The following is a 60,948-nucleotide window of genomic DNA, read 5'->3' on the forward strand; positions in this document are numbered from 1 at the left end:
TTCCCATGTTACATAGTAAGTGGTAAAGGGGGAAATCAAACCCAGGTCTCTTTATTGCCTAAGCCACTACCAAGCCCCTGGTGCAATGAAAAGCGCTGTGGTCACCCGTGTCACATATTCACATACAGTCCCAGTGAGAACAGTCGCCATGTGATTTTTCCAAAGGCCTCATATGTACCTTCCTCTCACCTGTGCTCCAAAATCGGTACATAAAAATGAAACCAAATAAACTAGAAATCTTTTGCATTAGCTATTTCACTGTTAACATTACATACAGGAAAGCACACAAAGCAAATACACAGTTTATGGAATAAATTAAAGTAGACACTGCTATAATCACCCCCCAGGTCAAGAAATTACCAGCACCCCAGAAGACACTTCCCAGTTAGCTTTTTCCCAGCCACAACTTCCCCCACCCCCATCCCTAAAGGTAACACTACACTGACTTTAATGGTAATGGGTTTTTTTTAAATAATTTTCACACCCACATACACATTCTAACCAATATACTTAAGGTCATTCAACAAATATTCATCAGCATTTAATATGTGCCAGGCTCTATTCTAGACAATAATAATAAAGATTCTTCCCCTCGTGGGGTTTATGTCCTAGCAAATTTAAATATTACCTATTTTTGAACTTGATATAAATATCCTACAGACATCACACCTTCCTTCTACACATTTGTGAGTTTTATTCACTTTGTTGCCTGTGGTTGTAGCTAATTTTCAGCAGCCTCTATAGTCTTCCATTGTATAAATGTTTCTTATTTCTTCATTCTATTTTTGATGGACCTCTCGGTTGTTTCTAGGTTGAGAATATGAACTTTCTTGCACATGTGTTCAGATGCATATGAGTATGAAACTCTCTAGGACATATACCTGTGAGTAAAAGTGCTGGATCACTGGGTGTATGCAAATCTTCAAATTTACTATTTTTCAAAAATGGCTATACCAATCTATACTACTGCCAGCAATGTACAAGTTCCTGTTAATCTATATTCTTGCAAATACTTGGCACTGTTGGACTTTAATTTTTCCAACCCGATGTTAACATATCTCAATGTGACCTTATTTTGTGTATGTGTGAATGTTTATTGGTCCCTGGATTTTCTCTGTTGTGATTTAGCTATCTAAGTCTTTTGCTCATTATTCTCTTTGGTTGTCTTAACTATGTTTACAGCTTTGATACATTCTATCTATACAAAATATCTGCACCAGCCAAAAGAATACAATCTTTTGGTGTAACTTTTTCTACAAATGGATTTAATGTTATGTATATATATATAATAATAATATATATGTAATGTTATATATATGTATATTTGTTGTGTAATTTTTCCTGTAGGTTCAGACTTTTCCACTGAATTGGATGAGGTGTGGTGAAATCACTCCTGATTGTCTCAAAAAAAAAAAAAAGATACTAAATCTTCTTCTGTCCCCCAGGCTAAGGGCAGTGGCATCATCATAGCTCCCCAAAGTGCTAGGATTACAGGCATGAGCCACCATGCCTGGCTGATATCATTTTGAGAGAATGTTCAGCTAATTTATTTGAAAACAAAATCCTTCTTAAGATCCCAATATTTCAAAGACTAGTAAATGCTGAGATTTTCACATTGCCACTTAGCAATGGAGAAGGCCTGGTTACGTGGACCCTCACTGCTCCAGGCACAAGCTGCGACTAGGAAGAATCATCTACACTGAAGGAATAAAGGATGTGGGGAGACCTCTTGGCAGTCTACTCAAGGAACAAGACTTGATATCTCCTGAGATAGTGTATTCCTGTATTTATGAGTGTAGAGACATTTGAAACGTACGTGGTAATATGAGCTGTGATCGGGAAGCTGTGATACGTTCCAAGATGATTTTACACATGTTAATTATGTATACTCTCAATTGTAGCTCGTTAAATGCAGCTGCATTTGCACAAATGAAATCGTATTGGCTTGCAATCCTCAGTAAATCATTCTGGAATTCTACTACTGGAGGCAGACAGATTACTGGAAACTTTTAAGCTGCCTAAGCCTTAGTGAGAGTCACTATTTAGAAATCTGTTAACACTGCTGCTGATCATTGTTTTAGTTCTCTACTTATCCACTCAAATGTCCCGAATAAAGATCCCACTCTCGCCGCACTCTGCTGCTCACCACAGTGCGGTTCCGGCACAGCAGGGCAGCAGAGCCCAGCACACAGCATCTTCCTGGAGTCACTGGCGACAGTAGTCATCGTGGGTGCGAATGGAAGCACTCAGGCAAACCTGATCCCGAGGCTTCGTCCGGTACTTCTGGGGCCCCCAGCCTACGTTAAGAGTCATCCTGATTTAGGTGTTAATGTTGACGTGACGACAGTTATACTGACAGGCCGATTAGGCCTGGTAGTTGCTGACCACTTACTATCTGCCAGAAACTATGCCAAGCAAGCCACAGAGAGAACACACATCAAAAAGCAGTTCCAAGGTCATTGTCAATAGAAATAATGACATTTCAAAGGCAACTTTATCTCATCTAATCCAAGATATTGGTATAGCTCAAAAAATAAAATTGTTAAATTACCAGGAAAAACATCTTTTTTTTACTTTGGACATACTCTGTATTAACAAGATACTTAACTACCAGAGAATAAAAAACCAAAAACCAAAAACACTTCTCCAATCTAACAAGATCAAAAGAGATGCTCATATTATTGATGGGGGCCAAGGAGTAAACTCCATCTGGTGAGAGAATTGTGAAGATACTCAACGGCTTCTAGAGAAATTTGGACTTTGTGAAGTTTATTCTCAGTTTGTATAGATGGGAGGGAATTAACATTCACCGAGTACTTCATGTCAGGCATATATAACTTCAACTAATCCTCAAAAACCCTAGAAGATAGGTATTTTTCCCATTGTGCAGATCAGGAAACTGAGGCTCTGAGGGGTTAGGAAACTGCCAAGGTTATTCCTTTGTAAATAGCACAGCTATCTCGCTCCAGAGTTCTTTGCAATCCCCAGGCAGTGGATCCAAAAAGAATTCCAAATGAGAAGTTGTTGGCAAAATGCAGGGGACCAACTGAGCCAGAATTTAAATGACATTCATGGAGGTGGGGGAAAGGGAGAGAATTTACGCGAGAACCTGTTATTCTTATCTAGGACTTATCAGGCTTTCCGAAGTGGCGCAGTGAATTGCTGACACAATTTTCTGGTGTACTTCGTTAAGTGATTGAGGATACCAGAAGGACCCTCTACCAAAATTATCTCTTCAACCCACTATTCTAACTTTTGAAAGATTTTTAATAGCTCTTCTTTTAAAATGAATTGCCTGGGTGGGGAGAGCAAAGGTCAAGAGCCCTGGGAAACAGCAGTTTCGTTCTAAGGTACCAGTGAGACATTCAAGTGTCTGTGCAAAGTAGGTGTTTGTACAAATGGATTTGAGGCACAGAGGTGAGGTCGAGCCTGGGGACAGTAAATCACGAAACCACTGGCAAACAGATGAAGTCATGTGCAAAGAGAACACCTAAGGGACTGGGACAGTGTAAGAGTCAGGGCTCCACAATGTTGGTAGTGTTGGTCAATTAATATATTGGAATCACAAAATCCTAAAACCCCAAACACAAACACAGATGGTCTAAAAGGACTCAGAATTCTCTCCCAGAATGTCAGTATGAGAAAAATGTGAGGCCCTGGATGCTCTAATCCTCCTCTAAAGACTTAACTCATCTGTTTATAAGAGATACAATCTTTAAATATCAAATTTCCTCATATTTGCAATCTCATCTCTCAGCAAAGGAGACCAAGAGAGCCAGCCTAATATCAGTTAATATTTTACTAGCACATGTAAGAACTTAACACTTCAGTCTGAATTACTTTGGCATATTGCATCCATCTTTTCTATTAATGCTAATTTAGACTCCTCAGATGTCTGGCTCCAGGTCAGCAATCATCTAAATGCCAAAGGTCATCTAATGTTATTCTTCACAGGAAATCTACATTGAAAGAACTTTGAAAAATGGCCACTTGGGAAAAAAGGACCCAACTCATGGGTTATCATAACGTGGTAATAGTAAACAAAGTCCAGAAATTGAGTCTAGATGAGTCAATTTAATTCCTAAATAAATTTAAAAACTAACATAATTGATTTAAATAATTGAACCTTGTTTCATTTCTCTCCATTAACAAAATAGTTTGGAACACGTTCAATGTGATTATTTCTTTTAAAATCAATGCTTGTTTCATTTCTATTGACTCTAACTCAAACTATACATAAATGGAATGCAGACATAGGTAGAGAAGGTTAATGTAGACTGGAAATCTTTGTAGTTTCATAAATAACCTTTTAAAACATAAAATAATTTTAGTTCTCAAACTACACACAAATGAATAGTGGACAGGTTCAAACCAACCTTGAAGGCTGTTATGTCTAAGAATTCTGGAGAGAGGTTATTGTGACTCTTGGTTAAATTAAAACTGATGAAGCAAAAAATCTGTGGGGGACTTAGGGCAATTATCTCAAATGGAACTTAAATGAGACTATTCACACATTAAAATCCTTTCTGAAGCAATTTATATTTTAGGGTAAGGTAAAAAAGTGAAGGGTGCAATAGACTAAGCTGATAATAAAGACAAATTTGGAGGCAGTGTCATAGAAGTACACACATCTTTACCAATGACTGGACAAGGTACTACCAAGAACAATTCTACACTTTGTAGATAACGGGACTTTCCTAACTTGAATCTAATAACTTCATCCATTTTAAACTTTATCATCTAAATCTGAAAACTGCCTTCAATTGTGATTGAAGATGACTTCTGATAAACCAAATCCTTGTCAAATCATTTGCATTTCCAATGTCACAGGTTTTCTTTGAAAATACCTATAAACTGAATCTACTAAAGATATTGAAAAGATTGGGAATTTCTTATCTTCTCAATTCACTATGTAGTAGTCCCCCTCTTATCCACAGTGGCAGTTACCTACTGTCAACTGCAGTCTAAAAATATTAAATGGAAAATTCTAGAAATAAACAATTCATAAGTTTTAAATTGCACGCCATTCTGAGCAGCGTGGTGAAATCTCATGCCATCCCACTCCGCCCTGCTGAGGATGTGAATCACCCCTTTGTCCAGCATCTCCACGCTGTACATGCTCCCTGCCCCTTAGTCACTTAGTAGCTTAGTCTCTGGGTCACCTAGTCCAGGTTATCCGACCAACTGTCTGGTATGGTAGGCAGTGCTTGTGTTCAAGTCACCCTTAATTACTTAACAATGGCCCCAAAGCCAAGAGTAGTGATGCTGGCAATTCTGATATGCCAAAGATAAGCCAAAAAGTGCTTCCTTTAAGTGAAAAGATGAGAGTTCTAGACTTAATAAGACAAAAAATGTATGCTGAGGTTGCCAAGATCTACAAAAAGAATGAATCTGCTGTCTGTGAAATTGTAGAGGGGCGGAAAAGAAATTCATGCTAGTTTTACTGTTGCACCTCAAACTACAAGAGTTGTGGCCACCATGCTTAGGAAAGATAGAAAAGGCATTACATTTGTGGGTGGAAGACATGAACAGAAACGTGCTCTGATTGAGGTCGATCGGTTTTAGTGCTATCTGAGGCATCTACTGGGGATATTGGAATGTATCCCCCAAGGATAAGCGGGGACTATTGTACATCTCTTCTAAACTACGTGAGCCTTGGAAAACTCAAAGGCTTTCGGAGGCAGGGCAAGTTTCAACGGTGTGAAGTGAATCTGATGTGGAAGAGGGCATGCCCAGGCTGAGACAGAAAAGCATTCAAATTCAAGCTTGTTTTCCCCCACAAGATAGGGCTATTTTTTCCCCATTACAGACAAGGAAACAAAACATATACAGGCACATTCCTCCTGGATTGGCCACTTTGACACCTACCCAAGACATTCTTTGAAGCATTATTTATAAAAATAAAGACTAGAAAACCTAACAATCCAACAATGAAACTCCATGCCTCCAAGTCATTAAAAACTTGTCTTCTAAGAGTTAATGACAGAGGTGATTTTTTAAATTATTGTTGTTATATTTGGCAAATATTCCTCAATATTTAAATGACTTTAATGGGAAGGTTGGATAATGGGTCAAAGTAGATTTTGGGAAAAACTGTGGATTCAGTTCCCAACTCTGCCACTTATAAGCTTTGAGACCCTAGACAGGTTATAAATCTCTTTGATCCTTAGTCTCCTCACCTGTAAAATGGGTAAAATGTGAGAAAAGAAAACATATTTTATCTGAGGAATGTGAGTCCTTTTAAATTACCAGGCCCAGAGAGACATCAAAATCAGACAGTGATCATGTCCCTCTCCCTTCTTTGAGCTATATATGCACCTCTTTAAACAGCTTGCTATTGCCACAAGTAGCTACAAATTAACCCCATAATCTAGCACCAGACACCATAACCCACATCCTATAGTTTAGCAATGGATAGCCATTCACTAATCAATGTTATCTGTAAACCAATGAGAATTCCTGACAAACAACTTTGTATCAGCACACTTCCTGTCCCCCTTTCTTGCCTTTAAAAACCTGCTTATGGCTGGGCGTGGTGGCTCACGCCTGTAATCCTAGCACTCTGGGAGGCTGAGGTGGGCAGATTGTTTGAGCTCAGGAGTTTGAGACCAGCCTGAGCAAGAGCGAGACCCCATCTCTACTAAAAATAGAAAGAAATTATATGGACAACTAAAAATATATATAGAAAAAATTAGCCAGGCATGGTGGTGCATGCCTGTAGTCCCAGCTACTTGGGAGGCTGAGACAGGAGGATCCCTTGAGCTCAGGAGTTTGAGGTTGCTGTGAGCTAGGCTGAAGCCACGGCACTCACTCTAGCCTGGGCAACAGAGCGAGACTCTGTCTCAAAAACAAACAAACAAAAAAAACCCCTGCTTATAACAAAGGCCAATCAGAGCTCATATCCAGGGTTACTTGGGTCTGAGTGGTCCAGGCAGCTGTCCTCACTTTGGCTCAAGTAAAGTCTTTAAATTATATTTGCCTCTTCCTTTTAGGTTGACAAATGATACACTTCTCTTAAGATTGTTACATGAATTAAAATAAGATCTCCATAAAGCAATTAGCACAGCTCCCAGAATACAGCACTCAACAAATGGTAAACTTTTGATGTAATAAATAATAATTTACAGATGATATGCCACCATAAATCCCAGTTACTCAAGAGACTGAGGCAGGAGGATCTCTTGAGTCCAGGAGTTGGAGGCTGCAGTGAGCTATGACTGCACCTGTGAATTGCCACTGCACTCCAGCCTAGGCAACATAGCCAGACTCCATCAACCAAACAACCAGTCTGTCAATCAACCGTCCTACCAAATCATTCAGCTAATCATGGATATATTTTGCAATTAACTCATTCCAGTATCATCAAGGACAAAGGGTCAGGATCCAACAAATTCTATTCAGACACATTCTGGAAGACCCATGCTGAGATTGCTGGCTTGTTTTACATAGTTAAGGTGCCCTATGACACCTGCACTTAATTTGGGGAGGCCAAACTCTCTCCCTTATATTGTATGACACATTATCTTGGGAGTGTCAGTTAAATGTTTCTCCAAGAGCCCAAGCTGATTCGAAACTTCTTTAAGAGATAATTTTGACCTTACCTGTAAATATCTCGAGGGCTACCTCAGATGATCGTTCCCAAACCGGTTAAACCTGCTAAATTCTCCCTGTAAGCTAATTTGTGCTCTGGTACCTCCTATCCGGCTCCCCGTGAACACGTGCACAAAGGAATAGCTCTCTCCTCTAAAGCCCAGCTCAGTGTGATCTGTAAATCAGCAGGTTCGGCTTCACCTGGAGCTTGTTAAAGATGCAGACTCTCAGCCCCACCTCAGACCTCCTGAAACAGAATCAGCATTTTAACAAGATCCCCAGCTGATGTCTATGCATGTTAATGTTTGAGAGGCACTGCTCTGTAGAACATACTGCTTTTCAATTAGCAAGACGTCCAGCGGGTTCCAGGAGCCACCAGAGAAATCTGTCATGATCTAAGTTTACTTTGGACACTGATATTGACACGGACTATTCAAATCCTTTTCCTTTGCATTTTATGAGCTTTTGTTAATTGTTATATAATAGCAAAGAAACACCTGGACTGTAGCATCTTGATCTCACAGAAAACTGGATTTTACCTGACAGACTGAATTATACCTCAAATTAATTATTCATATAAGTCTTCAGCTTGGTTTGAGGCATGATAAACAAATAATAGCAATTGAATATACTACTTACGGTTTCCTTAGTACAATTTTCTGTGTAAATGTATTCTCATCATTTGTAAAAGTTATAGCGTTAAATCCCATTTTCAGAAAGGCTATTTAAAAGCAGAATGTATACATGAAGCCACCATATAGTGAGTACTTACTATATACCAGGCGCCATGTTAAATATTTTGTGTGCATCATCTAATTTAAAGTACATAGCACTAGAACTATTTTATACATAAGATGGAGCTCATAAGTTAATAACTTATCTAAGATTCTACAGGTATTAATTGACAAACCTCAGATATAAACCCAAACCACTTAGTTTCCAAAAATCTATGCTAACCGTTACTACTATTTTCACAATGTGTTTCATAGAATATTCTGTTAGATTCAAAGTCAAATAGGCAATAAATGCTGTGAGAATTCCTGCAGTTAAAAATATTAATAAAAGAAATATCTAACTTTAGTTAGTTGAATATCATCCAAACTTATTTCCTCATGGAGTTCTTTCCCTTTCCCAAAACCAGTAAGCTACTAAGATCAATCTTTCAGACAGGTACTACAATGTACTAACCTTTACAACTTAAGAATGTTTTTAGAATTCCCTGTCACCCAACAAACTTTAAGGCATGTTAGGTTTACTGCAAGAAGGAATTTAAATGCTTGCACATCAAAGCTATGGGTGGGCAGAACTGGTAACCTAAGAAATTTTACTAGGAAAATAATTTCCAGACTACAAATGTTTTCGTATAGTACAGATGTGCTTTGCTTTAAAAATGGAGGGACCATCTAGGGTATAAAGAATCAAAATGGGGGGGAGGTATCGACTGGAAGAGGGTCATGAGGGAACACTTTGGGGTGATGGATATATTCTAGGAGTTGAATATGATGGTGATGACACAGGTGTATGTATCCAATCTCAAACTACCCTTAACTGAATGCATATTGTATATAAATTACACCTTTGAAGTTGGTGTAAAAAAAAGGAATCAAAATGACGAAAACAAATTAAGTTATATGGCACCTTAAAACTCTCAGATTCTATCAAATGCTGAATCCACTCAAATACAATAAAAATACAATTTATAAGTGATTTTCCAAGAAAATACTCTGCCACACATAAGGAACATCTACACCTTATACTATAGTTCCATCATTAAAAACAACAAAAGCTTGTTATTGTAAGAGTCAAGGAGCTACTTCCTAGGGTGTTATAAAATAAAGATCTAGAAAAAATACTAATTATTATGGATTCAATAAATATTAGATGTCATAACTTCTAGCTAAAATCATTCCAGAAATACTTTTGTGCAGTTTCAAGATGGCAAAATCCTATCTACCTCCTTCTTCCTCTTGAAAATCACTCCAAAACAAAAATGAACAAGAAACTGAAAGTAAACTTCAACTACAATGCAACCAAGAGACATCTATAACTGTAAACAATAAAGAAAAGAGTAGACAGGGGAATGGCACATCTGAAAGCTTGCAGAGGGAGAAACCTGAGAGAGGCAAACCAATTTACACACCCGGATCCTCAGACAGGCTCAGAAGCCGCGGGTACCCACGTACCACAAAGGTAGAGGTGAGCCACAGGCTGAAAACCAAGAGAGAATCAAGATGCTGGGATTCCAAAGTGTTAAAATCCTGCCCTTGTGGAGCTTATGTTTTAGAGGATGCAGACAAACGTGAAATTTTGAAGTCCTATGAAAAACAAAGCAGGAAATGGGAAGTATGGTAGGGACAGGGAGGTGTAATTTAAATACAGTAGCTAGATTGTTCTCATCGAGGAAGTGACATATAAAAAAGATAAAGGTGGTGAGGGATTATATGGATATCTGGAGTAGCAAGAATGACACGAAATGACTTAGGTATTTTTAGAAAGATCACTGGTTTTTAACGTGAAAGTACAAATTCACAGCGAGCTTGAGGTAGAAATTGTTAGCGCTCAACCATATCTGGTTCTCTTTTTCCTGGGTACTCACAAGATAACACTCCCATGCCTGTGAGTTAGCATCATGTGATTAGTTCTAGACAAAAAAGCATGAATAGAAATGACGTGCTGAGGCATTGGTAGCTGTTGGGACTCCTCCATGCTCTTTTTCTGCTGTAGCAACTTTAGAAACCATGGGCCAAGGTGCTGTCACAAAATGCAGGGAGCCTGGATGCCTGCATCATCAGTAGGGGAGAGCCTTCACTGCTCTACAATAGATTTTGTGAGAGCAAGAAACAAATCTTGTTGAAGTCCAGAGGTTTCAGGGGCTGTTAATAGTAGAACTTAGCTATCCAACTAATACAAGGCTGAAGAAAGGAGACCTGTTAGGAAGCTATTACAGTGATCAAGATAGAATGTTAGTGATGACAGTGGAGGTGGGAGAAGTTAGATTCTGGATATGTTCTGAACGTAGAGCCAACAGAGACTGATATGGAGCAGTCAACCCCCTCCTCCACTCTCCCAGCTCCACCCTACATTATCGGGCGATTACCCCCTCTCCCACCTTTCCCCACCCCTTGACTCACTACTACCAACACTCATAACTTCCAAAGAAGATAGGAGGTAGAGTTTCTGAAGAAAATGAGAAAAGTTCCTCACTCAGGAACACTAAGTACATAGGGGAGGTTAGGAAAATGAGAGTCTATTTACCAAATGGAGGAACCCCAGCCTAGTTCCTAGACCAGTTCCTGAGGACCACTACCCAGACAGAAGACTGAAGGATTTTCTTCCAGAGAAAATGAATATCCCCAGAGAAAAGACCTACAATACTGACTTATGGGGAGGACCCAACAAGTCACCTTATCACTTGATTATGCCCTAGTGAAATCCAACTGTCAATAGCCCTACTTACACACAAAGCTACCGATCAGACTTAGTGCTTCAATCTCTAGTAGAAATAGAAGGCAAACAAACAAAAAGCATAAAAGGGGGAACGCAAAATGGTACTGTCATTTTGGAAGACAATTTGGCAAAAACTAAACACACCCTTACCATACAATCCAGTAATCGAGCTCCTTGTTACTGTAGTTACCCATAGGACTTGAAAACTTATGTCCACACAAAAACTTGCATATGGATGTTTATAGCAGCTTTATTTGTAATTGTCCAAACTTGGAAGTAACCAAGATGTCTTTCAATAGGAGAATGGATAAACTGGTATGCCCAGCCAACAGAATATTGTTCAGTGCTAAAAAGAAATGAGCTTACAAGCCACAAAAGACAGTGAAGCACCTTAAATGCATATCACCAAGTGAAAGGATCCCATCTGAAAAGGCTATACTGTATGTGTCAGGGTCCCGGGTTGCGGCACCAAAGATGTCAGGGTGGCAGTCTGCCATCTGTTCTTGGTGTGCTGTTGGCTGAAGAATGACCAGACACACCAAAGTCTCAAGTTCAGACTATCTTCCCAGTTCTCTCACTCCTTTCTTGGAAAAATCCCCAGCAAGGCCAATAGGACAGAGTAATCTCAGGCAGGGAGCAGTTTCACAAGAGCAGCTATTTATTGTAGAATAAAACGGGTCTGTCTCTGTGAGAGGAGAAACAGACCAACTCACTCACTGACAGGAGAAGGGCTCCTGGGAGGTGTAGGATGTTATCACATGATCAACAGGTGTCCTCAAAATTTCATCTGCGTATACGAGCTCTTCCTAAGAAAGCCCACCTATTCAAGGTAACGGCATATTAATTACCCTCAGGTTGCTCTAGGTCACTTTCAAATCTATTATACCTGTGCTGGGGAATTCCTAGATTGATAACGTGTTCCCTCCTTCCCCAGCTGTAGTAGTTGCTCAGAATAGGCTTAAGGGTGGAGCAGCACCAAATGGAGTGCCCACTCTTATCCTTCTTCCCAGGTGGAGCAATTGCTCAAAACAGCACCAAGACAGGGAACCCTTGTCCCAAGAAGAGCCGGAGATCCTAACTATATACCTAACATACGGAGACGGTAAAAAGATAAGTGGTTGCCAGGAGTTGGGGAGAGGGAGGATAAATAGAGAAAGTGCAGAGGATTTTTAGAGCAGTGAAACTACTCTATTGTGGATGTATATCATTATGCATTTGTCCAAACCCATAGAATGAACAACATCAAGAGTGAACCCTAGTGTAAAATATGGTCTCTGGGTGATAATGATGTGTCCATATTGGTTCTTTAATTGTGACAAACGTACCACTTTGGTGGAGGATGTTGATAATGGGGGAGGCTATGCATGTGCTTAGCCAGGGGGTATATGAGAAATCTCTGTACCTGCTGCTCAATTTTGCTGTGAACTTAAAACTGCTCTTAAAAAAAAAGTCTTTAAAATAAAAAGCCCATAACAGATACAATGAACACTACTCAAGTGATGGGCACATTTACAGCCCTGACTCAAGCCATGTATTAAAAACATCGGCCCTCTTGTTACCACAGAGGGGTCTGTCCGTCCTCTCTGGTGAATGTAAAAAAAAATAAAATAAAATAAAATAAATAGAAAAATAAAAAACCCCAAAACATCTATACCCACTTAATATTTGGAAATAAAAAAATAAAATAAAAAGCCCAAACCAGTTGAGAAAATCTCCTAAAATCAACGGCAGAAACAAAACAAAGGAAAACTTAAAGTAATATGGGAATACTTAAATGCAGGGAGCCAAAAAAAAAAAATTCAAAGAAACAATAATTTAAAGTCTAAAAGTGGTAAGGAAAAATACTGCATCAGATTTCTTTAAATGCTTGTGCTTGTCCCTCACCTCACCCCAGAAAAGAAAAACAGGTCACATCCAAAGAATCAAGAATTAAAATGGCATCAGACTTCACTAACAAGATAGGGTGCTGGTAGGTAATAGAATAATACCTTGAACAATAGGAAAACAATTTTGAACCGTTAAATGGGAGGTTAGAGCAAAGAAATTTTAGAACATATAAAATTTCAAAAACTCTACCTTCCCTAAACCTTCTCTCAAGACATTCACTAGAAAATATGCTCTACTAAAATGAGGACATAAGCCAACTAAAACAAAGACATGGGATCCAGGAAATGGGATTAAATTTAGAAGAGAGGGAAAGATTATTGCTAGGATGAAGGCAAAAGGAAGCACCAAGAGCTATGTAGCAGGGACAGGACCAACCAGTCCATACTGAAGTAGGATGACAAGAGCTCTAGGAGAGACTTCCCAGAAAAAACAGATATGAGAAATCTTCAAAAAGTTCATGGAAAATGCTTATTATGAAAAAACTATTAATGGAGTTCAAAAACTTTTGCACCAAGATAAACACATACTAACTTGTTATAACATGTCTGAACAAGATCTAGTTGGAGACACTCGGCGGTGGTCACTCCACAGATCGGATCCTTCCTGCTCTTGCGCCTCGCTCCGCTTCTCTGCAACCATGTCTGACAAGCCCGATATGGCTGAGATCGAGAAATTCGATAAGTCAAAATCGAAGAAGACAGAAACACAAGAGAAAAATCCACTGCCTTCCAACGAAACGATTGAACAGGAGAAGCAAGCAGGCGAGTCGTAATGAGGCGAGCGCCGCCAAAATGCACTGTACATTCCACAAGCATTGCCTTCTTATTTTACTTCTTTTAGCTGTTTAAGTTTGTAAGATGCAAAGAGGTTGGATCAAGTTTAAATGACTGTGCTGCCCCTTTCTCATCAAAAAATCGAGAACTACTGACAACGAAGGCCGCGCCTGCCTCTCTCATCTGCCTGTCTGGCTGGCAGGGAAGGAAAAGAACTTGCATGTTGGTGAAGGAAGAAGCGGGGTGAGACGACAGTGAAAACTCTTGCACTTATTATTTTGGAGATATACAGATATAATATATACACATTATTTTGAAAAGATTATAAAATATTTTTATAGCAGCTAATAGTGCTCATCAACCTATATAGGAAAGAAACTTAAAAAAAAACATGTTGTTCCAACTGTCTTAAGATCACAAGACAGGTATACTATTCCAAATGATATTAGCTTTGCACTTAGAAGACTCTTGTCTTAGGTGATCAAGAGTTGGGAGATTAAGAAGAAAATGAAAGCAGATCTCCATAAACTGGTCAAATAATCTGGCCAATCAGCATAGACTCAGACTGCACTGGAACCACATGCCAACATAAACTTCAAGAAACTTTTTAAGGTCTTCCAAAAGCAAGCAGTGGTGGCATTTAAAAAATAAACTACTCATTGAGTTCAGGTTTTAAAAAGATAGGAAAAAAATAATGTTATTTAAAAATATTCTTAAATTATCCAGCCAGATTGTAGTCTGTAATTCATGTAGGGCACATTTCAATTTATTTTCACTTGATATTGAAATTAACAACATCCTACAATCTTACTTATACATGCAGGCAAGAGTCTAGCCAGAACTTTAAAGACCCTCTTTTTTAATCATAACACAATTATTTTTCTCTAATCCAAAAAGATTTCAGGTAAGAGATGTAAACTCAGAGAAGAAGCAACTACAATAGTCTCACAGATGATCTCAGCATGGAATGGCCAACTGGGACAGAAATACCAGAAAGCTGAAATGAAAAGGCTGCATAGCTTTGTAAGTCTTCGAAGCAGTCCCCTTTATGTGAATGTGTTCTAACACGGCAGAACATTATGAAAACCCTTATTTGAGCAGTCAGCACCATAACCAACAGCCTCCTTTTTTCCCCTCAAATATACTAAATTCCTTCCTACCTGTGCCAGTTATTTCCCATTTATACCACCCCCTTGGCTCTATTCTTTCCCTTTTCTGCCCCAGGAAGAAGACCCCTGCTGTCTGCATCTCTAGAGAGCCCTAGCTGGCTGGCTTCTCGCTGGGTTTGGTCAATAAATGGCACCAGCAGACACATGGGGGACGGCACCACATCTCCCACAATAGCTGCTTCCCATGGCAACCCCAGCTCCTTCCTTGAAGTTCTACCTCTCACTGAGATCTAAGTGACGCTATTTCCTCCTCTTGTCCTTCTTGCTCTAGAGGCATTAATGGCTTCAGATTGTTGTTAGTCTTTCAAGTGCCTCACCACTGCCTGTTTCTTTCTTTACTGCTGCCCATATTTCTAAGCAATACTTTTCATGAACTTTTCACTTGAACCATCTGGGGTAAATTCTATTTCCTGCCAAAAAGCTGAACAATTCACCATCCCAAGTGTTTCTTATCCCCTCTACCTGAAATGCCCTTCACTTAGGTCTTTGCATGGCCAGCTCTTCAGCAACCAGGTGTCAAACTCACATTACCCTCCTTAGAGGGACTTACTTCCCTGGCCACCAAATCTAATGCTAGCTCCCACCTCAAGCACTCTCTAGCCCCTTCCCTGTTTCTATCATCTCTTCATCTCTGCTTGCTAGAACTTAAACTCCATGAAAGCAGGAACCTAGCTAGGTTGTCTTATTCACTTTATACCCAGTACACAGCAAAATGTCTCATAGATAGCAGGAGTTAAAAACTTTTGGAATGAAATAGTTCCAAATCAAAATTAAAAAACCTAAATTCACATTTTTTAAAGCAAAAGAGTCCTTAGAAAAACTTCAATTCTCAGGATATTCCGGCAAACAAGCAGATAAAACTCCTTCAAAATGAGTAAAAATCTATCCGGTAGAACATAATTTCTTAAGAGCACTCTTGCCTGTAGTATCAGTTCTCAATTCTTTTCTGTAGCAATATGATTGATTTTATTCCCACAGTGGACCAGGGGACACACTTCCAGGGCCTACTCAGATTATGGGCTATGGGAAAAGATTTAACAGGCCTAGATTGTGTTCAATTCCCCAAAGGAGATAGCTCTGACTCCTACTACCTTCAAGAAAGCAATTGTAAATATGAGAATTAAGTTATTATTCAGTATCACAGGAATAGACTTGAATCTACTCTTATTAATTAAAAAAAAATTTAAGACCCATCAAGCATTAGTAACAATTCACTGTGATCCACAACTAACTACAACTACCAGAGCCCCATAACCCAAGAGTATGAATGTGAGCTAAAGACCCACACTCATCTGAGACAAACTGACCAAACAATTGAAATAAATCAGCTTCATGTCAAGCTTTTTCTAAGAATCACTTTCACAGGAATTAAAGCTAATAAATAAATGTCCAAAATAATTTTATATAAAACTTTAGTTCTAATATGTGCTGCTAAACATCTTTTCATAATTTGTTTCAATTTTCCATATACATATACCAAAAAGTCCTGGAATACAGATTTGAATAATTACACTAGATTCTTTTTTAATTTTTATTAAAAATGAAAGAAATTCAGTTCAACAATTTATATACAACTGTACAATGTTTGAAACACCTTTCCTATTCCTGTTAAAGTCTTATATTTAAGAATGTCTACGTGGTATGTCCTTTCACAGGCTGGAGAGCATCATACTTAACCGCACATGTCCCTTTAGCAGCGTTATTGCACAACGATCCACATAACCGTTTAGCCTATGTCATAAAGTGCTACTTGTAGATGGGAAAGTAACAAAGACAACTAAACATGGAAATTCTCCCTGTTATTTTCTACTTGGGTTGGAGGAGAAAGCTAATTTAATGCTACCAGCCTGAATAGCGGATTTCCATTAAAAAAAAAAAAAAAAACCCACCAGGCCAAGAGTTTCATTCTGTTAAAACATGTCAAAAGCACTCTACAAATTATTACTGCTGAAATGCATAACAGTATAGCTTCTGAACATTTTAACTTCAAAGAAATAAGCAGTTTAAATAAAAACCACCTACCTACCAAAAGAACAGCTTTCAAAGATGAGACATACAATTTAGATTAAATGAAATTCTCCAAATTAAAAGAAATTTCAACTTTTAAAAGGGTACATAATTATCTTTATTATTCCTAAATAATTTAGTTTTACTTGCTTGTATTACAAATGCTTACTATCAATGAACCACAGAACATGCCATACAACTGAACAATAAATAAACTAAAAATATATTATAAAATATTTTATAATATATTTAATGCTACTAAAAATATATCATGAATTTTTCAAACATGTAAACATAAACCAGAAAAATCCGATATGTAATATTTGTGCCCAAAAATGAAAATCACAAGACATAATAAGAGGGCAAAAGAACAAATATGATTTCAGTATCAGTCCATCTTCACCAATATTTCTAAAAATAATTTTTAAAATAAGCACAAATATTTTCATAGAGTAAGAAAAACTGAAGATAAATTTTTCTGAAAAAAAAATTATATAAACTGAAGTTTCATGTGTTAGGCAAAAACTTGTGTTTCCTGAAAGAAACCATAACCATACAAACAAAACCACGTTTCTTGCAATTAACACCATTCTGGTTAATGGTGTTACAGCTAAGGGAACTCCTAAAAATGTCCTTAAAAATACCGTTTGTGGTCTTGGAAAAAAAAAAAAACAGTAGTATTCATTTCCCAGGCAATATACTTTTAATAACTACATTTTAAAATACATAATTTTCCACTTAAATATACTACCATTTTTATGGCCTTTTTCTTTTTACCTATCTAGAACTTTGTTTTCCTATTAAAAACAAATGCAAGACACACTGCTTAGCACTAATTTCTATTCATAAGGCATTTAAAAAATATCTTCCCTTAGGACATAAACATGATATGAAAATGAAAAAGCAAACATAAAAGAAGCATAATAAATACTTTGTATCCCAACCCTGCCCAGAAGAAAAAGGAATGTAATTATCAACACCACCAGCTGACATAAATAAATTAGATTTCCTGTGCATAAAGAGAAAGACAATCCAGTTGCAAAGTTAATCATTTCAGTATTAACTAGAAAAGAGCATCTTCACTCCCCTTATTTGTAAAAGGCAGAACAACGACATGGAAGAGATAAGGCTGTTTGGGTTTTCTGTGTTTTAAGAAGAATCATACACAATGATGAGTGTGGTGACAGAATATTTAGTGACATATAGTTAATTATGAGGTTAACACTAAGGCATTGTTTTGTTCACAATTTTCCATCCTAAGTCACATCAGCTGTTTAAACTATTTGTCCTCTTCATATTCCAGATATTTTGCTGTGATGGGTTCTTCAAGTTGAATTCCTCCGCTGCCCATTAATGCGAATGCTGGGTACATCGTATGCGAGCAGTCCACCTGGCGCTCATACAGGCATTTCATGTGATCCATGTCATAGAAACTCACTTTGCCTTTATCATAGTCAAGGAAAATCCCTATACTTGTGGGCATGGGAAGAATTCTATTTTCAGGTTCATTAGAAGAAGTAGGTGACTTGGGTATAAAAAATTTCTTCATGCCTATGGTCACCAATGTAAAGGGCTGTGAAGAATCAAAACAGGTATCCTCACTTCCGCTGTCATGGCCACTGTCTTGCTCGTACCTAAAACGTAACACACAAAAACAAAGTATCTGCACTTTATCTATAGGGCTTCAAGTATCTTCAAAACATTTGCACAAGATAATATACATTGATTTAAAGTTAAAATAATTTTTATATCAAAAGCTTTTTATTACAACGAAATAAAAAACAACGACAACACATTGCCATTTAGATTTGTACCACAGACTCAGCCCCAAATTCTGTCATAAAACATCACTTTTAGCTAGATAAAAGTTAGAATCGAAAAGTCATTATAAATAACTTTGGCCTACCAAAAGGGAGGGAAGTAACTGGTCAAAGATTAGACATTTATAGCACAAAATCATATATAGTCATGGGCCCCTTAACGACATTCCGGTCAATGACGGGCCACATATGCAACAGTGTTACCATAGAATTATAACGGAGCCGAAAAATTCCTATCACCTGGTGATGTCCTAGCCGTTGTTACGCTATGGTGCAATGCGTTATTCACACGTTTGTGGTGATGCTGGTATAAACAAACCTACTGTGTTACACATACAATTATGTACAGCATATAATATTTGATTATGATAATAAACAACTGACACTGGTTTATGTATTTACTATACTATGCTTTTTATCATTATTTTAGGGTGTACTCCTTCTACTTATTAAAAACAAGTTAACTGTAAAACAGTCTCGGGCAGGTCCTTCAGGAGTTATTCCAGAAGAAGACACCGTTACCATAGGAGATGACAGCTCCTTATGTTTACTGCCCCATGAAGACCTCCCAGTGGGACAAGACATGGAGGTGGAAGACAGTGATACAGATGATCCTGACCCTGTGTGGGCCTAGGCTAAAGTGTGTGTTTCTGTCTTAGTTTTTAAAAAGTTTAAAAAGTAAAAACAAAATTTAAATTTTAAAAATAGAAAAAAGCTGACAGAATAAGGCTGTAAAGAAAATATTTTTGAACAGCTGGGCAATATGAGTTTTAAGCTAAGTGTTATTACAAAAGAGTCAAATGTTTAAAAAAAATTTAAAAGTTATAATAAGCTAAGGTTGATTTATTATTGAAGAAAAAATATTTTTGCATAAATTTAGTATAGCCTAAATATACAGTGTTTATAGAGTCTACACTAGTGTACATGTACAGTAACGTCTGATGTTCACATTCAATCACCACACACTCACTGATTCACCCAGAGCAACATCCACTCCTACAAGCTTGATTCATGCTAAGTGCCCTATACAGGTATACCGTTTTTTATCTTTTACACTGTATGTTTCCTATGTTTAGACACACAAATACTTATCATTGTGTTACAACTGCCTACAGAATTCAGTACAGTAATATGCTGCACAGTTTTGTAGCTAGGAGCAATAAGCTAAACCATATAGCCTAGGTGTGTAGCAGACTATACCATCTGGGTTTATGTCAGTACACTCTATGATGTTTACATGATGAAATCACCTAACGACACATTTCTCAGAACGTATCCCTGTCACTAAATGACACTTGACTGTATAGGAAAATACAAAGATAAGATTATGTGCACCAATCCAAGGAATTTACCAGTCTAAGTAAAATTAATAGGCACTGCAAAATAATGCAAAAGAAAAGAGTATGTTTCATTATCCCCCTAAGAATTCTATTTCCTGGTTAGGATTTCTACATAGATCTATGATGTAAACAATTATAAAGTTTTTTTTTTTGCCACCCCTCTATTATAAAACAGTAAACACTTACAGAAAATTTTGATGCCTGTTCCATTTTTTTCAATATGTATAGCTTGCTTTTTATGTATTTGGGCTCATACTACCTCAACAATTTTAATCAGGTTTTTTCACTTACAGTATTTCTCATGTTATAAACTTTTTAAACATTAATACTAATATTCCATCAAGTGGACATGCCACTATGTTTAGTTAATCATTTCTCTATTAAAATTTTCAATGTTATGCAAATTTCTCATCTTTGTTCAAAAAGTTTTTCCTATCATGCAGATTGTTAACCTGGGATACTGTTCACATAAGAAGTCAAGAATTATTTGTCTAGGCTAGTTCAATTTACTCCAATTTACTCTAAAAAAACTAACCTGTACAACCTCCTTCAGTTAATCTCTTAAGAAACTGGAATTCTTTGCTGTGGAAACATGTCTACCGTGACCCACTTTTGCAAAGGACTTATGGGAAAGTTTAAAGAAACTGTGTCCCGTAACAAAAGAACAACTTAATATCAATTGTGAAGTACAGCAACTAGAGGCACTGTATTAGATATGTGGGTAATTTTTATCACATAGATTACGTAACATGTAAAATACTTTAAAATTTTTAAACTGCGAAGCTATATCACAATCAAGAGGTATCCAAAACAGACTTATTTTAATGGCATTAAAAATTAACTGCTAAATCTCATTATTCAGTATGTGACTACAAGACAACCTGACTCCTTTTCTTTTTCTTTTTTTTTTTCTTTTTCTTTTCTCTTTTAGAGATGGGGGACTCGCTATGTTGCATAGGCTGGGCCTCAAACTCCTAGGCTCGGGTGATCCTCCTGCCTCAGCCTCCTGAGTACCTGGGACCACAGGCGAGCAATCCTGTGCCTGGCTCTGACTCCTTTTCTTAATCAACCACATAAACGTAGCCAAAACACGTGAATCTAAGAAATGTATAATCCAAATGTAATAAACCCAAGTCTATTTTCAGGCTTACCTTGCTAAACAACTATATTTACTTTTAAAAGAATTATCAAGATCAAGAAAAGAATCTACCTTGGACTAACTGCATCCCGGGGAGAACGGAGCCATTCTTGTAGTTTATCACTAGAAGCAACTCCTGCTTTTACCAGGTATGAATATGGTTCCACACGGAAGGCCCAAAAGTGTTTCCCTTTTGTAATTCCAACGTCTCCAATGATGTAGTCTAAGCTTGTATAGTAACCCACTTGGATACGTTCCGCAGCAAGGAGGAGATTAAATCCAGCTCTACTCTCTACCCGGTCTCTCTTCAAGTTCAGCAAGAGATGTTCATTATTATAGCCACATTTTTCATCAAAGAGGAAACTGAAAACTGAACAGAGCTTAAAATTAAAATCAGTCTGAACATTATTTATTAGCATTTCTATAACCTAAGGTTAAATTTTTTTTTTTTTTTTTTTTTTTTGAGACAGAGTCTCACTCTGTTGCCCAGGCTAGAGTGAGTGCCGTGGCGTCAGTCTAGCTCACAGCAACCTCAAACTCCTGGGCTTAAGCGATCCTACTGCCTCAGCCTCCCGAGTAGCTGGGACTACAGGCATGCGCCACCATGCCCGGCTAATTTTTTGTATATATATATTTTAGTTGTCCATATAATTTCTTTCTATTTTTAGTAGAGACGGGGTCTCACTCTTGCTCAGGCTGGTCTCGAACTCCTGACCTCTAGCGATCCACCCGCCTCGGCCTCCCAAAGTGCTAGGATTACAGGCGTGAGCCACCGCGCCCGGCCTAACCTAAGGTTAAATTTGATAGATTTTTCAAATAGAAATTATTAGAAAGAGATGGGATGAATGACGTATCGTACTACCAGACAACTATGACAAACCGAAACTCGGCAATAATTTCCAGCATATTCTCTATACCTGAAAATCTTCAGAGCTCTCAAAAGCAGAAGAAAATATTTTAAATGTATGTGAAAATTAATTATAATAGAGACAGCAAATCTATCATAGATATTTTATACTATTAGATCTGTTCTTTTATCCTTAAAAATAAGGGGTCATACATTCTCATAAATATCTATATATTTTCTTAAATATTTATCCCAAATTTTGTAAATATGGAAAATTTTAGCTATTTTAATAAGGCCTTTTCCTTATCAACCAACATAGTAAACAACAGACATGAGAAACATGGTACAACGTTAAAAGAAAAGCGAGAAAAGCATAGCCTTCGGGTTCAGAGAGACCTGGCTTTGAATCTTTGCTTAACCATTTAACTAGAGTTTGACCTAAACTTTAATTTTGCCATCTACAGAATGGAGGTAACAGCACTCCTCATAAATCTCTATCAACTTAAATCATTGTGCATAAAAGCCAACAGGGAAACAATCCAAACATAATAGGTAAAGAAAATGTGATATATACATACAATGGAATATTATTCAGCATTAAAAAAGAAATTCTGATACATGCTACAACATGGATGAACCTTGAAATAAACCAGATACAAAAGAACAAATATTGCATTATTCCACTTATATGAAGTACCTAAAATAGGCAAATTCATAGAGACAGAAAGTAGAATAAAAGTTACCAAGCTCTCAGGGGAGGGGGATGAGAGTCATTGTTTACAGGACATAGAGTTTCACAGTTTGGGATGGTGAAAAAGTTCTAGAGATGTGAGTGGAGATATTGAATAATACTGTGCATGTGCTTAATGCCACACTTAAAAATGGTTAAAATGGTAAATTTTATCTATACTATATCACAATTTTAAAAAAATGGCTGCTAACAAACTAAAGTTATTCCCCGCATATAGACTGACCACTCTTCTTGGTGATGCCTACTGTTCTGGCATAATTATTGTGCTTCCTTTCAATCTCAAGTCTCCCAGGTTGCACAAAAAATTTAAAGGGCCACCCTATTCATATTGCTCCTCTCACAAAAAAGGAAAACCCTTCACATTTCCTTTTCTCCTTCCCCTTCCACTATGTTACTGAAAATAGCAGCTACATCTAGGTTCCTTTTTCTTCTACTTTCAGTCAGAGAGACTAGAAAAGAAAGGGGAAATAGCATTAAGCATAAAATATTTATTTAATACTTGCAAATTCATCCTAAAGCTCTCTATTGGATTTGATTAAAATTAAAAAAAAATTTTTAGGCCGGGCGCAGTGGCTCACGCCTGTAATCCTAGCACTCTGGGAGGCCGAGGCAGGTGGATCGCTCAAGGTCAGGAGTTCGAGACCAGCCTGAGCAAGAGCGAGACCTCGTCTCTACTAAAAATAGAAAGAAATGACCTGGATAGCTAAAAACATATATAGAAAAAAAAATTAGCCAGGCATGGTGGCACATGCCTGTAGTCCCAGCTACTTGGGAGGCTGAGGCAGGAGGATTGCTTAAGCCCAGAAGTTTGAGGTTGCTGTGAGCTAGGCTGACGCCATGGCACTTGTAACAGAGCGAGACTCTGTCTCAAAAAAAAAAAAAAAAAATTTTAGCCAACCACATATTTATGTTTTTAAGCTACACTGTGCATGAAAAACAAATAGTTCTATTCTGAACAGAAAGGGAAGGAAGGACAGAGTGCAGAAAATATGGGTACATAAGCCACTGAAAATAAGGAGGAAGCAATACGATCTACAAACCAACTGAAGGTGTCTCTGAGGCAGGGACTGACAGGGAGAATGTTTTCCTGCTAAGCAGACTGAGCACAGGTTTGCTTCTAAATGTCCCTTATTTGTGGAGACGTAGTGAACATCAACTGACCTGTCAGTAGTTTGTCATTCTCATTCTGCAAAAATCTTTAGGTACTCTGTGTGCAGTATCAGTGGTTTCTAACTTGGAAAGGGAGGGAGGGTGGCTGGGCATGAGGAGCTTTGAGTGTGGGGAGAAGAAGATATCCAGGTGGTTCTAATGCATGCCTCCCATTCCCATGTGCTGAGAATCACCAAGTTAGATAGAAAATCCAGGCAAATCAGAAGTAGGTTAAATCAAAATTATATTAGGATGTTATACCAATAAATTTTAAAAGTATCTACCTACCTCCCATGTTTTAGAGACTTCCGTAACTGACCAAAAAATATAGAATTATACTATTCAAAACCTTTTTTTTTTTTTGAGACAGAGTCTCGCTCTGTCACCTGGGCTAGAGTACAGTGGTGTCATCATAGCTCACTGCAACCTCAAACTGCTGGGCTCAAGTGATCCTCCTCTCAAGTAGCTGGGACTACAGGTGCGTGCCAGCCCGCCTCAGCCTCCCAGAGTGCTAGGATTACAGGCCTGAGCCACCATGCCCAGCTCAAAACTTTAAAGTTAGTATTTATGCTATTTTAATACCAACATAACAGCCCTGCTCACTCAAATGTCTTCCTTTCATGTTTTTCTCTGACGTCAGTTAAAATCTAAACCTGTTCTCAGCCTACAAGGTGAAATTCAAGTATTTAGTTCATTTCTAAATCCTAGCTGGGTATGGAAGCTACTTTTCTGTAATCTTTTTAAAACAAGAGCTGGTTTAATGTAGGTCTACATGGAGACATTGATTAGTTTACTTTATCAAGGTCTCTTCCAACGCTACGCTTTTTTAATTTCCAATATTCACAATACCTGGAGCTGGAGGAGTATGAAGAATCAATTCTCTGCTGCAAGGACTACAGATTGAACCCTTGTAGGCTCTCACTCTGAAAGCATAATTGCAATTGCTTTCAAGTTCTGAAACAACTTTACTTGTGCCATACACTTCTATCTCATTCCATGACAACATTTCATCATCTCTACTAATCTTCCGATATTCGAGAACATAGCTATCAGCTTTATCCTTTTCTGGATGGTACCAATTTATCAAGGCATTGTTATAAACTTTGCTCTGTTCCTCATTGATCTCTGGCACATCTATGCCTGAAAAAAATTATAAAATAGAAAACAGTGTTAAAATATTGATATTTTAAAACCTGCATTTCTCCTCAATGAAAATGATGTATTAATAATACTTAATGACTTCTATATTGTCCAAGAATTTTCTACGTATAAGAAAAAAGAATAAGTATAAAATCAGATATATTTATAACTGAAAGGAGAAAAGAATGAAAAATAAGAGGCAAAAATTGACTCGATTACAGTTTTAGATATTATAATTATTAATTCGGAAACACTGTAAGTCAAATTTTTTAACCATATGCCTTCCACCTACTGAGTAACAGCCCTGGACTTGAAATTTTTTATCTATGTCCTCCCATAAACAATTATTTTAACATTTTTAAATCTAAGTTTGGTGAGTACATCAAACAAACTCTCAATGAATATTATATAATTTGCTTTCATATTACAATTCTGTAGAGTTGCAAATCAATTTAATTTTTCTTAGTATAAACATGATACATATTTTAGTAAAAAAGTCAGACACAATAGAACACACATAAAAAATTTAAGTAACCTAAAGATAACCACTATAACTATTTTGTATAATCCCACCAGTGTATTCCACTCAATGCTATGCTACTATATAGGTATATCAACATTTAACTGCCTATTTTGGGGAACAGGTTTCTAATTTTTCACCAAAAATACAATTATTAAAACACCACGGCTAAATATTTGTGCATATACATAATTCTTTCCACAGAATAGATTCCTAGGCTTAACAGCTCGGGTCATACGGTAAGAACAATAAGTTATAAAAGTTATACACACACCCCACACACACACACATTTATGCCAAATCACAGAGGAGGACATGAAATGAAAAGTAAAAGTCTCCCTCTCCTCATCCCCAGCTACAACATAAGCAATGTATGAGCAGCAGGTAGGGTGCGTTACACAACTGAATGTTATGCAGCCACAGTGAGATTTGGAAGGTCATACAAAATACATTTTCAAATTTTTTTAAAAATAAGGAACAAGTTACAGAATAACATGAATAGTATGCTCTACCCCACATCCTTTTCTTTTATTTTTTTGGAAACAGCTTACTAAAATAATGTACATGTAGGAAAAAACGGGGGGAATATCCATCAGGCGGAAGCTGAGTGACTCCTATTCCACTCGCACCATCCATCCCAGTGGGTCTCTGGTAGCCATTGTTATAACCCAAGATTACCCACCCTCAACCTCACCTTTTCCACAGGCCCTTTTGGGATCCACAGGGGAGGGAAGACCTTGGACTCATAAATATGTTAACACGTATATGAAAACAACTCAACTATAAATTTTGGAAACAGAGTACAGTGTATGAAATCGAATCAGCATTTTAAACAGTAACAAACATCTATGTAAATGAACATGATAGTCATATTAAATAAGTACGTATCAGATGCAGGTATGTATTTGGAAAGAAAGGAGCTCACAGTAAACCTTCAGGGTTTTTACCTTTAACAAGACAAATCTCCTCTAATTGAATTTACAAATTCACAAATCTGTACCTATATTGTATTAGACTACAAGCATATCTTTTGTAAGGACTGTGATTACTTACCATTGCTATTACTAGAAGAGAAACCTTAAGGAATGAATGAAGTGAGAAGGAAAAAAGGAAAGGAAGACCTCTTTCTTGAGAAGTAGCAAGACACAAACATAAGCAAGTGTTTGGGCCTAATTGTATCCCCCCAAAATTCTTATGTTGAAGTCCTAACCCCAAGTACTTCAGAATGTGACTGCATTTAAAGATAGGGTCCTTAGTGAGGTAATTAAATTAAAATGAGGTCATTAGAATGGACCCTAATCCAATATGACTGGTGTCATTAGAAGAGGAGATTAAGACACAGACACACACAGAGGGAAGACTATGTGAAGACAGGGAGAAGAGGGCCATCCACCACCCAACGAGAGAGGCCTCAGAAGAAACCAACCCTATCACACCTTGATCTCAGACTCCAGAATTGTGAGAAAATAAATTAGATTCTGTTGTTTGAACCACCCAGTCTGTGGTACTTTATTATGGCAGCCCAAGCAAACTAATAGAGCAACATAAACACCTGAACATCCTAGAGTCAGTCTCAGCCTGCAGATTCCATTTCTAGGATTCCGCCCTAGAGAAACTCACATACACATGCACAAAAAAACATTGACAAAGATGTTCAATACAGCATTGCTTATAGTAGGGAAAAAAATAGAAAAAAGGCCTCTCACTAGGGAAACGACTTACTTACTTATGAAATACTACAAACAGTTAAAATATAGCTTTAAACCAGAATTTCACGTATTAACAAGTATTTATCTTAATTTTTTTAAAAAAGCACTTTACAAAAAGGAAACATACAGCATGATGCCATTTATGCAATGTTTCAAAACACACAAACCAACAGAATATAGTTTTTGTGCACAAAAACATAGTTACAGCATCATGAATGGGATACGATTTCAGGATGCTGTGACGGTCCTGGGCCACCAAAATGCTGCTTTATATATAAATGTCAAACTGAAGGGAATTTGTGTTTCTTTTACACAATGCGAATTCAGACTAAAAGAATGAGGTTTTGCCTTTAGTAAGACTTACCATTAGAGAAAAAGGACAATTCTCCGAGCAGCTCAGTCTGTTTAGATGTATTAACAACATAGTCTTCAAAAGAAGTCTGAGCTGCAGGTCTAAAGCTCTTCAAAGATTCAGTAGCTTTCTGTATTCTGCAAACATATATATTTTACATAAAAATCATTCTTTAAAAAGGCAAATCAGACTAAATATCTGCAATATGATTAACAAAAGAAAACCTACACTCTACTCAACATTTAAGTTAAGAATGAAGCAAGACATATTCACATTAATACAGCATTATGAACCACTCAGAGCTAAAGCTGAAATACACAGAGGCATGTAAGACATTGCTAAAGACATTCTGAAGTGAAAAGTCTAAGAATACCTGAGGTGGAGCTGTTTTGCTGTCTGTACAAAGCAAGACTGATCCGTCTCCTTAAGCACTTCTTGAGCATATCCCACAAGCCCATTGTTCTCCAAAAGTCCCTGATACTCCTCCATTTGAGTCTGAAATTTGTCTATTCTTAGTTTCTTAGAGGCATCAATTGCTTTCAAAACAGATGATTTCCTCTCTTCTAGAATTTCAAAGAGCTTTTCAAAATGTGTAATTGCGTCTTCTTTAGCCCTCTCTCCATTACACTATTACAAAACAAACAAAGCATCACCTCATCTGCTAAATTCAAAAGTATTTTCACAAATTCTACACCTACATGATGACAAAACTATCAAAATTCAATAAAAACAAACCTGGAAATTGTAAAGAAAAATGATTATGTCTGACACTGAAATTTCACAACAATAGCTTGGCATCAAATACACTCAGCAAAGAACAACTGACAACTTCTATTTAGACTTACTTTGTAATTTTATACATATTTTATTTCCTCGAGCTTTACATCTCCGAAGTCTGGCAATAGACCATTCAATTAAATAAGAAAACAATTTTTGTTTGTTGTATATAAAGGAATTTGAAGGAGAAATGAAGTGATTTAACAAAAAACAGAAAAGCACAATTGTAGAGTTTTGAATTCATTTAAAATTCAGGAATTTTTAACCCTTTCTATGCTATTCCAGGTTTTTTTGTAAGTTTAATAACAGCCACGAAGCTCAAAAAAATCACATTCTTTACTAAGACATAAAATGTAAATCTTCTCTTCAAATTGCTATAATTTGATTATAACTAAATTCTGACTCAGCTGTGTGACCTTATACAAATTATTTAACTTCTCTATGCCTAGCTTTCTCTTTTGAAAACCGGGGATAAGAGAACCCATTTAGGTTTTTATGAAGATAAAAAGAAGATTATTTGCAGAAAGTACATACCACCATGTCACATGCTCTAGAGAAACACTCTTTTTTTTTTAATTTCATAATATTACGGGGGTACAAACATTTGGTTACATAAATTGCCTTTGTACCATTTGAGTCAAAGTTATGTGTGCCCATCCCCCAGACAGTGTGCACTGTACTAGAGAAACATTCTTATCACTGTACACATAGCTATTCCTCTACTATGTTATAAAATGACCCTATCTGTGGTGTTTATTAAACATTCTGAATTCCTATAAGATCAGAGCTCAACTTGATCTTTAAAACAATACCAGCAGAGCGCTCATAAGCACTTTTCATAATAGAATAATGGGCAGCAGCCAAAAGAAAAGAGTCTTCAAGAACATTCTTAAAAGTTGACAATATATGGCAGAAATGCACTGTACATTTTCCAAGGGCTTCAGGCCAACATTTATAATGAAAGAAAATTTTTTCCAGATTCCCTGCTGTTTCCTAACCCCAACAGCCACATTTTTAAAAAAGGACAGGGCAGAGGGTAATGACATTTTGATAGTATTTCAATGACAAATTGTAACATTAAATTCATAAATATCATATCCATAAAGATTCTTTTCCAGCTAAGTATAATTACAGATAAAAAGATAGTGTAACATCATCACTGAGTAAAAGTCTAGAAAGGAGGCAAATTCTCTCATGTAGAAGATTCTTACCGATAAGCTACAAATGCAGCCTAGGCCAAAGGTACAAAAAACTCAATAATGTTCCCAGGATTCCAGGGAATCAGTGTATACAAGAACACTTGATACCTGAGTTCCTCAATTTTTAACCTATTGGATGACAACCCCCAAAACAAGGAACTGGGTCTTCCTTTATTTCAGAAGTAAAGGACAACAGGACTGAGAAAGACAACAGGACTGAGAAAGCCAACAGAGTCAAGACAAACCTAAAATGACCAAAAATGCAACCCCTGAAATAACCTACTATCAAGGTGATGATCTGCTTTGTGCTAGGAGAGTCTGTCACTTAATCAGACAAAACTGTGAAAAGGAAAATCCCACTTTAAGTTACATGGAAAAATGACTTACTTAAAACGGTGAATGTGATCAGTGAAGATCAGGAAAATAATATTAAAAACAAAGGCAATATTGGTAATGGTGCTAATTCATGTAATTTCTCAATAATTTTACTCCATATTGGAAAAAAATTTTCTTCAAGAAGTAACAGTGTCATATTAGCCAGGATATTTTTATATTGAATTACCACTTTTAAAGTGATCAGGAGTAATGGCTCTTAACTTTGTTTCAAATGGAGAAAAGAACCAGGTCAAAGCGAAGAATATTTGGAATTTTAAAATAACGCAGTCCTAACCTCTTTTGCTGGATTTTTAAATTACTTTTTCTGATTTTTTACTGAAGTATAATATACAAACAGAAAAATGCACATGTAAGTGTAAAGATCAATGAATCTTTACAAACACATCCACATAACTAGCATCCAGTAGAAAATCCAAATTAGATAAAAGAACATTACCAGCATTCCCAGAAGCCACCCTTATAACATTTCCAGGCGCTAATCCACCCACCCCTCCTCAATTCTAACAACATAACCTAGTTTCATGGTTTTTGGTACTTTTTATAAATGTCATTACATAGTATGAACTCCTTTGTAACTGGCATTTTCCTTTCAGCACTGCAAGATTAACCTACACTGTTATGTGTAGTTGTAGATCATTCATTCTTACTGCTATTTATATTCCACGTTGATGGACATTTGTATAGTTTCCACATTGTGGCTATTACAAACAATGCAGTCATGAACCTTCTAATACATATCTTTTGGTGAACATATGTAGGGTATATACTCAGGAATATCAGAAATTTTAAACAAACCTGGTCCTATCCACATATTGCAATTTCTTAACTTTTTAAAATACGATTGTAAAAGCTATTATTTCCCTTATGTTACTACTTTTGAGACCTTGTTAACTACCACATAAAGAGTTAGTCATTCTTTCTTCTGTGTTCCAATATCATCTAATCACCACTCCTATCACATACCATTATAATTTATTTTTTCATATTTGTTTGCCTAGTCCCAGAAAAGCAGGGGTGAGATCTAATACAACTTTCTATCCCCAGCTCACATAATACCCTCAGGATTTTATGAATAAATAAGTGAATGTCTAAATGGAATAAATGAAAAATACAAAAATCAGTTTATCTCTTACCTCCGTTTCTTTCATTAACAAGTTTAGTTCTGAAATCTGACTCTTCACCTGGCTTTCCTTACCAATAAGGTAATCAATATCCTTTGAAAGCTTTTCCTGTTAAAACATATTCATTAACACAAATGGACAGAAACAGAAGTTTAAAAAAAGACCTTGCAGAATTTTTTAATTACACAGTACTCATTCTCTTCTAAAGCCTATGATAAACAGATAGTAAAATCAGCTATGGTGATTATCATTGTTAACCCAGGGTAGTTATTGGCCTTAAGTACACAGGGTCAAAGATATACAGAAGATTAGAAACAGGCTGGAAAAAGGAACAAGGCAATGATGCTTAGATTAGTCAAAATTCTGAATATACAAACAGTGTATTTTTGTTGTTTTCACTATCATTGCCAGAACTATTCCTCCTAAGGCTTCAAAGTAAATGGAAGGGCAGCAATTCAAATAGTATTGCCTTCCATCAGATTTTATAATTTACTCTCACAAACACACACACACACACACACACACACACACGTACGTATACAATAGGAACAACAACAAGAGCCTTCCAAAATAATCATCATGACCCATCCCAGCCTATTTGTTAAATATAATTACACGATAATGAAAACAAAGATTTATAAGTATAAGCATTTTCCAGAGCTTACTGAATAACTTATTTGTAAGACAGTCATTTTGAAATAGCATAGTTTTCCATAGAAATAACATCATAGGTTTTGGTGAGATCCCTAGTCTTGCCCAGAAAACATATTCTGTAATATACCTGAAGTATGTTTAACAAAACAAAAGCCCTGAAGCACCATAGGGTAAGAAGTCATTTAACAAACGTCTTCAGAGTCTAAATAAGAATAAGAACATAAAGAAAACATTTCCCAAGCTGTAGCCCCGACAGGAGGATCTGAGCATTTCATGCGCTCAGTCACCGCTGATGGTCTGAAATGAAAGTGATATACAAGAAAAGAAGAGGGGCAGAGACGCAGCTTCTAGGAGCTTAAAAAGTGAGTATCCTCCTATATTATCTTCCTCTTTGTTAAGCAAACCATGGAATAGGGTAAGAGAACATATGCAAAAACAAAAGTGACAGGTGTCTGGCAGGACCATTTTATTTCAGAGGGACACCCAGCAATCAGACACAGTGAGTCTCCTTGATGACTCACTGGAGAGACAAAAGAAAGACCTGCTAGGTAGAGGAGCAAGATTTCTGAGCATTCAAGGAAGAATGAGACAAAGAAAAAAAAATGTTAATGGTAGGAAGGGACACAAAATCTTGTGTCTTAACCCAGCATCGCACAGATGAGGAAACCAGAGCTCATAGAGTACAAATACCACATAGTCAGTGGCTGAACTAGAAACCTGCTCACTGCACAGTGAAGAAAACTTCCAGGCTTCACTTAACAGAAAGACTGCCAGTAAGGGGATTATTCCTCTAATCTAGTTTTTAACTATTTGGGCAAGTTCACCCAAAGTGCAAGCAGTTTGCAGAATTCAAAGGATATTCTCCACAAAACACCTGGCTAGACACTAGGACACAGTTTACCTGTATTGGAAGCCAGACCACACAGAGAGGCAGATGGGAAACCTGGGCCCTGATTCAGCAGTTTCAACAAGCAGCAAAGACAAAGTTACCCTCCCATGACACCTATTTCTCTTTTCTACCGGCAATACTCAAGTGACCAAAAATGAAACAATAGCATAAGCTATATCCCCCGTAGCCTTCCATAGCTTAAAATCTACAATTGAGTTAAAGGGAAGGATATCTGTTTGCGAATGACAAATCTAGATAAAAATTCCATTATGGAATCTATTTTTAAAAGTCTGAAACACAAATGAGGGAAATTAACAGCATGTAAAAGATAGCTTAAGTGTATATTATTGTCAAGAATTCATTCCAGGTAATAGGAAAAAAATTTTGTGCAGCTCATAAGATCAAACCAATAAGAAATTGAAACAAAAAGGTGTTAAATTTAATTACAAATGGTGGTACATGAAGCACACTGTGGGCATGATAGAGTGACAAGGACTGGATTTACTCGCCCACCTGAAACAACTACAAAACCTAGCAAAATATATGAAACAGCTCTTAAGTCATTGGACATCACAAAACAAGGAAGAGATCTTTCCCTAAAAGATGGGAAACAAGATGAGCCTCTGACTGCCCCAGCTTACTGTCTGGAGAAGGGTTCAAAGGGAGCTCAGGGTCCTCCAAGAGGAGGAGAAGCTGAGAGTCCAGGGAGGCCAGTGTTTTTAAGATACCATACCCAAGAAGAGACAGCTGTAAGGAGAATGAACTCCATAGATGTACAAAGGGTCCCCCTTACATATTCAGCAGAATACTGATAAACTGGTGTGTGAGGAAGCTGCCAGAGGCCAGGGAAAGAATCACTCTAAAGGATTAAAGAGAGCAATTCCAGGAGCTCACACAAGCCTGGGAATAGTGCCTGTTATCCACCAACCAGACTTTAAAAGAAAACAAACAAACAAACAAAGCACTCAAAATTCATAGGACATATAGAAAGAATCATCAGAGGGTTTTTATCTCAATAGCTGGCTAAAATTAGACCTAGAATTAAATGCTGCTCTGTCCTAACAAAGCTTAAAAGCAAGAAAGAACCAAAAGGAACAAACTATTTCCAAGTAACTTAACCACACATTCGAAGAAAACTCAAGAATATCGGTAGGAATACAAAAACATACAGCACCCAACAAGATAAAATTTACAATACCTGGCAGCCAATCAAAAAATTACCAGGCATACAAAGTAGCAGGGAAATACGAACTATAACGAAAAGAAAAAGCCAACAAAACTGACATAGTAAGGACACAAATGAGAGAATTAGTAGACAAGAAAAATGAAATAGTAACACCTGTATTCCACAAGTTCAGGAAGACAAAGCATGACACAGATATAAAATGTAAAATATAAAATTGTATGTATATATCCAACCAGATATAGGCCAAAATATGCATATACATATTGTTACAGATAGAAAGGAAACAAATTAAAATGGGTGATAGGTTCATGGATGAATCAATTCTTTTTTGAAATATGATTTAAAGGAAAAAAGAATGGAACAAAAAAATAGTATTATACCACCGTCCACTTTGATGTTGATTACCAAATTTAAAAGTTTTTAAAAGTGTCAAGAATAAAGTTAAAAGACAGGAAGTAATTCAGTTTTAGCTGGTAAGGGTCTCACCAGATAAGTAAAACACTAATCCTATAGACAAGGAACAAGAATCAAGTGTCTTAAAAGAGCCACGGTCCCTTCAAAGTGTGTCATTCCTATGTACACATGCATTATCGCAGATATTGGGCTCATTTGGGGATCATGATAAAGTTCAGAGTTCAGAACCAACAGTGTAAGTGTTAATATATACTATTGTCATTTAGAAATACTAACAACCTAATACTAGCAGATCGTTAAGTAACACTTTACATTGTAACTCATTTTAGTACAAGAGACCACACAACACATGATGATTTTATAAATGAAAACTTAAAGGCAATAAAGTTATAAAGAATAAAAATTCAATTGCAAAAATAAATAAGTCCTACCTTTAAGGTTTTGTAGGCACTGCTCATAGTGGTTACACGGTGATTGGAATGGTTACCACCCAACTTACAGAGATGGCAAACTGGCCTCCTACATAATTCACAGTACATGTTTATTCTCTCTGTTTCATGTTCTGGGCACATTAAAATCTATTGTGTAAAGAATAAAAGCATGATTAAGGATTTAGGTTTCAAGTACTCTGATAAAGTCTCCAAATACAAATATTTGCTTTGTAAAATCACTAAATGAATAAAACATAAAATGAAATAAACATGATTGATACATCACAAGAAAATTCTCTATATCAGAATTACTTTTCTTCAGTTTCAGGGTTGAAATGGTTAATTGAATAAGTACTTGTTATTTCTCCAAAAATGAAAATTTCATTCCTATCAGATTCAAGTGGAATGAATGCTTAACCAAGTTAGAAAGGCACTCTGACCACGCTGAGTAGGCAATTCCTAATGATCATGATCAATACTTTTATGAAGTACCATAACAATTTATGAGAAGCTATGGCTTCACCATCCTTACAAGAAATCTGTTACTAACAGTATGTTGGAACACTTTATGACATAAGCTTCCAGATATGTTTGCTTCTTCAAATTACTTACAAACACAATGACCAAATTTAGAACTGTTTTTCTACTTGATTAAGCATTTACTTTTTTATTTATTCAGTAAACTGTCATCATAGGAATATTTGAAATTTTATGTAAAATAACTGCTTTTTACTTTCATTCAGAAGAAAGAGGGGATTTCTTTAGTATGTTAATAAAATCAAAACGCTGTTAATGATTCCAGTAGATTAGATTTTAGGCAACCATAACTGATCTGATAACTCAAAGATATTTACAAAAAAAAAAAAAACAGTCCAATATAAAAAGTCCTAATACCAATATATAGGCTCAGGAGAAAAACAACCGAAAAAGACTTCAAGTATGTCCAAGTTCCTACATCTCAAAGCCATTACATTCAAAATAAAATACAAAGTTTGGCTTTCTGCAAGAAATGATCAAAAAAACTCAAAGTTATAGGCAAATATTCAACAGGATAAGGAACATCCTTTTAGAATTTTACTAGATTGAATAACACTAACTACTTCAAAGAAAAAATACATTTTTCTCAGTAAAACTTATTCTTTGGTTCTCTTATCAATCTTTCATTATATTAATATTCATAAATACAAAATATAAGACTATAATTTACACTCAATCATGAAATCCTTAACTCACAAAAACACAAGCCTAATATAATTCATTTAATAATCATAGGTTCTTTCATGATAAAATATTAATAGTATTAAATTTAATTACTCATTTAAAAGAAATATTAAAACACCAGATTAAAGTCATAAAATTTTAAAAATCTATGACCTTGAGCATTTAAAATGACATGAGAAAAATAAAGCATTAAAAGATATTTGATAAATCTATTGGCAGACTGACACAGCTTGAGAAAAGAATTATTCAAAACATGGAAGCATACATTGTTTTTGTTTTAATCTACTAGTCCTTCACTATGTAATATGATGTAAGAAACAGCTCAAAGTTTCAAGAAAATGTTTCAGATTTTTTCCCATTTTTCTATTACAAATTAAATGTTTTATGATTAAGAATGCAAATAACTTTTAATACCCATGCAAGTTACTAAGTTGTAAGGAATAAGAACTTTTAAAGTATCAGCTATAGTTTTTTTATCTCTATAAAACATAAAGAAGTGAAAATATCCAAAAATCATTCTTCTTTTCAGTCACATAGCAGGGCAAACAATGCATAAAGTTCTTCTGAGCATTATTAAAGAAATTACACAGATTGTTTAAGAAATGCAAACTATATATATAATATACATATAACCATTAGATCACAAGCTTCAAAATATCAGGCTGAAATTACTCTTATTTATTCTTAATACAATTTTAGCTAACTAAAGACATCAGAAAAATATTTTTCCCAGTCAAATTTGTTAGGCAATTACAGATTTATTACACTAAAGCACAAAGGCTTTTTAACTTTAACCATTTGGATCTTAGAAATTATGTCTGAGATAACTCAACCTCCTTTCCATTATTACTCAGAATTAACATTATGAACATTCATTCATTGTATTGTATCACCCGGATTGTAATAGAATGAATCACAATATTACCCTCTAAACTGTTGGGGATGTTGAGCCCCACCACTAAATAATTCCAATGACTAGGCCTTCAGTTCTCTTATCTGCTTTTAAAGTTATTTTCTTTCTGTTAAGTTCTAAACTCCTAATAATTTCTGTCATAACCTTAATACTCTAAATAAAAACTTCACTTACCTTGGGTCTAAAATTGGTAGTTGGGCCCACATACTCATGCTGAGCTTTTACAGTACCCCAAGGGTGATAAATTTTGAAGCATTCGTTGCAGTAGCTTGCACTACAATCCATGCAACTTTTTGTGGATTCTTGAGGCGGTGGTTTACAAAGGTCACACATAATGGCTGTGGCTGCCCTAGCTGCTTGCCGGTATCTTTCGACAATAGTTTCCAAAGTGAAATTTCGAAACAGGCCATTGATTCCTCGTTCTCCAAGATCCACATCATGCTCACAGCCAGGGCAAGGAAAAACAGTTGTCCTAGGGGTCAATGAATTGCGCTTCCAGCCTGTGTAATTGGTAAGTCTTTGTTTAGTTACATCAGTATAAAAATGATTAGAATGAAAAAAAGAGTCATGTTTTAGAAAGATACGTATCTACAAATATATTACAAAAATATAATACCCAAAGTGGCTCCATTTGAATCAATTTGTATTCTGTAAATGTTTTAAAAACTTCAGTATACAAAAGGTAAGCCCAAGTTATTGAATAGTTATCAAAGAGAAAAGGAAAATGTACTATAGTAAATCCCATATAAAATCAAACATATATATAAAGGTAAAACATATAATACAATACTACATGTGGTCAGGATCTTTTAAAATTATATAATTAACATTTATAGTTACTTTTATATGCCATATCCAAAGACATTTAAATGAAAACAGCCTTAGCTGACAAGAAATGAGTTGATACATGAAAAAGCAAGGGTCCTTAACCTAGAGCCCATGAATATGCTCCAGGGAGATGCATGAACTATTTGAAATCGTGTGCAAAATTTTCCATCTATATACATATGCATACTTTCTGGTTAAAAATCCATAACTTTTATCAGATTCTCAAAGGAATATGTGACCACAAAATTTTTAATAACCAAAACAGAGGGTTTCCCACTGTAGTATTGTTTTATGTGGAAAAACTCAGTAAGCAAGATCATTAGTTAACTGAGTGCAATCTACAGAAGAGTGAAAAACTCATTCATAGACCTAGAATTTAGTGACTTTAAGAGGGACCAACCATTTAATATCTTCTTATGACCTGAAACAAAGAATCATTAAGATTACTTAATTCAGTAAGCCAAAAGTTACTCAAAAAGAACTACATATAATTTTACTATACACACACCCATACACACACACACACACACTAAATGACCTTATACATCACATTTTTGTTCAGTATTATTACCCTTATTTTAACAAATCAAGAAAGCAAGACATGACAGTCCTTACCTGCTGTTCACAGGAATCCAGAGTGTCTATTTATCGCATGTGTATGTGTATCATATTCCCTACTCCCATTTATAAATCTATTCTTAAGAATATGCAGTCTTTGTTATCCACAAAATAACTCCTTTAATATAAACACAAACTTCTTAACCTACAGCCTTATTTCATACTACCATGTATCCAATACCAAAAATAAATGGCAAAACTTATTATAGTATATCACATTTAGAAAAGGTTTTTAAATAGCTACATTAATATTTGCACATGACTACCATCACTCAAAAGAGTATCTTAAAAGATATTTGGCATGATACTAGTACAGGTAAAATTTAGCAATCAGCCCACAATATTATTTATTTGAAGTGACTCTATAGCATGCTAAATGACATCGAGCCCCAAAAGCTATTTATGCAACAAACATGCAAAATATTTTTAGTATCTTCATTTAAAGATATTTTAACCTTTACATTTTAAAATATTAATGCATACAAAAAAGCAGCCCCATAAAAATTTGAAAATCCTACCTAAAATAAATTCTTGTAGTAACTCTAGAAACATGCAATACAGTCCAACATCTTTCACACCACAGCAGGCATATAATGAAATAAGCAGCAAAGCTACTTTTAAAATACATGCCAATGAAAATTTCATTTAGGGGAAAAAAACAAGCCAAACAATTCCGGAAGTGATACAGTGCAGTGGTCAAGTTTAAACAAATGGAAATTCACACTTAATTGCAGTCTTCCACATATGAACCAAGTGATGGAAATTTAAATAAATGGATAACTAATCTCAATGTTTTAAAAATGGGTTTTATTGGTTTTTATGAAGGTTGTGATAAAGTAATGGGATAAAATTAAATTAAATCATGATAACAAAATCATGCTTTACCATGTACACTGGTGACACCCAGATTTTGGTCTTCAGAAATTTGAAAACAAAAGTGCGTCATCCCTTTTCTGTACACCTCTGTTACTTTTACGTTAAAAAATAAGGTGTAAAACATCACGCTGACCTTTGTAAATCAAATATTAAATCAAGACGAGTAATTTTTCATATAATTTATTCAAATAGATATCTTGACTACTTTTCTAAACAGATTTTGAAAGCTCTTGAGTATTTCTTATGAATGCTAAATAACTTTTATTTCATCTGCCTTATACTTTTACCATTGTTTTCATTAAAAAAATAGAATATATGTTCAAGGCAATAAAGAAAGCAGGACAAATCTAAAGGTATTCTGGGAAGTAAACCTAATGAAAAAAAATCAAGACAGTAGAACTAAGAATAAAACTTTAATTTAAATTTAACTTTCTACTTTCTGTAGTTGTGCTAATACAGTAGCCATTGGCCCAATGTGGCCATTTAAATTTAATTAAAATTAAATAAAACTAAAAATTCAGTTCTGTGGTTGAAATAACCACATTTCAAATTCTCAAGAGCCACTGGTGGCTAGTGACTACCACGTTGTATGGTGCAGGGTTGAACATTTCATTATCATGGCAAGTTCTATTGAATAGTTCGGCTCTATAGCATGATATAATGAAAAAGAAAACTAATGATGGCTTGGAAAGGTAAGGAAGTAGTGTAGACCAAGCAATGCAATTTTATACATCCAACTGAATTTGTGGGGCCAATAATATTTGCAAATTATGTGAATACTATCACCTTGTGGAATCAATTCTTTTCCCTACGTATCTTTACTTCAACAATAAACAGTAAGCATAAATAATGATACAATTTCAAAATAAGACTCCAAAAATTTTTCAAATTGGTTTGTAGCAAAACCCCCCAAAGGTCAACTTTCAGTCATTTGTTTAACGATGTAAATATCAACAAGAAAATAAAATATTTCAAAACAAAGGGGAGAGTGTCAATTCATAAGTAACAGGTTCCAAACCTCTGCCACTTGCATCCTCTCTCATACTCTGTATGCATCTTCCCCACTGCTGCCCCTCAGCCAGTTAGCGGACCACCTCTCCCCACACTGGACATTCGTGTTGGGCTTCTTGGTGTTTGGCAGTGGGCTGACATCTTACGCCACCACCTTAGTGTTTCTTTTGGCATAACCTGATGTCTATGACTTACAGCTACCCTTTGAGTATTAATTAGCATTCTCCAAACTATAAAAATTATTTGTCTCAGCTACCCTCTGAATAAAAAATGAGTAATAAGAAATTAACTTTTTTAAAAGCAAACTAGTCCCATCTCTCCTCCTAGTTACTAGATTTCAACACTTAAAATTCACAGAGACTTACTAAAGCCTGTAAGAGAAAGGATCACATGTGGCTTCTAAAAGTGGCTTTAAGATTTTTAAATCAAGAAACTCAGGAGGAGGAGGAGAGGAAAACAGAAAAGGGATAAATTTCAGGTGTTTATTATTTTCCAAGGAAACAGAGGGTATCACCAGCAACTCACAAAAAAGTAGTCAATGTTATTTTAAAGGTCAACTGGAGTAAAAAAATTATTTTGAATAAGATAGGTTGGCCCATCTTTCTTCTTTTTTTCTTTTTTAGAGACAAGTTCTTACTTTGTCACCCATGGTAGAGTGCAGTGGCGCGATCATAGGTTACTACAGCCTGGGACTCCTGGGCTCAAATGATCCTCCGGCCTCAGTTTCCCAAATTGCTGGGATTATAGGCATGAGCCCCCATGCCCAGCTTGGTTTGGCCCATATTTCATACAGAATCAAATACTTCAGAAAGCTTAAAAAGGAAGTGTACATTATTTACCCACAGGTGGGTAAGACTTCAATGTTAAAACTCTTTTGCCAAATACTTTAAAACATTAACAAAGAAAAGAATCCATATACATAAAACAAGCAAAGATTATGTTATTAACCTCAAAAATTATCAACACCTTTAATCAAATTTTTCAATACATAAGAAAGTACAAACTTATTTAAACCTCTTAAATGTAGTGATATTAAACTTTGTTCCACTAAGTAAATGTAAAAGATTTTTAAGATAACATATATAAAAAAACAAAAGGGATATATGTCATTTCCTTCAAAAATATCTTGCCATGTATACTGACAAAATGCAAGCAAAAATCAGTGTTCCCCCTTTAAAACATCAGAACTTGCTTGGAAATTTAGTCCTGTTGACCTTTAAGTCATTTCAGACCAATTTATTCACTTTCTACACAATTTTGAGGACTTGACCACTGATGTTTGAGAACCTTATATACACACAACATTACTTAAATCTAACACTATACTGCCTGCGGCCACAAAAGCAATAAAACATTTTCTACCTCTCCACCCCAAAGATCTCCGTTGTGATGCTGTGAACAATGAACAGAAAGCTGGATTTAGAATTTAATTTCAAAGAGAAGATTCACAACTTGTAACAAAAGATAAAGGAGTAACTGTGTCCTGCACATAATACAATTATTGAATTAACAGTAAAAATGTGTTTTTCCTGGTATACATGTTATTTATGAAGCCAGCAACGTAAAACATTCAAACTATCTTATTAGAATTCAGAACTATATCATTGTTGGTACAGCACTTAAGGGACCTATACTTAAGAGACCAAATCTGTAAAAATACAGATTTTTATTTCTAACAATCATATTTCTGGTAACTGTTGGAAATACAAAGTAAAATCAAGCACCTTTTGACTTTTTACTGACCTAAAAACTGTAAATAAATATCCCTAAAACTGTCTATATTCAACAGGAGAATACAAAATAGTGAAGAAGCTTACATATATATGACCCAAAGGATACAGTAACATAGATTTTATTTTTGTATAATTTAATATGCTATTGTGTTACACACAAACCTTATTCTCCTTTCAAGAGACTCTCATTATTTTTCAAAAAAAATCTGTCAAATGTCTAATGCAATGTTACCCAAAAGAAATATATGAGCCAAAAGTATAATATATGTAATTTTAAATTTTCCAGTAGTCACATTAAAAAAGAAACAAATGAGGCTGGGCACCTTGGCTCACACCTGTAATCCCAGCTCTTTGGGAGGCTGAGGCAGGAGGATCACTAGAGGCCAAGAGTTTAAAGCTTCAGTGAGCTATGATTACAGCACTCAGCAAGAAACAAGTGAAATTAATTTTAATAACACTTAACTGACTAAATCCAAAATACTATCATTTCAAAATGTAATCAATATAATAATTATTAAAGGCCATTTCACAGTCTTTTTGTATGCTACATCTTTGAAATCCAGTGTGTATTTTATTTACACTCACAGCACATCTCAATTCAGACTAGCCACGTTTTAAGCCCTCAATGAGCACACGTGGCTAAGTGGCTACGGTACTGCACAGTCCAGGTCTAATTAATCCCTTTATTAAGCCAGTGGCAAAACTAATTTTTAGAATTCTATTCCTCCCATACCAATCACTCAGAACAGGGTTTCTGGTTTCCTTTTCAAGTATGTCTAAATTATAAAAAAAAAAAAAAAAAAAAGAAAAGAAAAAAAGAAATCTGTCATTAAAAAAAAAAGAACATTACTTAGCCATGAATCTATCCAAAGGAAAATTATAGGCAAATGCCCAATAACGTAGAATAAGTAATATTATATTTGCACTGGCTTAAAATATATTTCTCTTGGTTTAAAACTGGTGATCATGCAGAGAACAATCCTAAAGTTTGCATTAACTTGATAAAAACCTCCAGAAATGATTACCATACTTGGAGCATTCTCATCCTTTGGGTGCTCTATTAACTTGCACTGTATATGGTCTTGGTAAAGAACTATGCTGTCATTACTACATCTCTCACAAAGCTTTGTATAATGCTTGGCCATATATGTCTTAAAAAAAAAGAAGGCAGGTCTACTTGTTTATCATCCTTCAGCATTCAGCCATATCTGGTAATCACAGGGCACTCAAATACTTGTTGAATGAGTGAATGCAACTGGTATTCAATAAGGCATGGAACTTCAGTGCCAGAAAAGATCTGGCAGGTGACAGAACAACTGGCCCGATGTACCACCCAAAGCAGAAATACCCTCCACAATATTTGCAGGCAGTGGTCACCCATCCATTGTTCAAAACAAAGACTGCAAACACTGATGTCCCAAAAGCTGGATGGATCAGAGCCAAAGATGTGTTTTGACTGTCCTGCCCTATGTTAAGCTGACATGACATTTTTAAATAAATTGCCAATATGTAAAAAATCATATTACACATAAACACCATTATCAAGTTTTTGTATAAAACTAATAAATCTGACAAATTGGCATCCCCAAGCCGACATGATAATTCACTGGTGCCCAGTGGGTACTACTACCCCTTTAACAAGGCATCCATTTTAGTCTCCACAGTCCCAAACCACGCCCACCTCTCCAACAGGGAGGCCTAGAGTCAGCTGGCTGCTGTCACCTGGGCTGCTGGATTTATAGTTGTTGAGTTAATGGGAAAATAAAATATTGTCTCTAGAGCAAAGAAGTAAAATGAAACAGAGGTCTGCTTCATTAATGCAACTGTTTGGTCCCTGCAGCATCTAAATTTAACACCTATTTAAACACTTCTACTGGCAGGGATCTGATTGAATGAGGCAGCCCATTTCATTTTTGGACAGCTTGTGGGGTGGGAGCAGGTGTTGTTTTCTTACATGCTAAGTTAAATCTGCCTTCCTAGTACATCTACTTATTTATCTGGAACCTTTGCTAAAGATACCCAGTGTACTCTTTCCATCTGCAAGACAGCCATCATATTGTGCAGTCATCCCTTCTCCTCTCCTAATTGTTCTTCACAGAAAAGTTTTCAAACTCTTCAAGCACTCCAAATTCCCCACCCCTCAGGATGGAATCTGACTTTATAGGGTTCTTCCTAAAGAAGAGGGAGGAATACCTCAGTCATTCTATTTCTGATCTAGACAGTGGAATGTATGGTGGAACAGAGCTCTTATTTTTAAAAAAAATGCCACTACTACTGAATATAAGCGATTGTGGCATGCTCTTTGTAGCAGAGGTTTGTCATTCAACAAATATTTATTAAGCAACTATACAGGATCATGCTAGGTTAATTCCTGAAAACAGAAACAGTTAACTATATTTCATCTAGTACTTCATTTATGAACCATATAGAAACCAAATCTTAAGATTAAAAGCCTAAATAAATTATAGAATTTCAAGCAGGGCATGGTGGCATGTGCCTACAGTTCCAGCTACCTGGAAGGCTGAGTAGCTTGAGGATCACTTGAGCTTAGGAGATTGAGACTAGCGTGGGCAATGTAGTGAGATTCCCTCTCAAAAAATAAGTAAGTAAATAGCCCAGGCATTTATGCCTGTCATCCCAGCACTTTGGGAGCCCATGGCAGGAGGATCACTTGAGGCCAAGAGTCAGAGACCAGCCTGGGCAACATAGTGAGACTCTGTCTCTATTTTAATTAATTAGTTAATTAATAACCAGTTTTTTCTAAAATATGATTTCATGAAATACATATGTGAGCACAATCTAATTACAAGTAGAAATACAGTACATAACTAAAATTCCATTTGTTTGTGCTAAATATTAATATACAAAAAGTAAATTTTCCTTAGTCAATCAACCAGGGGTCCCCAATTAGCCAATGAAGGTCTACCAATAGAATATCAAGTTTTATCTGGTAGGACGATTTCAAGCAATGGTATCTTTCTCCCCTTCCTCAATGTACCAGACTGGTAGCAAAGAGAGAAACAAAAGTGATGACTTCACAATGAGCATGACCCTCTCTGTCCTCATATTCCCTGCACTCTCCCAGCTTGCCTGACATTCCTGTTTTGTATACATTTCTATATGTGCAATTATCTTCTAAGTAATTAGTGATTGACATTTTAAAAAACCCATATTTTTAAAATAGCATATCACCCTTTAAACAAATCTACTCTTATCCACTCTCTGATAGAGCACACAGACATTAACATCACCCAAGCAGACTCAATATCACAGGGTAAATTAAAGACATTCTCTAAAACACAACTTAGAGAGATTCTTTTCCAAAAAGGTTTTTTGCAATATTAAAAAGCCACTCCTATAATTTAAGAGGGAGAAACTGAAAAATTGGACAAGAGGATTATACTTAAAACCTCAAACTCAAAATTGGGCAGAGTTGAAGCTCTCAAGTCTGGTACTTGTGGTCACCCACGTACTCTCCTCCATACCAAAGATACAACTAACATGATGAGACTATGGTATTTCCACCCACCTTGGTCCTCATCACTAATTTATGTACTAGGATCTGGCCCTGAATTTCAGCATCCCCAGTGATTCAAATTAATTTTGATCTACATTAATCCTGCATTGGCTGTCTAGGAAAAAAAGTAACACTATTCCCAACAGGAAACAATTGGCCATGGGATAAAGGTATAGAATATGTGCTATACATCAAATTAGATCTTCTACACATTACTACAGATTCTGATATTTATGATATTCAAAATCCTTATTTCAAAAAATATTATACGTTAAAACTGAATGAAGATCATAAAATCCTCAGGTGGGATAAAATGACACAAAATAATTCCTCTAAAAAATTCTTTAGGACTAGCCACTATGTAGTCTCATCCCGTAATTCTGCAGTATTTATTTATATATTACCACATATGGATATTTTCCTAGTTAGTACTTCAGTAGTCCATTATTTTATCATATCAAGGTCAGAACATCCCCTAAAATACAGATGCAGTTAGTAAGGAGCTTAACACAAAGTTGGTGTCAAATATTTAATATCTTTGCTTGACACTTTATTATGCTAAAAAAATTTAATATCCACTTTAAGTGCATGTCAAAAGATAACAAGAGTTCACTCTGACGTTTTGAGAGGAGGACCCTTTATAATTACAAATTCTGTTTATTCACCTGGAGAAATTAGCCCTCAAAATGACAAAAATAATTTTCCTTTCACAGTTACCACTGAACACATACTTATCTATAAGCCCTCCCTCCTCCCACCAAGGTTCCACCACATACCTGGTCTGTTAATTCTATCAATTTTATCCATGCTAGGGGAAGGGAGCCGAAGGCGAGGACTGCTCTGATTGGAGTTGTCTGATCCCACGTCATTGAATGAATCATCAAGAGTCAGTAAGAGTTCTTTTACACATTTATGACAGATACTATGTTGACAAGGGAGAATCAATGGGTGGGTAAACAGCTCCTTGCATGCTGGGCAAATGAGCTCTCTTTCGATATTCTTAATGGTAACCTTAAATTGAGGGAAAAAATCAGAGTTAAAGGCTCTTAGTGGGTAAATACATTAACATTTTTATACCTCTTGCATAAGTCCAAGTGTTTGCCTTTCCAAAAAGAATTAAGAAACAGATTTTTTTAAATTCTGAAGTTTCTTTTCGACTATGAAATTTGATACCATCACCCCCCCCCCAATATTCACAGCACAGAAGTGAAGGGACACAAAATAATAAAAAGAAAGTAAAGAGAAAAAATTAGCATAAAATATTAGGAGATCATAATATTCTGTCAAAAATTATAAAGATGCAAATCACCAGGAATAATCCATTGATTTAGGACTTCATGAATCTTAAAAGTAGATTTCTTCAATAAGAATTTTGAATACAGCACTAAGAATAAGACTGTATTCCTATTTGGTGAATTAACTTTGTGACGGGTACATAACAAGAGCTGGTAAACACTAGGTTAGCCAGTGTGTTCACAGAACCCTACTTGAAATCTATTTACAAGCTGAATTAGCAATTGTCTACATTAAATGTGACCATTTTTCATATGCTGCAACTGTAATACAGCTAAAATGTTTGAGGTTCTCGAGCTGCATATCAAAGCAGTTATCTTAAAAGCACTTTATGAACACTAAAAGGATGTAGAGGATCCTTTTAAAAGGGTACACAGGCACCACTGTAAGTGCTCTTAAAACAGCAGGCTTTCATTATTTTAAGTGAGAAACATTTTAAACTCATTACAATTAAAAAAAGTTTGATGACCTCATACCAGTTTTCCCAACCTTTCCCTATGTAGTTTTTTTCATGTATTCCAAACTTCAAACCTACGAATCCTATAGTCAGTATCTCTGCAATTTTAATGACAGTCTAACTTTAAAGTACCCATAACATTGTGCAATCATTTCAATTACTAAAGATACACAGAAAATTAAAATTTAATTAATTCACTCAGTGTAATGAAATAAAAATGTATATTAACTTATTCCCCCTACAGGAACACAAAGTGCTTTAGTAATCCCTAACAATTTAACAGCATTAGCGCCAACTGGCTTTATCATCGTGAGTGGGTCTTTCAATGCAGTACCTCATGCTGCATCACTCAAATGTCTAATAAAGGCCCACATCATGTCACAATGTTAATAAATTTGGAAAGATAAACACATCTCACAATTCACATCTAAGAATTTAGAATATTCACGTCCTATCTCATTTCACAAAGGGCTTGACATCTAATTCAAAGGAAAATACTGTCCTGAATGTCCAAAATAGGTTTAACACCCCATTTTACGGATAAAACCGTACAGTCACTTAAGGTTTACCTCTCCCTGGGGTAAGATCTAAAAATCATTACCATTTTTCTTGTACATAAAGCAATGTCCTGAATCTGGCTTTTTAATTACAATGGCTATAGAGTAATTCTTCTAAAAATTAGTGTTCCTTTTATATTCATTGAGGGGGAAACGATCTGATTAAGAGAAATGTGATGTGGTGGCTCCCTCAGTTAAACGGTTTCAAAGGGGTTCGTCGGGAAACTTCGAAAGAATTGCATATGCGACCCCTTCAAACAAAAACACTTGTACCCCGACAGCTGCCAGGGCCCTGGCGCGCTCCCCACCCCCGCGGGCAGGCAAAGCCGGGGAGGAGCCTTTGCCGGCTGGGGCGGCGGCGGCAGGCTCCGGCCCGCGGGGGTCCAAGCCGGACTCCAGTCCAGCCCCACGGCGTCCCCAGACAAAGGGCGACCCAACACGCGCGACACACGCGCCCCAGCTCTCTGCCGGCACCCGACTCCCTAAAGAGAAGTCATTCGACAGCCTGAACTCTATTGGTGAGCCCTGCCGGGATTCCCCGAGTTGCTCAGGTGGGCAATCACCGGATCCGCGCTCTCCTCTGGGCCCAGGAGACCCGCCGCGGGTGGAGAGGGGCGCCCCCGCGTGCGGAACCCGGCCCGGGCGGAGACGGCGAAGAGGAAGCGTGGCCACCGCAAGCCCTCCCTCCTCCGGGAGGGGAGGCTCCCCAGCGTTCAGGGCAGAGGAAAGAAAGAGTAAGAGCCGGGGGCCCCGGCGCGCCGCCAGCGAGGTGGGAGGCGGCCGCCCCTCTCCCCGCACTCACCAGCGAGTCTGAACCATCTCCCTCCATGGTGCCTTCTGCCAGGTGTCATCAACGGCAGGGTCCAGACAGGCACCCCGGACGGGGTCTGGTGGGCGGGTCCCTGCGGCGGCCGTAGAGCCTCGGTTCGAAGCTGGAGGGCGAGCTGGTCAGCCGGCTCCGGCCAGCGGACCGACGCGGTGAGGAGCAAGCCGCGGTGGGCGAAAGCACAGGCGCGGGAGAATCGAGCTCTGCCCCCTGCGACGGCCCCGGGAATCCCGCCCCGCGGCCAGCTGCGGCGGCGGCTCCTGCTGACTGCGGACGGGCCGGCGGCCGCGCTGAGACCCAGCGGGGGCGGGGCCGGGGCGGGGCCGTCTCCCAGGCAACAGCGCCAGCCGCACAATGGAGGCGGGGCTGCCGGTAGCGGGGCGCCGGGGCGGCCGGGCGCCGGGGCAGTGCAGGCGGGGTGTGGCGCGCGGTTGGGCCCCGGCACCCTCCGCCGCCACCTCTCCGCCGCCACCTCTCCACCGCGCAGCTGGCCCCTCACTCCCATCCGGGCCCCCTGCCGGGGCTGGCAGCCTGCGAGGGGCGGAAGTGAGGCCGAGGGCGGCGCCGGGGCGGGGCCGGGGCGGGGCGGCTCTGCAGCGGCCGCCTGCAGCCGGCGGAAGCCTTGGCCCGCGCGCCGCGCGGCACGTCTGCCTTTCAGTTTGCTTTTGCAGTGCTGGGTGCGAAGCTCCACAGAAAAGCCTCACTTCCTGGCTTTGAACGCGGTGGTGGCGGCGAGGGCGCGTCGGGGCCACCTTCCCTGTGCAGTCGCAGCGAGCACCGCAGAGCTGCGCCCTCTGAGGCGACCAGAGCGAGACCCCGCCCACCCTGCCACCGCCCCCAACCAGGCTGGGCCTGGGGGCTCCCCCGGGTTGGACATTCTCCCCGCCGGCTCTTCCCACTTCTCTCGCGGCTCGATTCGCCGGATGAACTTCACAGTCCCTCACTGGTCACCAAGCACTCGTATTCTGCCTCCTGCTGCTACACACTGGGGCGCGGTGCCTCACACACGACACCTTGCCAAGTGGCGTGGGGACAGCCCACAGGGCAGAACTGCCACTCCCGGGTGCCGGCCGGGGGTCCCGCAGCCGCTCTGCGGTTTCCCGGCGCAGACCTCCGACCGAGTCCCGAGCCGCTCCCGCACCCGCGCGCCACGCGGGGGGCGCCCGCCGAGGGTTGGGGCGCGCGCTACCTCGGGGACTAGCAGCGTAAAGTCCACATACCAAGGATCGAGTGCGAGTCTTCTGTTTTGGGCACACGGAGAACAAATTAACCTGAGATTGTGTTAAATCACGACACTAACTTCCCGTCTGGCTAAATAATTCAGCCTTGTAGATCAGACTTTAAGAACAGGTGCCCTAAACTGCTGGGTCCCTCTAGCGAGGTAGCCCATTTAGGTTTTGAAATGCATCCAACTTTTATTTCCTGTTTTGGGAGAAGTCTCCGGCTGTGGCAAGTTCCGCCGTCTTCCCCACGGCTCTGTCAGAAGCGGTAACCTCTTCTCCAAGCCCGCAGCTAAATAAGGGTAGCAGTGCAGAAGAAAGAACAGCAAGGGCCTATGCTGGCAATTGTCTTGAACGGAATACCCTCAATTTACAGACGAGGTGCAGAAAGGCTGAACGCCTTGCCGGGGAATGACTCGGCTGTTCTGATCCGGATTAATATACCCGTTCCGTGGCCGCACGAGCTAGACCTGAGAAGGCTTCCTTCCCGCAGTTTCTGAAGAGTGCTAATCAGGAGGGAAATGAGGAAAATAACAAATGCCTGCGTGATTTAGGTACCTAAATCAGGTCCTATTCCATGTGCATATATAGATTTTTAAAGCCTCTCAACCATTAAAAAGCATTAAAGTCCATTTCTGTTTTTAATACTGGCCTTTGGGTTAATAATTTCCCTCCAGCTGTAATTTCACATCCACACACCAGGATAGTGCTTTGGTCCAAAACATACTAGTTGACAGAGTAAAGGCGATTAGAAGGCTTCATTAACCTGAATTAAAGGTAAAACTGTATAAACAATATTTGGGTGAAAATAAATTTTAAAGGCCTTCCATTATGCACATCAAACTTCACTGAGATACCATTTTCCACCTGATTCACAGAGTTCAAAAATTATTTTAATACACTTGGCAAAAATGTGGGGGAACTAAGCACTTTCAAACTTTTTTGTGACAGTGTACATTGGTACAGCTTATTTGAAGGGAAATTTTGCAAATCCTATCACAAATGTTAAATACTTATACTTTTTACTAAGCAATTTCACATCTCACAATGTCCCTACTGTGATACTTGCGTGTGTACACAAAAACATGTGTACAAAGATCTTATTGGGACTTTATGGTAACTAAATATCTATCATCTATAATGTACATCCATACCATGGAATACTATGCAGCCGTTAAAATGAATGTAGTGATGAGAAAGGATTTCTAAAACATAGTATTCAAAAAATACAAGACCATATGAATTCTGTATGCTGCCATTCACATTTATGCTAATATAGGCAAATAAATAAAAATAAGTCTCTGGAATAGAGCGCAAAAAATGATACCTATTATGGAGAAGTAATGGGTAGAGTCAGGTGTACAAGACTTGCTCTTCACTCACATTGTATTGTTTGCATTTTATATGTGCATGTTTTACTTCTAAAACATTTTAATGTAAAAAATTTATTTCTATTTAATCCATAAACTTTTTAAAGCAAAAGGGGAGGGATATGTTGGAAATATGAAAACCACCATTTGAAACCATCACTTTCCCAGTTCTCTAGTCATTTTTAGCCTTGGCTGCCATGCTGTGGATCATCTCATCAACTTCTCTCTTCCAACACCCATACGTCCCAGCTTCCCAGTTCTCAAAGTTATCAAGACCCTTCCCAGTTCCTCAAGTTAAAATCCTGTGTGTTTTTCATCCTTTCTTCTTCCCTCTCCACCACTGGTCAGCCTCAAAGCATACTGTTTCTTCTTCCTCAGGTTTCGTTCTTTCTCATTGTCACAGCTGATTCCCTTGTCCACCCGGAGCCTCCCCTCTGCATGCCTAGATTACAACAACAGCTATCAATTAGGCATTTCCAGATGACTTTCCATATGTGTAGCCCTGTCCTTGTGCCTCTATGTGCAAGGGGCAAAACAAGCTATAGTCCGGGACCACAAGCAGCTTGGTGTAGGAACGTAAGGGGAAGGGGAGTATGTGTATGGGATTGTATTAGAACATGTGTGTGTTGCGGGAAGGGGTTATAAGAGGGTTGGTAAACTTGCAACAACAAAGTAAGTCTGCTAAAAGATGGAAGGCCTGAAATACTATGCTTTTCTGTAGATGCTGGGAAACTTTTTTGAAGGCTTTTCAGCAGGAATAACATGAAATATCTGGGTTTTTTAAAAAAATTATTTTTATCCCCCCGTTTTGCATGGCATATGCTATTTCTTGGTGCCCATCCCTCCCCAGTTTGGAGTATCCTAGCACCTCCTTTTCCCATAATTTCTTTTAAAATATGGGTCAAAATTCAACACAAGGAAACCTATTCCATTTCTATTACCCCTCTCCCAGTCTGTGGACCTTCATTCAGCACTCTTGCCTTCATTGTGATATCCTGCACTTGTTGGTATTACTTAATTTCTCTTCTATCACAAGGGCTCTTCCATCTTGTAGGTCTCACATTCATCTGCTTCATGAAGCCCAGAAGGTCAATAACACCCTTTCCCCAAACATATACAAAATTCAGGTTATGGTAAAACAGAAGCTCAATAAATGTTCATTACTTGCTATTTAAAATATAAACCTGTTGCTTTGTAAACCATATACTACTCACTAAGTTGACCTGGTGTCTTCCCATATTGACTCCTATTATCCACTAGGAGATTAAATTCCTGGCTGGGTCAGGTCCCAGTGACCATGGTGTATGTTTCAGTCAGTGCTATGAGGCACCACTGGCTCTTAATCAGTTTGGTCTGAGATCAGATAGGGTTCTGATCAGATTCTTTTAGTATGTCCTAAGCAAGAAGTAGAAACAAAGTGATATGGCCACATACCCCTAAGCCTTGCTCCCTGTTGGGAACCCCTCGTCATTGAGCAACTAACTATGGGTACAAAATCAAGAAAGCCCCTGGACTTATGGAAAATAAGGAAGATAGAAAGTAAATCACAGGGTTTTACAGTAGATTGGCACACAGATTGTCTGTACTTCTGGTTATCAGGGGGTTATAGGTGATGGGACAATGAATGGCACTGTCTATCAATTATTGACCAAGCCTCTGACACGCCAAGGTTACCAGTCATAAAGTGTTTCTATGGGAACAAAGGCAGGGGAGAGGAGTCCAGAGAGCCAGGAAGTTCAGATTTCTACTGCCTGGCCAAATCCTGCTCGTCTTTCAAGATGCAGTTCTAGAGCCTCCTTCATTTTAGTCTAGTTTTCATTGATTGTCTCCCCTAACTCTGAACTCCTTTAGCACTTAGTCTTACCGCTCAGTTTAACACAACTACATCCTCTCAATTTGTACACTAATGTTTGATGTTTTGCAAGTCTTATCTTCCCAACCATTTAAGCTTTTACTTGTTAAAGAGAAGATTCAGTAGGCATTTACCTACTAAACAGTAGTACCAGACCAACAGTTTGAAACTGGGGAGATGAGAGGAACACAGTGCTGCTCTGACAGACATTTTTCCATTAATGACAGGAGTGTAGTGGCTGCATAAAACTGGTAGACAAATAGGTTTCTTGGCCAACCGGAGGTGAACAAAATTGCCAATAGTTTGAGGTTGTCTAGCAGGTCCTTTTTGGCCACATCTTATTATTCCTCCTCTTAGGGTTGCTAGATTTAGCACATAAAAACACAACACAGTGTTAAATTTGAATTTCAGATAAATAATGAAATTTTGTAGTATGTCTCAAATATTGCAAGGGACATACTTGTACTAAAAAGAGTTGTTTATCTGAAATTCAAATTTAACTCTATATTCTATATTTTATCTGGCAACCCAACCTCTACATCATAGTGATCACAGTTTGGATTTAAGGTGTCTCAATACCTAATAGCCAGAGGTAATATCTTTCATTTATTGAGGACCTCTTATGTGCCAAAAAACAGTATTAGGAATCTTGCATAAAATATTCATTTGATCCTTGCAATAACCCTATGAAATAGGTATTTTTTTAAAATTAAATTGATTTATTTATTTTAGAGACAGTCTCACTGTTTCTCAGGCTGGAGTGCAGTGGCACAATCATAGCTTACTGCAGCCTGGAACTCCTGGGCTCAAGCAATCCTCTTGCCTCAGCCTCCCAAGTAGCTAGGACTACAAGTGCATGCCACTGCTCCCGGCTAATTTTTTAATTTTTTTGTAGAGATGGGGTCTTCACTATGTTGCTCAGGCTGCTCTCAAACTCCTGGCATCAAGGAATCCTCCTGCCTTGACTTCCCAAGGTGCTGGGATTAAGGCATGAGCCACCACACCCAGCCACTGGAATAAGTTTAATTCTCTTCAGAGGATACAGGTAACAACCATAAATCCTCCCCGCCTCCACCCAGAGATTTAAGTAATATGCTCAGGATCACACCACTAGACACCAAAGAGACAGGATTCAATGCTGGGTCTCATTCCAGCATCCCTATTGCACTGCCAGGTAAGTGTAAAACATATAATTTATAATTTCATTAAAAATATGATTTAAATATTCTTTTACAAAGTAGTTTAGAGTATACTTTTTTCCCAATTATCTTTAGGAAAATGTAGTAAAATAAATCAGAGGAAAATTATATTTGTGAAATTAGCTATTTTCAAAATGGCATTACAAAAGTCTAAATCTTCTGTTTGCCTTCCCTACCCCCTACAGCACACACATTTCACCCAGTCCCAAGATATAAAAAAAAAAAAATTTTAAAAACACTTTGCAGTGGACACAACCTTACCATTAGCACTCCAGTTTAGAGTTTAGCTGTGTGAGCAACTATCTATTCATCCTTCTGAAACAGATCATTTGGTGGTATTTTTGTTTTGGTCCCAGGAGATGTTTAAAACCTTACATTAGTCTAGATTTCAGGATTTTCTAAACCTAATTCTTCAGAGGATAAGTGTTTTCTTGTTTGAAAGTAAATTTTGTGTTTGTAAAACTTCTTGAATTTTTTTGTGCCTCAAAGATGTTCAAAGTTAAAATAATAATTCACCAAGTAATGGTATTATTGCCTGTTTCTCTATCAAAATTAAATGTAAGTTTTCCAAAGCCTCTTTTTTTTTTTTTTTTTTGCTCAAACTATTGTACTCCTTGGTTGTGCCTGAACAGTAATTATTGAACTATGGGAAATGGGATATACTTTCTGGGCTATTGATATATAAATAAATATGCTAGATTCTCAAAATATAAAGAGGTATACTAAATTTAAATTCTATGTTCCTTGTCATCAAATCTTCATTATATGATTTCAGAAAAGTGTATGATGACAATAAAAAATCATTGATGCAAATCTTTCAAGAGACCAAAACAGTTTGAAAATACTGCTATGAGTAATCCTAGATATTGACCACAGATTTGGAAAACTTTACTTTAGTCCAGAGAGATGAGTTGCAAAAGAAACAAAAAGACAGCTTTCAGAACTGGTAAATTTTCACAGTTAGTAAAATATAAGGAAATACATTTACATTGATTTTTAAACCTCTTGAGAATTATAACTGTACTTCTAGGGTGTTACTTGATGAGCAGAAAGATCACAATGGCAGGGATCACTGTGTACTTTAAATATTAAAGTAACCATAACAATAGAGTAAAATAAGCTGATCAAGTTTGTCCTGTGGGTTTTAGGTTACCCTAAGATGAAAGGCTCACCTCCCACAGTCAGAAAACACACAGTAAGCTCATTTAATTTGAGGTAGACACATAAACTGCTGCCACTGGGAAGGGTAGTGGATTGGAGGTGGGCATGAACTTTCACTTTTTACTCCGTAAAACCTTGTGTGAAGTTTGAATATTTTGCAACAAGCATAATATTCAGGCATTAATTTTATAAAATTCTAGAGCCATGTATCTTAAATCAACTTACATACGGTGTTTGAGAAGTCTAGCACAAGGATAAGACGATGTCTGGGGGGAAAGTGAAAGAAATCATGAGGACCGCCAACTCACTGGTCCCAACTCCGAGGGAAGAGAGTGGGAGGGGGCAGGCCCACTACAGGCCTCTGCACTCCCGTAACTCTCAGGATCAGGCCAGTTTCACGTTATTCATTGCATTACTAACCTGAACTACAAAGCGGAACCTAACTCCTCAGAGGAAAATAAAGCAAATCAACCTCAAAGGGCTGCTATTCCATGGCTGCTATCCAGTCTTCAAATCCTGTATAACCACACACAGAACAGGGGTTTCAAATAGAGCTGGGATGCGGGGAGCTTGAGGAGAGTGGATAGCAGATAGGCTTGTGTTGAAATAGTCAGGAGGCTACTACTGACCAACCCAACCCCCTTCACCCCCCAAAAAGGACAGAGGGAGGCACTGTCCTAAGTTCTTCCTGGGAGAGCCTGCTTTCCAACCCCAGAGATTTCAAAGGGACACTTGGCCTCTCCAATTTTGGAAGTCCCCTGAGCATGCTCGGGTCTGTTGCTGAAGCCTGATGAAGAGGGTCTGCCTAGTAAAGAGAGGCAGAGAATCCACAGAATGAAGCCAAAAAGTTATTTTGTTTTTGTTCTTTCATCACAGTGAGCATATTGTGATGAACATATTGCTATTCTGAGAGGGTTGTTTTGGGTTTTATGTGACTTAATTATAAGGAGTTTTAAGGATTCACTAATGGCTCTGCCCTACCTCCTATTTAGTGTTTCTGGAAGGCTCACCTGTCTGCCTCATGGCCACCTGGGGTGTTAAAATGCAGATCCCTGGGTCCTGCCCCAAAACTATTCTCTCAGAATTCCAGGGCTTGCCTGCCTTTGAAGGAAAGCAAAGCCAACTAATATAATTCTGGCTTACTTTGAAGAATGTCCTAGCACCACAGGACAAAACTCACTTATCAGTCATCCCAAGGAGTAATCATTTGTTTTGTAATCAACAAAAAGGCATTCTTTTTCCTGCCTGCCCCCCATCCCCAGCCCTCATACTTCCCAAATAGGTGCCCCTGTCAGACATCGCCCTTAGCCCTGGCAGCCCTTAGACCTGGCAGTCGGGGTCCTGCTGGGCCTCCTGCTCTGTAGAGGGCTGGGTTCTGGCCCTCCTCTGGCTGTGCGCCTCTTCACCCAGAGCCAGGCTTTTCTTCTGGGCTTCTCCTCTCCCCAGGGTCCATTCTTCAGAGGACAGAGCGGGCTGCAGTATGCACCCTGGGCCAAAGGGCTGGTAAAGAGGCGGCTGTTTGGGACGACGAAGGCCTTGGATGTACTGGCCAGCGTGCGAGCGGGAGGCCCCTCAGGTGCAGGATGGAGCCCCAGTTGCAAGAACAGAACAAAGGTTCTCCATTTGTATTTCTGGCCTGGGCTTTAAATGGGAGGGTGGCCTGAGGAATAGCCCCCACCTTCGAAATGTTAATGAGCATTTTATTTCGGATGAACGTGTGTTGTGGTTGCAGAACAGGAGAATTCGGGGAGGCGTATGGTTTGCCTGGGACCCTTTAGGCTGGCAGTGCATTAAACCGGCTCCCCAGCTCTGGGAGCCGCAGGACCGTGTGGCCTGCAGCTAACACTACTCCATACTGTACCGCGGCGGAGTCGGAGTTAGGCGGTGTGCGACTGAAGTTTCAGGTGCTCACTCCGGAGCTGCAAAATCATCCCTTCTCCTTTCAGATGACCCCACGCAGGGAATCAGGTTCTCCTCTGTGCCATCACCTCTTCTCGAAGCTCCATGCGCAGAGGGCGAACGCACACGCCCTCTCCCGCCTTCTCGCCGCCTGTGAGTCCCGGTGCAGCCTCGGTATTTCCCGACACGTCCCGGCTGCAAACCACTTAGGAGCCTCTCTGGGCAGCTTATGGGATGCAGCGCGGAGCCCAGCCTCCCTCAAGGCTCTCTGCCCAGGCCTGGCGCCACCCTGCCCCGCTGAGGGCGTGGTCGCGAGGACCCATCGACGGCGCCATCCCGGCTTCCTAAAGGCTCCGGGACAGGTGCGGGGCTGAAATACGGCTCCCTCCAGCATCTTCCCCTCCCCACCGAAAAAAGGTTGCTCGAAATATTCCTGGCCTGGAGCCGCGGCTAAGGACCTGGAAGGAGGGCTGAAATCGGCAAGGCAGGGCGAACCGAGTGCTGCCCTTATTTACCGGCCACCCAGTCTGACTGCGCGCTGAACACGCTCCCGCCCTCCAAGCCTCCCCACCCGCCGGCCCGACTCTCCCTCCACGCTCCGCGCCCAGACAGGCGAGGTCACCCACTCGAAGTCACCACGCTTGACCAGCCCAGGGCGCGCGGGAGAGCGCCCCCTCGGCCACCGCCCAGCCCTCCTCTCCATCTCTGCACGCTGGGCTGACCCCCTGCGTCCTGGGAACCCCCGCCGCAGCTCAGTTGGCTCCAAGCGCTCCCGAAAGCCCCCTTGGGTCATTAAAGAGATGCCATGCAATAAAGAAAAGGTGGCTACTTTGCATTCTGCAGCTGGTGGGACGCCAGGGCTGAGAGCACGGACCCTGGGGTTCTAGCCCCCTGCCCTGCCAGGGCGCGGGAAGGGACTCGACGCCCACGGCTCCAGGCCAGGTAGCGCCCGGAGGAGGGGGCCCAGGCCGCGGCGCCGCGCGCCCGATCACTTACCTTGCCTTTAGCTAGCAATTCCATAATGTAGCCAAATTCACTTATTTCCCCCGACTCCGACATCTTTACGACGCTTCACAAACTCCGGAGTACCGAGACGGGTGCATCGAATTTGTCCTTTCTTTTCTTCTTCTGTTTTAGTCTGAGTTTCGCCAAGCTCCCCGCCAATGTGCTGTTAACGAGGAAAAGTGAGGAAGCGGGGCAAAAAGCAGGACGCGGGTTTGGGTGGGACGAAGGCCATGGGGTGCTCCGGGGCAGCCCGGTCCAGCTCCCGCGGCGGAGCGGTCGGGGCTGCGCGATGTAACGGAACAAACCCGGGCGGCGGCGGCCGCGCCACCCTCACCGGGCGGAGCCGGCGCGGAGGCCCCGCCTCCTCGGGGGTCGCGGCCGCGCCGCCGCCGGGGGTCTGGCGCTGCGGAGACAGACAGACGCGCACACAAAGCTGTCTGCGCCCGGGGTGGCGCGGACCCGGCCCGACGTCCCCTGGCCGGCTGCAGCGGCCCTTTATCCGCCGCCGGGGAGGACGGCGGTCCCGGGCTCTCCGCGCGAAGACCTGGAAAAAAATCCTCGTCACACTGTCTGGAGGTGCGAGGGCAGAAAGAGATGAATGCGGAGGACGCACAACAAAGGATCTGGCTGCCAGCGCCGGAAAAAAAATAAGTGAAGGCCCAGGAAATGGCAACGCCGCTTCTCAAGTCAGCCTTCCTGAAATCCAATAGGTAACAAAGACCAAGCCCAGCGCTTCTGAGATGAGAACAAATACCAGGATTGTGTTTTAAACACTCTAAGTGTGTAAGGTCGATCGTATCTACATATCCTCTTGATACTCCACTTTCCCTTAAAAAATAATTAAAAAAACGCAAAAAGCATTCATGCTAACCAGGTTCTTCCACACTCTCATCCTTAGTTACCACAAGCCCACTTTTCTAATTATTTGTTTTATTGATTGGATTAAACATGCAGTGCATGCTTCTCACACTGTATACTTTTCGTAACAGCAGCTTCCGGAGGAGGCCGCAGCTGAAATGGCCCCTTAGCCCATACCTGACAACCTGTGCTTCTGTTGAGAAGAAAACTTGGCTGAACAAAGTCAGTCCTAGTCTTATTACTACATTCCAGGCAGTCTTTTATCTTTCTTGAAAGGGAGAAAAGCGATAAGGATTTGACTTTTTCTCAAAAAAAGAAAAAAATCTTTCAGCAATAATTAGATTGGGGATGAATAAGATTTACTGCAAGTGAAACCACTTTCCTTAGGCAAATTGGCAGAGTTTGCGCTTGGCTCAGCATCAGTGGGTTGGATGGCGTGTGGAAACGGCCTATTTTAAAGGCACATAAGAGTTTTGCAGGCTTAATGGAGACGGGGGTTTTTCTTGTTTGCCCCTTTTTATTTTTATTTTTTATTTTTTGAGACTGGGTCGCACTCTGTCGCCGGGGCTAGGGAGCAGCGGCGTCATCGTAGCTCACTGCGACCTCAAACTCCTGGGCTTAAGCGATCCTCCTGCTTCAGCCTCCCAAGTAGCTGGGACTACAGGCGCTGGCCACCATGCCAGGCTAATTTTTCTATTTTTTTGTAGAGACGGGGTCTCCCTCCTACTCAGGCTGGTCTCGAACTCCTGGCTTCAAGTGATCCTCCCACCTCAGCCTCTCAAGGTGCTAGGATTACAGGCATGAGCCATCACACCCAGCCTTTTGTTTGCCTCTTTTTGTCACTTTCTAATTTCTCCTTTCTGGCCCAGAAATCCAAAAGTATGTACACATTTCTTTCTTTTTTCTGCATACCTCTCCTTAGTGCTCCAATAACGTTGCTCCTTAACTGTCTACCAAAACTTTGCATCTTCAGTGTGTTACTTTTCTCTGTGAGCTGGTGCAAATAACCTCTCAGAACAAACAGCAAAAGCTAATATGCTAGATATTTACAGTTAGAGCTCTGTAGAAGGTAAGACACAATCACAGTGCTCTTGGATGTGGAGCTTAGAAGCTTCTTGTCCTTTCTCAAGTTCTGTAGAGCCTCATGTATGCTCTTTGCTTCCATAAGGAAAACTAGTATAATTCAAATATTGTATCCATGAATGGATTCCTCCCTAATATGAGTGATATTAGGGACTACCAGAAAGAGATAGTGCTCTCAAAGTGAAAGTTTTTCGTACTCAGAATGGATGCTGGCACATGATAAAAAAACAGTGTCAGAGCTGACAACTAATCTTATGCATTACAAGCAGGAGGGAGAAAGGTAGAGCCAAAGAGGCATACAAGCCACTTATTTCCCCTTAAAAAACTTTCCCCAAAACCGTATCCAATGACCTCCACTTATATCTCCTTTGTGAGAAAAAATGGGTTATATACACTCCTAGCTGCAAGGAAGGCCAAGAAGGTGATTATTTGATTCTGGGAACGTTGCCACTCTAAATAAAATCAAGGATTTGTTAGTGAGAAGGGGAGAGGAAATTATTATTCTCTGCTGTACCCAAGGTACAGCAGAAACAACTGAAGTTTCTGAGCTTCAGTTTTCTCTTCTGTAAAATGACTAGCTGTGACTAAATGGTCTCTAAACCATTAAGAGCAGGAATGCTCTTAATGCTAAGATCTCTGATCTGAGGATCCCTTTGTCATCTGGCAGCACTAGCTGCCACTCTTCTCCCTGAAAAAGTTGCTATTACAAAAGGGCTGTCCACGTGATCACTTGCTCCAGGCAAAA

The 60,948-nt window shown here is 38.7% G+C and overlaps 2 protein-coding genes across 4 annotated transcripts; one reads left to right on the forward strand and one right to left on the reverse strand.

Moving 5' to 3' along the window:
* The first annotated feature begins 13,492 nt into the window (after positions 1-13,492).
* On the forward strand, positions 13,493-13,954 carry LOC138398152 (thymosin beta-4-like). Its single transcript, XM_069492384.1, has one exon. It carries the CDS (start codon positions 13,562-13,564, stop codon positions 13,694-13,696), a length of 135 nt encoding a protein of 44 aa, XP_069348485.1. The 5' UTR covers positions 13,493-13,561; the 3' UTR covers positions 13,697-13,954.
* Positions 13,955-18,145: 4,191 nt separating this feature from the next.
* Positions 18,146-58,316, reverse strand: TRIM36 (tripartite motif containing 36). Of its 3 annotated transcripts, none has more exons than XM_069492317.1 (10): positions 58,254-58,316; positions 46,200-46,434; positions 37,015-37,340; positions 34,707-34,853; positions 31,145-31,240; positions 28,013-28,266; positions 27,652-27,776; positions 24,768-25,058; positions 21,244-21,541; positions 18,146-18,507 (listed from the first exon to the last, which is right to left on the reverse strand). In XM_069492317.1, the coding sequence occupies exons 1-10, from the start codon at positions 58,314-58,316 to the stop codon at positions 18,153-18,155; spliced, it is 2,190 nt and encodes a 729-aa protein (XP_069348418.1). In that variant the 3' UTR covers positions 18,146-18,152. The 3 variants fall into 3 exon arrangements, with proteins under 3 accessions (XP_069348418.1, XP_069348419.1, XP_069348420.1); XM_069492318.1 differs by lacking the exon at positions 58,254-58,316 and adding an exon at positions 48,533-48,565; XM_069492319.1 differs by lacking the exons at positions 18,146-18,507; positions 21,244-21,541; positions 24,768-25,058; ... (4 more) ...; positions 37,015-37,340; positions 46,200-46,434 and adding an exon at positions 56,036-56,163 and having other exon boundaries at positions 58,259-58,316.
* Positions 58,317-60,948: the final 2,632 nt, after the last annotated feature.

This window comes from Eulemur rufifrons, chromosome 17, assembly GCF_041146395.1.
Source record: "Eulemur rufifrons isolate Redbay chromosome 17, OSU_ERuf_1, whole genome shotgun sequence".
Lineage (NCBI taxonomy): Eukaryota > Metazoa > Chordata > Mammalia > Primates > Lemuridae > Eulemur > Eulemur rufifrons.

Excerpts from the sequence above, each read along its gene's own strand:
- LOC138398152 (XM_069492384.1), top strand. The coding sequence starts at position 13,562 with ATGTCTGACAAGCCCGATATGGCTGAGATCGAGAAATTCGATAAGTCA.
- TRIM36 (XM_069492317.1), bottom strand. The coding sequence starts at position 58,316 with ATGTCGGAGTCGGGGGAAATAAGTGAATTTGGCTACATTATGGAATTG. Across the intron at positions 37,341-46,199 it reads TGATAGAATTAACAGACCAG|GCTGGAAGCGCAATTCATTG; the intron begins GTATGTGGTGGA and ends CCAATTACACAG. Across the intron at positions 27,777-28,012 it reads GCAAAACAGCTCCACCTCAG|AATACAGAAAGCTACTGAAT; the intron begins GTATTCTTAGAC and ends ATATGTTTGCAG.